The following is a 60,948-nucleotide window of genomic DNA, read 5'->3' on the forward strand; positions in this document are numbered from 1 at the left end:
TCAGATCCTCAAAAAGTTATACAGCTGCACCATCGAGAGCATCCTGAATGGTTGCATCACCGCCTGGTATGGCAACTGCTCGGCTTCCGACCGCAAGGTACTACAGAGGGTAATGCGTACGGCCCAGTACATCACTGGGGCCAAGCATCTTGCCATCCAGGACCTCTATACCAAGCGGTGTCAGAGGAAGGCCCTCAAAATTGTCAAAGACTCCAGCCACCTTAGTCATAGACTGTTCTCTCTGCTACCGCACGGCAAGCGGTACCGGAGCACCAAGTCTAGGTCCAAAAGGCTTCTCAAAAGCTTCTACCCCCAAGCCATAAGACTCCTGAACAGCTAATCATGGCTACCCGGACTATTTGCACTGCCCCCCCACCCCCACCCCATCTTTTTACGCTGCTGCTACTCTGTTAATTATTTATGCATAGTCACTTTAACTCTACCCATATTACCTCAACTACCGCAACTAGCCGGTGCCCCCCACATTGACTCTGAACCAGTACCCTCTTGTATATAGCCTCCCTACTGTTATTTTATTTTGCTTCTGCTCTTTTCTTCTCAACACTTTTTTGCTGTTGTTTCATTTTACTTTTTTATTAAAAAATAAATGCATTGTTTGTTAAGTGGCAGTGGCAAATTATTTGTAAAACTAGAGAAGAGTAATGGCCCAAGGCCACTACCCTGAGGGACACCGCACTGTACATATCTGATGTTAGAGAAGCTTCCATTGAAAAACACTCTCTGGGTTCTATTGGATAAATAACTCTCCAACCATGTGATGGCAGGTGATGTAAAGCCATAGCAAGTGAGTTTTTTCAATAACTATTTATGATCAGTAACATCAAAGGCTGCACTGAAATCTAACAATACAGTTATCATTTTATTATCCATTTATTTTAACCAATCATCTGTCATCTGAGTCAGTGCAGTACAAGTTGAGTGCCCTTCTCTATATGCATGCTGAAAGTCAGTAGCTAAATTGTTCTCTGAAAAATAGCATTGTATTTGGTCAAACACAATTCTGTCCATCAGTTTACTAAGAACAGGCAGCAACTGATTGGGCAGCTGTTAGAGTCAGCAAAGGGTGCTTTACTATTTTTAGGCAATGGAACTACTTTAGCTTCCTTCCACGCCTGTGGACACACACTCCTTCAGGCTTTGGTTAAAGATACACTCTACATGTAGGAAATAGGGGTGGCAATTCAGTCTGCTACCATTCTCAATAGTTTCCCTTCATGGTTGTCTATATCTGGTTGCTTATGATTATTGATGGATAACAATAGTTTTCCCACCTCTCCAATACTAACTTGACCAAATTCAAAACAGAAATCCTTCTCTTTCATTATTAGATATTTCATACAAAAATATGATGGTTCACTGTTCAGTGTGAAATAGTCATTGAAATGATTGGCAATATCGAAAGGTTTTGTTATAAATGACCCATCAACTTCAATGAACGATGGAGATGAATTGGGTTTTCTGCCCATGACCTGTAATCTATAAAAGGTTGATGTTTGCAAAGTGAAGTATCCTTAAGAATAATCAATTTGCTCATAGGGCCAGTTTAAATAAATGCATTACATAAACTCTTTCTGTATTTTGATTGTAAACACTGGGTGATGATGTGCTGAGAATATGCACTCTCTGAACACGTGGCCATAGAGGAGACTGCGGGAGTTTAGTAAGTGTGTCAGGTTTTGGGCCAGTGACTGTCATACATACTAGTGGTTCCGTCTTCATCTGTCTGTCTGTCTGTTTTACCTCGGGAGACATGGATTAATGGCCTATTTGTATGTATGGCTGTGTAGAATATGATGCATAGGGTGGCAGACGGGCCAGATCATGTCTCATCACCAGTAAAGCCTTTGGGTTGCCAGAAGGGACCTGAGCATCAGACAGACAGGAAGCTGCATAAAGGCCCAGTGCCGACGAAGGCCTAGTTCAAGCCTTAGCTATAGAACCCCTGACATCTGGCTTTCTTCTAGCCCGCCGCCAACCTGCTATCCCTATCTGGCAGCTAAATGTAGTGTGTTATTGTGTCTGAATTCTACCATGCTGAAAATTCATCACCACCTTATCAATAAGACTTCAGCTTCAGTCATTGATCAGTTTGTGGAGAGTTAATGTATCCAAAATCCTATAAGAGTAGTACATCTGCACACTGGGCTAGTTACAGCTTTACTCTACGTCAATTGTCTGTTTCAGACAATGAGGCTGTGGTGTGGTTGAAGGACTGGAAAGACAAAGAAGTGATGAGACAAAAAAGGGTGGCTCACTTTTTGGTGTGTGTATGTATACAGCAGGTGGTGAAGAAATCTCTGACAGAACCCCTGATCTGTGCAAAATTGGGTTGCTTATTAAAGGATATTACCACCAGATGCCCACTTGGAAGAGCATTTAACTTTCCAATCATCTCCTTTCTTTTAAATTCAAACACCATCAGCCAAAAAACATGACAACATCTTGGCTATCAGAAAGATAATGAAGACAACAAACTCCACCAGAATATGTACTAAGAATACTCCAAGCTGATGACGTTAAGATGCTAATAACTTAACCATACACGTTTCATCTTTGTTTGGGAAGAAGGGTCTGCATTCAGCATGGCTTGAAACACAGCCATAGATGGCAGCATTTTGCTTCTTTTTCAGGAGCTAACGCAGTCCAAGTGCTACTGTATAATTCAGTTAAGGACATAAAACAACCCGATATAGGCACAATTTCATCTAAATTGTTTAGTCAACTGATTATCATTTCAAAAGACAAATGCACTTTTAAAATGATTTACGTTATTCTATTGATAATGTATTGTATTCAGATTAATAAAAGGCATGTCTGGTTGTTTACTGGTCCTCGTCAGGTGCGTCATCATCATGCAGTGTGTGTTCTGATTCTCAAATGCTGCTGTAATGTGTTTCGTTCAGCGGGTCTAGGAGGATATAGAGAGCATGCTGTTTGTTCAGCCTCAAAACAAGACAAGGCACAAAGGAGAGATGGAGAAGGAGTGAGAGAAAAAGAGGGAGAAAGAAAGGAATGCCTTTGTTACAGCTGGGAGAGTGGTAGCTTTGTCATGACTTCCTGTAATTGTAGGGAGGGACATCCATAGACAGACATGTCTGCCTTGGTCAGTGTGGATATATACAGGGAGACCCATCTGTATGAATATGGCATTATAATTGGGCATTACTGTAGATGGTTTGAAAATTACTGGTGGAAAAATTATAGTAGTTGGTGAGTTATCTGTTTAGTCTTATAGAATACATCTTGATTATTTACCCTCAGGTGTGTAATGTATTAAAATTGTATGATCAGGACCTACAGTGGATATAATTGTAATTATTTAATATTAGCATTGACTTAGTGTCCACCAAAAAAGGTAATCCCCCCTCAAATATTGTCATGTAAGACATATAAGAGAAAAACATCAAAATCTTACAAATGTATTCAAACTTAGAATCAATTCTAAAGCATGAACTGTGGTGGTGATTTTATTTAATTTACACTTAATTAGTCCAGCTTTGAAATTCATAAAAGGAAAATTGACTTGGCAGCATTGGGGTTCAGTGGTGCATTTCCGGTAACCCTGATATCCTTATCCTATTTGCTGAGTTAAAGGGGATTTGTTGACAAGTTCTACTTGAACAAATTGTGTTTAGACAACAGTACATTTCCTTGGTCTTTTGCACTGACTGGGCCAAGGTCGGTTTTATATTCTACTGAAATCATAAAACGACACTCGAGATAAACAGAATGTTTACATTCCCCATGTGAGCTCGTGCTGATATGTAAATGCAGCCTTATTCTTTCATTAAATTTGCATTTACCCTCTTAACCAAACACTACAGGCTCCAATTCAAACAGCACTAATGATGGCTGGCCCTTTATGACCGATTGCCGTATCGGCAAAAAGGGGAAGACCAATTTAGCAGGGAATGAAAGGAGTAAAGCATAGTAGCTATCTGTGAGCGGCTGACAATAATTGGATCAACTTTGCTGAGAAATTGATGTATTTCGATGCTCTAGTGCCTGACTGGCAATCACCCGGCTTTTTGCCTATTTATCATTCCCCTTTTATCTGCCGCTGCCCAGACCTTTCCACGGCTGCCATTCCAGGCCCCGCTAATCAAACAACTTTTTAATAAGACTAAATAGCCTGTGAGCGGGACTGGGGAGCTCACAGAACAGTGAGGGGAATGATGGGATGAATATAAATTAACACCCTGACACACAGTTTTAACACACTTTACCTCCTGACACACCACAACCCTGGACAGGATTTAAGTGACATTGTCTGGTGGTTTCAGATCTGTCTATCCATCAGTGTCAGACCTGCTCTTGCTCTTGGGCAATATGACAGTGGGTTGTAACCACTGTTCATTTCTTCTCGTTTCATGGTTGTCGGGAAAGGTTCTCTTTTATGGACCGTGTACATTTTCATTGTTGACTTTTAGTGCAAGTTTTCCTCTCAGTGTCCCTTTATTCTCAAGGAGGCTATTTCAAACAACACAAACTCAGTCAAAATAAGATGATGCCTTTTCCATATCAACGTATTTTAGACATGCAGCAGCAACTGAATTATGTATCATTTCTACAATACCACCCACAACCACATCAGACACACAGGGACCTTTGGATGAAATCCACAAGTGGTCCCAGAAATAATAGAAGTTGTAGTGTTTGAGACCTCATTGAGGTCTGAACACCACACAGCCTTAAGGCCACTGTCTAGTCTGGGGACTGACTGGACTCATATTGTTGGCCTGCTGCTTGGCGACACTGAGTGACAGCGATACAGTGGGGAGGTTCAAGGTCCTGTCAACTGCAAGCGGCGGCTGTTTTCACGCCTTGTCCTCAGGGTAAAATTGATGCCTTGTGGCCCTTTGCGAGCTCGGCAGCTGCTGGTGTCTGCGCAGCTATTGAGAAGTTAACAAGCTCAAAACAAGTGACAAAACGTAACAAAGGGAAGGAGGGAGAGAACGGGCCTTAAGTTGCTGTGTTTAAGGAGGATCCCCCTGTTCGTCTGATACCACCAAAGGAGGGGAGAGAAAGGGGACCTTGGTTTGAGCCCTTGCTAGGTAACTGAGGGTTGGTTGTTTGGAATGCGTCTCCCACCATCTCTGATATCCCACCCTGCAAGTCCCCTGCCTGTAGGTCACAGCATCTTGGTTCTAAAAGACCAATCTATGTATTTCCTTTCCTCTACAAAAAAAAACGAATGCCCTTGCTAGAAAACAACATCCTGACATTTTGAGTGTGCCTGTCAAATTGCTATCTAATTGTAGCAGGTCTGCAGGGAGAGCTGATATCTGCTGTTCTCCCACTGCCTGCCGCAGGCCCTGCCATTCACAAAGCCAGGGGATGCCACACACATTCTGTTTGTTCTACATGAGCAAACAGATTGTAAACTGGCTGATAATTTTTGTACTGACAATGTCATTTACGGCTGTCAGCCTTTTGTCTGCTCTGTTTGCTTTATTCAAATATGAACCGAGTGGACCTCCCCTCCACCGCTCACTTCTGCATTAAAATCACATCAATTCACTTCCATTTCGTCTTATCTGAAATTCATTGGAGGCAATCACTTGGTTGAATACCCCAGCGTTGCCATGGAGACCAAAGGTCCCATGTGGACTTCAGAAGGATTAGGAACTTGTAAGATTTAAGTCTTGAAGTAAACAGTTTCTTTGTTATGCTTCCCTTTGATTTGGAGGGGAAGAATTTGCCTTTTTTAACTTTGGTTAGGCAAAATAAATCAGTATCTGCATTTACGTTCTTCAGCGAGATTGGTAAATATTCATTCGTCCCCATGCATTGATCTATCTATACATTTACTAATCTATTTAACAGACGCTCCTATAGTTATCCTTCTGACCCTGATCTGCATTCATATGGCATGGTGATCCCAGTTCACTGCTCTAAAATGTATGTTTTATTCCAGCACGGCTCTGCTTCATTTGTCAAGCAGCAATCTTTGTGCTGAAACTATGACAGTCCAAGTGGCATGCAGTGCCTGGTGCCCTGGTGGCACCTCTTCGCCTGGGCTGGGGACAATAAATCCAGCTTCCCGAAACAAGTAGGGCCCTCCTCGGTCTCTCGCCTCGCCTCCCGGGTTGTCCCGCTCCGCTCCTGAGGCATCTCTCCTTTGTTCGTTGAGGTCAGGGCACGCAGTGCTGAGTTATTCACATCAAACTGTCTGGCTGGAAGCGCCTGCAGATGTTACTGTTTTTGTGTTTGGTTTTGTCTCCTCACTCCCTCTTTTCTCTTCCCCTGCTTATTGTCGGCGCTGGCTGCCAGGGCGTTTGGCGTGTGAGTTTTTAAAAACGTGGCAAGTGAAAGGGAAGCTGAGGCCTTGGCTCCTGCTCGTGAATTGAAGGTTTTTCTTTCCTTTACAGCCAAAAGTACAAAGTAAACAATTTGAAGTAAATGGATTCATTTTTAGTGGTGCCAGGCAGTTTGTGCGCAACCGAGAGCTGTTTCTTTTTGTCCTCTTTACCATCAATGCTAACATCTATTACCCTTCATTGTCGGCCATGACAGACATTTTCCAGAACTTAATGCATTCCAAATATAAGAACAAAAGAAATCTCTTGAATAGTTTGGACATTTTAATGAACAAAAGGATTGTCTACATCAAACCACTGAATAAAGTTCCTCAAATATCTTGTAAATATATTGACTAATTTGCATGTAATCAACATGCTTTGTATTGTGTTCTGCTATATAGGAGAGACATCTAATTGAATTCCATCTGTAAAATGGGACAACCAACAAAATACAAATCAATGGATATATTTAAAACAAAGTCTACAAGTTATATCCAGCTGTAGGTAGAGATCAGTTAGAGAGGTGATATTGTTCACTTATCTATAGCATTTTACAGTAATAATTGTAAAGAATGTACAGTGTAAGATGTATTTTGAAAAACAATCACTATTAAGTTTCTGCTTTTTATTATGCTAATGTTAATTAAAAGCTAATCTTCAAAGAATGACATCCTTTTTTATAGCCAAAACAGTTTTGTAATGCATCAATAGTCTTTAATGCACCCACAACATTCTCTGAAATTTGAGGTGTAAACAGAAGTTCCTTCCACTGACAAGCTGTCACCTGGAGCATCTAAACAATCAATGGCCATTTGCAACTTGCTATTTACCCCTCTGTTGACACCCATGCCAGCTCGGCAAATTAAGGTCATATTGGCACATATTATGCATGACATTATACATGGCATTTTTGGAAGGACAACTAGAAACTTTCAATATACAGTAAAGGAAACTATTCACAGATTGGGCAGCTAGTAGCCAAGTGGTTAGAGCGTTGGGCCAGTAACGGAAAGGTCGCTGGTTTGAATACCCGAGACAAAAAGGTGAAAAATCAGTTAATGTGCTCTTGAGCAAGTTAATTTGCTCCAGAGGCGCCGTACTACTATGGCTGACCCTGTGAAACAACACATTCCCCTGCACCTATCCAGTGTATGTGATAATTAAACATCTTATCTAGATTCAATTTCAAAAATCAGAATATCAGAGCAGATCATTACATAGTGGATTAGTAAAAAATGTCAGGTTAAGTTTGTGTCGTTAAAGTTTAACAAAAATATTTTCGGTGATTGATTAATCATTGATGCTACCATAGTTTTATTATAGGGATAATTGAGTTAGACTTTGGAAGTAGGCTTCCAAATTGGATAAAAGACATGAAAGAGATCCTACAACAGAGGTCCCTTTCTCTGTCTTGTCTGTTTCCCAGAACTCTGAACGCATATAGTGGATTTGCATGTGCAAAAACAACTAGCTTGAGTCGGCAATTTTACCTCTCTCATATTGGCCACGAAGAAGAAATGATTCAACCTTGAACATGACATAGAGCACAAAGGATCGTCTCTGGGAAGGTTTTGACAGAGTCCTGTCGCTGCCTGTTGAGACAATATTCTATCTATGGAAGAGGATTATTCCCAAATACCAGTCCCAGGTCTGACAAAGGAACCTGATGATAGCAAATTAGGCCTGGGCTTTTCTGTTAAAGGAAGCAAGAGCAACTTCTGAAGACTAGCAAACTTGGTGGTCTCAGGTTTTTAATAATGATATATTTACCTGTGGTTACCATTCATTAGATAACAATGTAACATCCAAGTGATAGTGATGAAGAAGGAAATTAGCATTTTACTCAAAACTGTAAATGGATATACATAACAGAGTCATATAACCTTCCGGTTGCAACTACATACTACTAACTAGGACTTTTGTGTGAGCAGTGGTGTACAGTACTTAAGTAAAAATACTTTGAAGTACTACTTAAGTCGTTTTTGAGGGTATCTGTACTTTACTATTTCTATTTTTGACAACATTTACTTTTACTTCACTACATTCCTAAAGAAAATAATGTACTTTTTGCTCCATACATTTTCCCTGACACCCAATAGTACAAGTTACATTTTGAATGCTTAGCAGGACTAGAAAATGGACCAATGCACACACTTATCAAGAGAACATCCCTGGTCATCCCTACTGCCTCTAATCTGGCGGACTCAGTAAGCACAAATGCTTCATTTGTAAATTATGTCTGAGTGTTGGAGTGTGCTAATTGCTATCGGTAATTTCTTTTTTTTAATTACAAGAAAATGGTGCTGTCTGGTTTGCTTAATATAAGGACTTTTTAATTATTTACTTTTGATACTTAAGTAATATTTTACTGGGTGACTTTCACGTTTACTTGAGTCATTTTCTATTAAAGTACCTTTACTTTTACTCAAGTATGACAACTGGGTACTTTTCCCACCACTGTCTGTGAGTGACAGTATTATGTCGTATTGACCAAAATAGAATGGAGGGTGGTAAAAAATAGTGTAGGTTATTCTGTGGTCAAGGACTCAGTTTTGCATTGACAGTCTCCACCATACCAAGAATGAATAGGAAATCAATAGAGCTGACCTGTCCAGCAGAGTGTACCTATAAGACTGAGGTCACAGCCAGGATAGGTCTGGATCAGCAGAGTACACAGGAAACTGAGACATTCTTAAAAATCCTATAACATGATATAGTACATCAATATCCAATATTAAGAAAATGTATTATACTCAACTGATTATGGACAATTAACCAATTAATTTGCTGTACGTAAATATTAGCAGTTTTTTAGTGAAAATAGGGGTTGGAAAATACTATTACAAGGTATACCGAGTCACTAATGTACTGTTTATTCAGTGGGGACGTTTATGGAACAAGAGAAAAAGAAATAGCCTATGTTTTGTTTTTGCACCATTTTAATATATATACTGTATATTGTATATATATATATATATATTGTTATATATATATATATATATATATTGTTATATATATAACTTTTTATATATATATTTGTATATATATGATCTATTACTATAGATTCATTATAGAGATCTCACAACATGGTGAGTCTCACCAGCTCTATCTCAGTCCAGTCTGCGTTGCCCTGTGTGTCCCTGTGTGTCTGTGTCTTCCACACAATCAGCCCCGCTATTGATCTCATTGATGCTGAAGCCACTCCATGTACTCTGAAAGACTTGCTCACAAAGCGGTGACATTGATACGGCCACACTGATGTGGGTCTTTTTTTGGCTGCCTGTGTGTGGGACTGGGGGTGGGGGTCCTGCACTGAGCTGACCTTAGCAGGACAATCACAAACTACAAGGAAGTTAGGGAGGGGGGTGCACTAGCTAGTGCTTACGGGTCAAACTGCTATTCTGGAGGTAAAAAGTAGGTCTCCTATTGGACCCAAAATGTTTGTAGGCTGTCTGACATCTGTGATGGCTCCTTTGCCTGTTTATCCCCAGGTTTGTCTTGTAATGCTAGCTGCCAGATGTAAAGCTGGGCTGATAAAATGTATTGGATCTGCTCTTCTACATACTGAGATGACCTAATAACATTAAAAGAGAAAGAAGCATTAATGTTGCCACGTTTTCTTTTGGGGTGATGTGCTTTTACATTCTGTCAAAACTAAAGGGTTAACGCATCTTTGTGTGCCCTGTCTGAAAGGGAAAGTCTTTTATCAAAGCGGCGTCTGTCGAGTCTTTCGTCGTGTACATGTTGCCACAAGACGATCCGCCTGCGCATCTGGCCTTTATTTTGGTAGCTAAGGAGTATCTAAACATTGGTGAATCTAAAAGACGCGTTGTTGTTTTAGGCCCAGGTGGAAGGATGTCTGGTTCCACGCTCAGCATTTTCATCACACACTGATTCCTGCCTTCCCTGCATTCCATGCGTAACATATCACTGTCATTAGCCGGCACTTGCTTTTATTGTTTTTGTAAAGGAGTCAATTTTGATAGGATTAGCTGTAGCTGGAAGCCTTGTTATATTAGACTTAGTATACTAAATGCAGGGCTGTATTGTGCAGCCGCAAAGAGAGTTTGAAAGAGCCGTGGCCACCCAGGTTCTGGAGATCTAGAGGGATAACTCTACAGGCACGGCGTGACCCCCGCGTATCCGAAAGGCAAGTGGGTAATTGATTTGGTGCTTTCTTAACAGCCCATGGCTAATTGAGAGCCCCTGAGGTTTTTCATAGTAAAACAAAAAAGAACATGGATGATAAATGAGAGATAGCAATATCTCAATGAATTATCTCTGTTCTTATCTCATACACTGAATGTGTTGGAGATTGTTGTGTATTTCTAAGGTAGTGTTGGTGATGGAGAGCCAGTCAGAGATGGCAAATAACATGAGGTGGGATGCTGTTCTACCATGTTTGACCTGTGGCTTGTTCATCAGGCTTCCAGGTCAGAAAGTAACCATTTTCTGCCACAGACTAAAAATGAATAGAGCATACAGAAGCTCAACCTCAGAACAGTTCCATGAAGTTAAGCCAGGTTCTTCAACGCCACAAACTCTCCAGAAGTTGAAACACGCGGATCAGGAGGTTGAAACATGCAGACATCTTTCTTCTGGACTGCTGAAGCAGCTTTATTGCTAATTCATAGTCATCCCATTGTTTACTGTAGAATGAATGCTATTTTACTCCATTGACAATGCTTTGTTATTTCACTAGAATAGGACATAGGCTGTCTCTAATTAGACCATAATGCTTATCTGTTGTCCTGATTAGCATTGAATATACTTTGATCACCATGTATTATCAGATTACTGTGATATACCTTTGGATTAAGACAAGGTCCCTGCTTATTGTGTTTTCATGCTGTGAGGAAAGGGGTTAGTGGGCTGGGCCGGGAGTTAAGCCTGATGGCTCCTTTGTATGCTGAAAATACCACTTTATCAGGCCAGGCTGTGGGGAGCCACGAGGTCCAGCACTGAGCAGGGGGAGAAGGCTCCTCTTTCAGGGGAAGCAACCTGCCGTGCTTGGGTCTCTTCTCCAGGTCCCGGCCTCTTTGTGCAGCAAGCAGCGGGGCATGCCAGTGATGACACCTCAGTCCAGTGTGTTTGCGCAAGGAAATAATCGCTATTTTCTGAATAATAATGCCAGCCCCTGACCAAGACTAATTGAATGGCGGCATGCCACGGAGGCGATGGGGAAGCTTTGCGAAGCGTCGGCCCATCAATGGCGTGTTTGGCCAGGCAGCTCTGGGCGATTGATCCACAGGCAGGGCCTACACACATGATGACCCTCTGGACCAAGGGGAGCTGGGAGGAGCCGCCTGATATAAAAACATAATTAGTTGTGAATATGCCTCAATGCCCCTGCAGCAATGATTCAATAAGGCTTTTCAATTGAGGAATGTTGGATTATCCTGCCCATGCTATTTTGACAAGATGTCTGAATTGTTGCATACACTGGTATGGTCCAACAATATATGTGACCCCCTATCGTGGTTTATAGAAATCCACATATCAGATGGAGAGATGGGCTATTCATAACTCATCTGTGCATGTGCATTTCTAAGTTATGACGTGATGCTTCAATATTACTGGCAGCTTTGCAAAGAAATGACCATCCCATGCCAATAAAAGGGTCAGCAATCTTTAAAAAATTTCACAGCATGATATTATTGGTAACACACTCAAAAGACTTTGAATACGTGAAACTATCTAGACCCCCTATAAGAGGACTTAAGGACTGGAATCTCTGTCCTGGCAAAAGACAAGACATAATTCCATCTCCACATTATTCCATCTCTCTCCAAGTTATTTCACAACTAAGTTAATTTAGTCTGACTCTGAAAGGGGATCGGAGCTTTGAATGAAGTCATTGAAAAATTCAATCCATCTTTCCTCTCTAAATGACATCTTGAATTTAAGCACAGCTTAACCTGACAAAGGAAGTTGATGCATGTGTTTTGCCATTGTGTTATATTATGGAAAGAAAACAGCTAGCTGTAGAATGGGATTACAGAAGGAAGAGCAAAAGTTAAGTTAGAGAAATTATTAGTCTTAAAACTTTTAACATGTTCTTGTGTTCTTGCAAAATAATGATTTTGTAACCTGCATAAGTGCATCAACTTATGCCTTGTAAGCATTTTTAAAAGGTGCATTAATTTTGCAGAAGCTTAATTAATTTGTTCATTCCTACAAACATATAGTCCCTAATAGTAATAATCCAATATACAAATAAATTAAAATGTAATATTAAATTCAATACTGAAAGGAAACTCCACACCTCTCAGCAATCTAAAACAGCCCTGCACTGCTACAGTTGAGATAATTCAGATATCGTCATTTACCATTTCTATTTAGGTAGAAAAACATCTTGCTAAATGAGTTTCCAAACAAAAATGTCAATAAAATAAAGACGCAGTCCGGAATCTTAAGCACTTACAAATTCGTAACATATTGTACAAATTGGAATTCGTAACATATTGTACGAATTGGAATTCGTAGCATATTGTACGAATTTGGATTTCGTAACATATTGTACGAATTGGAATTTGTAACATATTGTACGAATTGCAAAAAAAGCAGTTTTAACTCTTGAGCACTACTTTCAAATCTACTGGCTGAAATTATACAAAACCTTTGGAGCATCACTAACAACACAACATAACACAATGTAATAACACAACAACACATGCAGACAACAAGACCACACAGACAGAAAAACTGAATGGCTGATATCAAGGCTCCCATCTGCTGTTGGATCAATATTTTGTGCAAGCCTCACAGGCCTGTCTGTTTACCCTAGGCATCTGTGCCTGGCATACCAACCCTGCACAATGTTTGAGCATGTGACTGTGTAATAATGGCAGATAGAGGAACTAATAGCCACTGCAATATCTGTAGCTTGACCCAATGTGCCTCTCCCTAATTGATCTTTAGATTAACATCAGACACATCAGTCAGGGGTTAACCTTTTCTGTTAGCACCACAGTCCTTGCTGTGGATTATCAGGCAATTTCAAGGGTGATGGGAGCGGGCGCCAGGAAGAGCTATCAGCTATCTTGGTTAAGATTTCAATGCAATTTGTGGTAGCCTGAGAGAAAAAAAATAACATTAAATTGGTGGCCACATAGAGGCAGGGCCTTTATAAATTAATGTTTGGAAAATATATTATTTTTATGTGTATACATGCTTAATCATTTTATTTGTCTGTATCATTCCTCTATGACACAAATATTATTATACGCTGCTCAAAAAAATAAAGGGAACACTAAAATAACACATCCTAGATCTGAATGAATGAAATAATCTTATTAAATACTTTTTTTCTTTACATAGTTGAATGTGCTGACAACAAAATCACACAAAAATTATCAATGGAAATCAAATGTATCAAGGTCTGGATTTGGAGTCACCCTCAAAATTTAAGTGGAAAACCACACTACAGGCTGATCCAACTTTGATGTAATGTCCTTAAAACAAGTCAAATGAGGCTCAGTAGTGTGTGTGGCCTCCACGTGCCTGTATGACCTCCCTACAACGCCTGGGCATGCTCCTGATGAGGTGGCGGATGGTCTCCTGAGGGATCTCCTCCCAGACCTGGTCTAAAGCATCCGCCAACTCCTGGACAGTCTGTGGTGCAACGTGGCGTTGGTGGATGGAGCGAGACATGATGTCCCAGATGTGCTCAATTGGATTCAGGTCTGGGGAACGGGCGGGCTAGTCCATAGCATCAATGCCTTCCCCTTGCAGGAACTGCTGACACACTCCAGCCACATGAGGTCTAGCATTGTCTTGCATTAGGAGGAACCCAGGGCCAACCGCACCAGCATATGGTCTCACAAGGGGTCTGAGGATCTCATTACATTTACATTTACATTTTAGTCATTTAGCAGACGCTCTTATCCAGAGCGACTTACAGTTAGTGAGTGCATACATTTTCATACTGGCCCCCCGTGGGAATCAAACCCACAACCCTGACGTTGCAAACGCCATGCTCTACCAACTGAGCTACAGAGGGTCTATTAATTCCTTTTACATTTTAGTAGACACTCTTATCCAGAGCAACTTACCGTAGTGAGTGCATACATTCCCATGGGAATCGAACCCACAACTGAGCCGCATCATCAAATCATCACAAACCACTTGATGTCTCAATGGACTCATTTACTGTATTGTGCATTGTTTTTCTTCATGGTGATGGAAAGTCTACAGGTACAAACCTAGATGACCAGCCTATGTACAATACAGTAATGTACATTTACATTAAGTGGTTTGTAAGGGTGGTAAATTCATACTGTACAAAAAAGTGGTTGTTTTCTATGTTATTTGATCAAGGAAAATATTTAATTTGATGTGGATGTTTTGGGTCTTTGCCCATAACTTTGCACCTTTTGATGTAAATGTTTGAGGACAGGGTTTTGTTCTTTCTGGATTCCATTAGAATGATGATTGCAGAGAAAGGGACAGGGCAACAACTCTTACAATTCCAACTATTGAACCCAGCAAGATACTGTTCTTAATTATATAACTACCGTTCTTGCCAAAGCTGAGATGCTGAAAAGTATTTTTTGCCCACACTATAGACGTTTATATCGGTCTGTTAATAGAGGCCTAGTAAAGGCCCAGTGCACTACTTCTGTGTGTGCACTACTTTTATTCAGATTTTTGATTTTATAATTTTTTTATACTGGAATCGAACCCACAACCCTGGCGTTGCAAATGCCATGCTCTACCAACTGAGCTACATCCCTGCCAGCCATTCCCTCCCCTACCCTGGACGACGCTGGGCCAATTGTGCGCCGCCCCATGGGACACCATGACTGACCCACCGCCAAACCAGTCATGCTGGAGGATATTGCAGGCAGCAGAACGTTCTCCACGGCATCTCCAGACTCTGTCACGTCTGTCACGTGCTCAGTGTGAACCTGCTTTCATCTGTGAAGAGCACAGGGTGCCAGTGGCGAATTTGCCAATCTTGGTGTTCTCTGGCAAATGCCAAACGTCCTGCACGGTGTTGGGCTGTAAGCACAACCCCCACTTGTGGATGTCGGGCCCTCATACCACCCTCATGGAGTCTGTTTCTGACCGTTTGAGTAGACACATGCACATTTGTGGCCTGCTGGAGGTCATTTTGCAGGGCTCTGGCAGTGCTCCTCCTGCTCCTCCTTGCACAAAGGCGGAGGTAGCAGTCCTGCTGCTGGGTTGTTGCCCTCCTACGACCTCCTCCACGTCTCCTGATGTACTGGCCTGTCTCCTGGTAGCGCCTGCATGCTCTGGACACTACGCTGACAGACACAGCAAACCTTCTTGCCACAGCTCGCATTGATGTGCCATCCTGGATGAGCTGCACTACCTGAGCCACCTGTGTGGGTTGTAGACTCTGTCTCATGCTACCACTAGAGTGAAAGCACCGCCAGCATTCAAAAGTGACCAAAACATCAGCCAGGAAGCATAGGAACTGAGAAGTGGTCTGTGGTCACCACCTGCAGAACCAGTCCTTTATTGGGGGTGTCTTGCTAATTGCCTATAATTTCCACCTGTTGTCTATTCCATTTGCACAACAGCATGTGAAATGTATTGTCAATCAGTGTTGCTTCCTAAGTGGACAGATTTCACAGAAGTGTGATTGACTTGGAGTTACATTGTGTTGTTTAAGTGTTCCCTTTATTTTTTTGAGCAGTGTATATTCTCTGTCAGTGGTAAAATGTGAAAACGTGGGAAAACGCATGTTGTTTCCAGTGCTTGCATTTCCCAACCAGCCCAGCTCCAGCCACTGCCCTCCTCTGATCTCTCCCCTCCATGGCTGCATGTCACATGGTCTGTCGGTCTCTCCCCTGCCTGGACCCACCCAGGTCCAGCCACTGCAGCCAGGCCCCCTGACTCCCTGTCCTGGCCTATATGTACACTTGGTCGGGCTATGTAAACTTTGACATGTGGATGTCAATTTCTCCCATATTTACCATGGGCTTTATCAGGCCATGATTCGTTTTCAGAGCAAATTTGGAGCAAAAAGACAACACTGCCTGCAGTATGTAAGCCAACAGAGTGTGCCACTGTTGCGCACTGGATATTTACATGGGACCTGGTTGTTTTATTAAGGCTATCTCTCTCTCTCTTTGTAGGTGATGTCAGAGGAGGGCTGCTGGGCTGGTGTCAGCTTGGGGTTTATCAACAACCAATCAGAGAGGAATGTGCCGTTCACACACAGTATCCGGACCCAGCCAATATTTGTTAGCTAGTCGTACCGCTGCTATAATTGTACTGTAGATACTTAAAGCGTGGTGGATGTCAACATTGTAACTTTAGTGTTTGTGAAACCCTGCCATGATATCATCAGTAAGTTTGTCCAGACCCGCTCATACAAATTCAAGGGGAGAGACTTGACTTACTTCATGCAAATGTCAGAAAGATACCTGATTATTTTCATTCACTACATAGAAGACACAGTGAATCATCTGAAATGCTCCCAGTGAACTTGATGGGATTATATCTGTGGATATTGGTCAATAACAAACCAAACCAGCACCCTAAGTGTTTGCCTTAAACACATGGCCCCACTAAACGTGTACTCAAGCCAGAGTAAATTTGATTGTGGTGAATGGGAGGGTACTCAGTCGCTCCTGTCAACACTGGGTAAGGACAGAAACATTTGCTATGACACGGAAAAACCAAAGACGGTGATGGCATGCAAATGCTGCTAGACGCCACTGAGCAGTTGTCCTTTACAGAGCCATTCTGGACACTAGGGACCTGCAGTGTCTCAGGTATCATGGCTACATTGACCTCCGATAAAGGTGAGAACATTTTACTATCATATTATTTATTTATTATATATAAATGCATTTAGTACTGTTTGGTGATACATGGATCATATATCTCATTTTTAAAGAGGTATGAGGCTCGGACTCACTGAAAATTCATTCTGAAGGATATCCGTTGGATTACAGTGATGGAAATGTTAGTGTTTTTGTAAAAGGTGTTCTGCATCATCTTAGTTACCTGAGGGAGGTTGATCTTCACTTCCTGTATTTCGTTTATATTACCGACCATCCCTATGGACAACAAGAATCGACAGCAAACTGCCGAATCCATACACAATCTGTCTACAATGGTCAGAGATTTTATGAAAAGTTATTCATGTTGAATTTTTACTCCCTCACTCCCCATGTTATGATCCGGCCTGGTCCAATCCTTCTCTGTGCTGCCTGATGTCATGGTAACTGGGTAACGGAGAGAACACTGCAGGGGTCTCGGTTTAATAAACGTGGTCGGATTGGGGATCGGGGAGAGATTCCTGTATTGACCACTCAGGGAAAGATTAAATGCTGCTGACATTTCAGAGGAGGAATTTGCAATTTCCACAAATATGAAGCTGTCGGCAGCCCAGTATGACAGCACATAAAATCAATCCAAATAACCTGAATCCCTAATACCTTGATCCCTGTTAGTGGAGGGATGCATTACAACTAAGACACTGGGAGTGGGAGACACAACCCCCAGGCTGATCCCTGATTCTTATCGACTGTCTCCAGGCCAAACACAGACGCAATAACAATTAGGTGGGCCAGTGTGCCAATTCTCTCCTTCACACACACACACGCACAAACACTCTCTCACACATACACCATATTAGTTTCTTCCAGTGGAGACTGATGTTGCTGGGTTTTAGCTGTTACAGAATGCTAATTTCTTTATTTCAGCATGTAAGAGAGCTTGATAGATTAATGTATTCATTATCTGATTAAATACATTGAAAGCCTGGCATATATTTGACACATCTCAGAAAACTCACAATAATCAACTGCAATGGAAAAATATGAACCAACCCACAGCAGTAGAGCAGGTGAAGCAGGACAGGTGGCTCCTTTTACTACTTTGAGAGCAATTGGCTCCTCTTCAAAGCAGTAGCCTGTAAATGTCACACTGCTTTGAGTCTATATAGAGCATGCTCTGAAACAAAGGGATGCTTATTCTGTAAGGCAGAGCATCTGGAAAGGTAGTTTCCAAAACATATTCAACAGAAACCCTGTCCTACTCATGACATCACGCTCAAACAAAGTACAGCATACTGTATTGTACTTTTCCCTTTATCAAAACATTTATTAAATTTTTATTTTATTTTAATTAATATATTGTTTTGGAGCTAAGCCCAATAGGTAATTTAACGAAGTAATTTATGCTTGAGGCTACAGTAGTAGTAGTAGTAGTATTTAAAATATATGTATATATTACATAATTCATGGATTATGTTTTAAAAGCTCATAAAAGTGCGGTAGGTGTGTACATTTTCCTGTTTGAAAAATATATTGTTCAAAACAAGCTGTTCAGTTACTTTGCTGGAACCCAGGAAGAGTAGCTTCTTAATGGGATCCATAATAAATACAAATACAAATACCACTCTGCCCCTCCGCAGCGCATAGGCCATGCGAACATTGCTTGCATTGTTTTGCCAGCTATTTGCAATGAGGGGGAACTGCCCCAATGAAATCTCATAGCACAAATTGTAACAGCACAAAGTAACTGCACTGTCCTTGGGCGTTCAAATCTGCGCTCAGTCAGAACTTCTGGGTCTGCTCCAGTCTCCCTCCCAATGAGTCTCTCGCGCCAAACGGCTTACTTCCGCACGTGAGACTAGATCAGGTACAGATGGCGCTAAAGCAAAACGCAAATTGTAATTAACTTGTAAACACATATTCATAACTGTCTTGGGAGCCTGAGACCTGATAAACCGGACATCTACATCAAACAAAAGTCTCATCGCGGATCTGGTAGGACAAAAAAGCATGATGGTGGCTGATCATACTTAGTGATTCCCCCGCGGTGTTCATCAGGTTCTACTGTAGGTGACAGGGCGACATGTTGTGTGGACTAAAACAGCATAAAACCGGGTGTATCACAAAGTATGATCAGATTAATAAGCCAGCTACAGTTATCTGGAGAAACATTGGGAAATAGTTTAGTAGATTTTTTTGGTCAAATTAACCAGTTATCTACCTTTGATAAGCAGCTAGCTAGCTATAGCTAGCTGGTAGATTGCTAGCTAGTTACCTAGCTCCCATGCCAATTTCAAGTCTTTCTAAACTAATATCTGACTCGAATATATGGTTATTTCAGAATGAAAGTTAACTGGCTAGCGCATCATGCTTTGTGATATTATATTAGCTTGACTAGCCCCAGTTACAGTGGTGATCTGTCATTCAGGGCAGGTGGGGCAGAGCCCCACCTGTTTTGAGCCCCACCTGTTTTGAGCCCCACCTGTTTAGCTAAAAAAAGGTTTACATGCTCAAATCACCACCGCCCAGTTAGATAATGTGTTTTCACTTATTGCATCTGCAGGCTTGTTGCGTTCTCCCTGGTGCACTCGTTCGTTCGTGAGCTGGCTGCTCGTTCAAAATAGTATAATCTAATCTGTTAAAGAAAACAGTGGCAGCATATGCAGCAGTGGTCATTAATTTGTTTACATGCAAAAGTAAAATAGGTGTATTTATGCTGTTGTTCAAATGCACAGATCGCTTTATATATCTTCTCAAAGAAACAACCGGTAGTTCGAAAACGTAGCATTATATTTCTGTCATTCTGCTTTGTTGACAACTCCAACCACCCTGCCCCCCAGGTATTCAGCCAATCAGCGGCCGGCACTGACTGAAGTGTACCTTGCCCTGGCTGGCCCATGGCTAATTTCTGTTAATTACACTGTTCCCTGGTTGTGTTTCCACTGAGATGATAAAACAGCACCTGCAGCCTCTGCTTCCTGTCTACATCCCTGGCTATGGCCCCTCCCTCCTTGTCAGCCCAGCAGCAGGTGGTGAGACACTGACCCTGTTCAGCATGACCGCTGGGTGAGTCACTGTGAGGTGTAACTCTGACGTACACGCACACGCATACACACATGCGGAAACACACCATGCTCACACATTTACGCAAATACACACACACACACATTTATGCACACACTCTCACACACACTGACGCACGTGCACTCACTCTACTCTCTGTCCTTTACTAGCCCAGGCAGAAGACATCTATATCATCCACTAATACAGGACTAGTAAAGGCCCAGTGCACTACTTTCGTGAAAACGTTTTAACTTAATGTATTTGTATTTCAGTGTTTACCAGCATTTATAACTTGAGTCTGATAATTATCTGTAAAAAACAGTTAATACTGATAGTATAAAAATACTTGCTTGATATATGTTTTCCTGTTTCTTGAAATACTTTGCAAATGCAACATTTCTATGTGAAAACTGAAATGGTCTACATTTACATTTAGCAGACGCTCTTATCCAGAGCGACTTACAGTTAGTGAGTGCATACATTTTCATACTGGCCCCCCGTGGGAATCAAACCCACAACCCTGACGTTGCAAACGCCATGCTCTACCAACTGAGCTACAGAGGGTCTATTAATTCCTTTTACATTTTAGTAGACACTCTTATCCAGAGCAACTTACCGTAGTGAGTGCATACATTCCCATGGGAATCGAACCCACAACTGAGCCGCATCATCAAATCATCACAAACCACTTGATGTCTCAATGGACTCATTTACTGTATTGTGCATTGTTTTTCTTCATGGGGATGGAAAGTCTACAGGTACAAACCTAGATGACCAGCCTATGTACAATACAGTAATGTACATTTACATTAAGTGGTTTGTAAGGGTGGTAAATTCATACTGTACAAAAAAGTGGTTGTTTTCTATGTTATTTGATCAAGGAAAATATTTAATTTGATGTGGATGTTTTGGGTCTTTGCCCATAACTTTGCACCTTTTGATGTAAATGTTTGAGGACAGGGTTTTGTTCTTTCTGGATTCCATTAGAATGATGATTGCAGAGAAAGGGACAGGGCAACAACTCTTACAATTCCAACTATTGAACCCAGCAAGATACTGTTCTTAATTATATAACTACCGTTCTTGCCAAAGCTGAGATGCTGAAAAGTATTTTTTGCCCACACTATAGACATTTATATCGGTCTGTTAATAGAGGCCTAGTAAAGGCCCAGTGCACTACTTCTGTGTGTGCACTACTTTTATTCAGATTTTTGAGGGGGTGCTTCAGTACCCTCAGCACCCTTCTTCCCATGGCTATGGTCCTTGGTCTTTGTCCCTTGGTCCTTGGTCTTTGTCCCTTGGTCCTTGGTCCTTGGTCCTTGGTCCTTGGTCCTTGGTCCTTGGTCCTTGGTCCTTGGTCCTTGGTCCTTGGTCCTTGGTCCTTGGTCCTTGGTCCTTGGTCCTTGGTCCTTGGTCCTTGGTCCTTGGTCCGAGTGTGGTGGGTCCGCATATTTCTGTGAGTTGTTTCTTTTGCCCCATTCCCTAAGAAGAGAGCTCACTGATGGATGTGAGAATCTGATGCCTGGTGGTAAAGCTCTCCTGTCAGGAGGTATTATAGGACCATGTTGTGATTGAGGACAGTTGGAATGCCACAGCGTTGATATCTTAATCTGCTTCATTCAGGAGGTGACTCCTGATGAAGTGGTCAGGCGGGGACACCGGTGACCCATGACGCTGGCTGGCAGGTACGTCTGGAGGAGAGGACATGCCCGGACACCTCTCGCCTGCCCCACCCTGACCTCTTACCCCTGCAGGAGCAGTGTGTTTGCGGTGTGTACAGGTTTTAAAAGCCAGGCCGAAGTTAAAGCAGCCATCATCATTACACTGAGAGGTTGAGCTGTGGAGGGGTAATGTGTGTGCTGAGTTACTCTGTCTGTTTGTAAGGCCCTCACCAGGAGTGTGTGTGCTGTTGACATTCTCCATTTAATATTTTTCATCAAGATCCCAAGCCCTGTTACAGGAGCCCTTCTGTTTCCAGAGATGTTTGTACATTATTTGTGTGTGTATGTTTGTATATGTGTGTGTGTGTTAGACAGAGAGAGAGGGTAAACAAGTGTGTAAGTTTACGTTCGTCTGTTTGTTTACATCTTTCTCTAATTTTTCAAGTAGAAGATTGTTTTTCTGCTCTCCCAACCATTGTCCATCCTGGGGTCTGGGGGGGTCTGGGGGGGTCTGGGGGGGTCTGGGGGTGCGAGGACTGGAGTGGTCATCATCCAGCTGCAACTCCCCCCTCACTGGCACCTTTTGTGCAGGGGACCCTGACGCAGCCTTCAATGCAGGTCACCGCAGGTTACTGACAAAGCTATGTGAAAAGGGAGTTTTGTGTGCGTGTCTGAAAGGAGCGATGCGCACCGTTAAAAATAGCCTGCCAGCCTGTCAATGCAGCGCCATTAAAAACAGCTGGGCCGGGCTCCTGCCTCCATTCAGCCACGTGAAAGTTGATTCTCTCATTGTGTTGCTATCTTGTCACAACTCCTCCTTTACTGCCTGCTTTGTTACCCGCTTTGTGGTAGCGCCGTCGCACCGGCAAAGTCAGCCTCATAAAAGGAGTTCATTTTGGATTCACTGCCCTCCGATTAACACTGGGAACTTTATGTTTTGTGTCTTGATCCATAAATCTATGATCACTCATTGGCTTGCCAGTCTGTCTTTAAATATTCTTTATGTAGAATTTGCTCCTACGTCTATCTTTGTATACGTTTTACTAATTCACCCATGTAGGTAATCAGCCTAATCGCTCACTACTACGTTTGAGTCTTTGCTTGCCTATTACAGCTTTACAAATGGCAGGTAAACCTTCTATTGAATAATAATAAAACACAATGTGCTCTCAATTCACTTAAGAGTAGTATTAAAATGCAATGAATTAATCAAATCTTCCTAGGTGGTCAGATGATTTTGAAAAGCCGAGTGTTTGTTTTGATGGTGCTGTCAGCAATGACACATCAGATCCTTCAAGGGATTGACTCAGAGCCTCTGAGCGTACAGGTACAGGTAAACACATGGATCCCACCCATGGAGCAGCTATCCATCAGTGTGTTCAATGAATCAGCGCTAAGCAGCTAGGCAGCCAGTCAGTCATAGGGCTAATGGGTGGGGAGGGCAGCCTCGTCTCCATGGCATAGCCCGCTCTGTCAGATGTGGTGCTTTCAGGAAGCAATCGTTTACCCTGCTTGTTATTTTCCACTGCCTTCCATTGTTCTCTCTCTCTCTCTCTCCACCTCTTTCGCTCTCTCTCTCTTTTTCTCTCTCTCTCTTTCTCTCTCGCTCTCTCCAAGGCCCTCTTACTTTATCTGGTTGCCTTGGTCAATAAGAGAGAGAGAGAGAGAGAGAGAGAGAGAGAGAGAGAGAGAGAGAGAGAGAGAGAGAGAGAGAGAGAGAGAGAGAGAGAGAGAGAGAGAGAGAGAGAGAGAGAGAGAGAGAGAGAGAGAGAGAGAGAGAGAGAGAGAGACCATCTGAAAGTCTCCAAAGTGCTTTACTCATCTTATCTCTATTGTAATCTCTTTATCGTTTAAATCCTGACCCTCCAATCTAGATCGGGTCTCTTGTTCAATCGCTCAGTGCTGCTGAGACTCCTGGGTCCTCCATCTCATAAAAACTGCTACTGCATTTTCCTCTACACTTTTTGACATTTTGACCAGATTCAATAGGAGACTTCGCTCCCACTATTTATAAGGTGAAAAACACAAAATAATTGGGTATGCTTTTGGTTTCTTTCTAATCATTTTTCCTTTTTAACCAGTTTTCACATTTTTCATTGTTGTCGGGATGAGATGATGTACTGTGACTGTTCTGACTTATTATTCAACCATTAGCCAGGTAAGTAATTGGGAACACTTTTCCCAAAAAAAGGTGATGATATGCCAGATTATAAGACATGACAGAAAGATACCTGTTCTAATGTTGTTCCTAAAACATATTTTCTGTGAACCTTTCTCCTCTCTGAACCTGTTTCTTCCCCTGCTCCTGAATCATTCTCTCCCCTCCCCTGCAGTCCTTTTGTTTATGTCTCTGGGTGCTTTAGTCCAGGCTTCTCCTGCCTCTCTGCTGCTGATGGAAGGGATTGGCCATGTTCATTTATACGACAGGTGAGCCAGCCCAGCTGCTACCTGTATGAGCCTACCTCACAACAGCTGTCATACACACAAATATATAAATATAAACATTCTCTACTCCGCACCAAACCATAAAGATGCACATTGCATCTAGCTATTATAAAACACAAAACAGAATGCCTTGTAAGTCAGTAAATTTCTGCTGATGAAACTGCCTGTTCATTATTATGACTCATATCTCTTTTTAATGACTTGGCTGGACTGGTTGATGAATCTCTGTAATTTTCCATGAACCTTTGTGATGGTCATAACATTCAGCCCTGAGATTTACCTTATGATGTGACTCAATTGCAGGAGACCAATAGATCAGTATTTACTGAAGTAATTGAACGACAGGGAGGCATCTAGCTGTACACCCGTCATTTGCTTGACTTCAGGCGTGACGATCGCTACAGAGAGGTCTCCTGCCTGCCCTCTCTCGCCCCGACCTCTCTCCATTACCCTAGCAGACGGCCTTTGTCTAAGCGCCATGTGGAAAATGAATACTCACTAATGGGTTGAGCGGCCTGGCACTGTAAAAGGAGAAAGGAAGCAGCTGACAGACAAGGTGACTGGGGGGGTGGTGGAGGTGGAGGGGGTCAGTAGACTGCTTCTATTGCTCTTACCTGTCCACACCTACCTGGCTGGAGGTACACCTGTCACTGAGAATAAATCAGATATCAGATGAAATTCAAAAAATCCCACTGTTCCAGGAGGGGAAAGGTTCTACACAGTACACCGGCTGTTACGTTTTGTTCCATGTTCGTTATGATATTATACAGCAGTGGCATCTGCCCTAACCAAGAAGATTATAACTCTGAGTAGCACAATCAATGAAGGGAAGTTGATGTCCAAAGCTGATCTATTTTTACACTGGGCATGTATCCTTTTAGACAGATTTTCTGAAGTGTGTGTGGTTCAAAGGGTATTTGTCCTTCTTACCTTACAACCTAATCTCTTAAACAAAAATAGGTATATTTTATTGCTCTTCTTGTCTGGGAGAAGTCTGCAGATAACTGGTTTGGAGAGATAGTGCCGGGCCACTTACTTGACGGTGGCTGTGCTCGGAGTCAGCCCTGCAGTGACCCATGACAAGTGTGGCTGTTGTGTGCGTTGCCACCTCCAATGTGCCGCTATTAAGATTTTACCACCACTCATAAATTAGCTCACTTTGATGTAGATCATGTCTTTTCAGTCAACCGATCTTAAGGGACTAAATGGAACACCTGATAACAGGTTTTATATCTAAACATTTTACTCAGTTCTTTGATATCTTCAGCAAGATTAATTAAATCCCTTAAATTCCGAACTTCTGAAGATAACTGTCCAGAGTTTCCAGAGTTCTATGAAATATGACCTATAATAATTACAATATTAGTGAAATAGTTTTCTTTCCAAAAAATGGTAATCAAGTATGTTAATAAGCAGCTTTTCCGTATTGGAATGGTGTAGGCGTACCCCAACAACAGAATGGTGTGGGTGTATACCGGTCATAAAAAAATATGAATGTGAGTAGATTGCTGATTGGCCAGCTCATCCTCCTCTAGACCACTGATTGGCCAGCTCATCCTCCTCTCGACCACTGATGGCCAGCTCATCCTAGAAGTATGGCATCATACTCTATGAGGAAATAGCAAGCATTTTCGAAATGGTCTGTTAGAGATACAAGTTTGATGTGGGGTTTTTGAAGTGCTTTTTCTCCAATTGATAATTTGGCCACAAATACACGAGTATAGGACGAGTCAACAACATTATTTGTATATGAATTAACAGAATATGAGCTTTTTATAAATTAGATTTTCACTGGACAGTTTTTAAAGTGGAACTGACAATGTTTTAGCAATATGAAATCTTATTCAAATCTCTCCATACACTCTTAGAAACAGAGAGTTCTACATGGAAACCAAAAGGGTTCTACCTGGAGCCAAAAAGGGTTCCAACTGGAAACAAAAAGGGTTCTCCTATGGGGACAGCCAAATAACCTAGGAGTGTATATACCCCCAGGAAGAATATGACACCTTTTTTATTTATTTTTGACAAGCGTGCACTTAGATATGGTCATTTTTCATAAATTCATAGAATGTTTGGGAATGACGTATACTTAGGCATTTGTGAAAGTTCTACAGCAATATAGAGTGGGAAAACGGCTGTGTGTTTGGACAATTAATAGACACTGCAGTAAATAAAACCTAATAAAAACATCTGTCTTGTCCAGGACCGGTGTCTACGCAGACCGGTGCACCATAGCCAGTCAGAGCTACAGTAGGCCTATATGGAAATTAGCCATTTGCCACATGGACCTGCCCTCATTCACTTTGAACTGGACTGTGTGTTTATAGGCAGTAGCAACAGCGCAACTTTAAATCATTACATCGCATTCACCAAAAGCCACAAAATACACCTGAATGGATTTCTGCAAATATGTAAATACCACGGGAGTCCTCTTACATTTGGGAACTTCACAGTCCTATTGATCAAACAACCATGAAAAGGTAGGCTCTCTCTCCCTCAGTTGCCTATGCATATCAACAACAACAAGATCAACAACTAATGCTAGCTGGAGCAAGATGAGCTAAAATCTAACGAAGGAACACTAGATAAACCCTCTCAAACTTTTTCAGCTTGTAGTTGGCTGTCAAAATTGCACTGATAAACGATGGGGAAGAGTACCCTGCTCGTCGTTCTGCAGCTTTCCTGCCAATGCATCCTTGTCCAACCCACGTTTTGAGAACTGAATGGGAACTTGCCTGCCTGCCAAACACATTTGATTGACAACTAAGAGATATGCTAACTGTGGATAACAGTCGTTCAAGTTCAGAATAGCTAGCTAGCTAGCAAAGCGATTCACATTTCTTGCTAGCTAACCAAATGACACCTGCATCTCTAGCTGTAGCCACTGAAAAACGATATGAGGGGAAAAAGTTGGTCACTCACCCACTCTTCCAATGACATCCTCCCAGCAGCTAGCTAGCTAGCTAGCTAACATTAGGCTCTGTGTTTTTATCTTGCTAAATAAATAGGTAGCTACATAAATAGATACGCTAGCCCAGGGTTGTCAAACTCAATCAGCGCATGGGCCGTATTGAAAATATGGTGCACTCAAAATGTCTTGTAGTTGAGTAGCCAGCCTAGGCTACTGCTCAAATATTGCTGTAATGGGCCTACATGTTTCTCCTTTGCATGGTGTTTTGTTGCAGGTTTAGTTTTTTGGTTATTCATTGTCAAGCTTTAAAAACCGAAGCCATACTGCAACATCTTAGTAGTCTAACTAGGACTGTGACATGTGTCTGTACACTTTCCCTCTGCTGTGTGCTATAAACAGGAAAAGTAAAGCAGCACAATTGAAGTTGAATTCACCAATGCAAGCACATCAGGCTGTAATTTCATAAAGTAGACAGTAGATAACTTTGCTTGTTTGTCTTATTCGGTCCAAGGGCCTGTTTGATAGGTGCACTAGCCTATTAGCCACGTTATGACTGACTTGTGATCATTGCCCTTGCTAGTTTGATTCAGTGGAGGCTGCTGAGGGGAGGACGGCTCATAATAATGTCTGGAACGGAGTAAATGGATTGGCATCAAACACATAATATTTGATACCATTTGATACCATTCCACTAATTCCGCTCCAGCCATTACCACGAGCCCATCCTCCCCAATTAAGGTGCCACCAACCTCCTGTGGTTTGATTGTATTGACATTCCCAGCCTTAATTACAGTCGTCCGTTTTTGTTCAAAATATTGAGTCATTGAAACTGAAACAGTGCATTCCGAATGGGTGGAGGCAGTGAAAAATGTTCCAGGCCAGCTGTGATTTATAACCTGATAGCAATATTTGTTGGACTACCAAGACATTTATTGGTGAATTATATTAATCATGCATTGAACTGCATCCATCTATTCTGCCAACAATGCCATGGAATTTTGAGTCAAATAAAACCTACTTTTAAAACCTTTTATAAAGTTGGTTTTGTAGCATTAACTCGGAATTTGATATTTTTGACTTATATTATCATTGTCTGTTTGTTTAATATCGGCAAAGTAGTTCAAATGCTGTCAATTCCACTTTACATATTGCATTATTGTGTATGTCCATGAATTTGTTGGAAAGTGATTTATTTCATTGTATAGTAAACTAAAAGTATTTTTCCTTGTAACTGCAACAACATTTTAAATACAAGTGAACACTATCCATCCCTTGATCACCTTTTCTAGAGAAGAATCAAGTACATTGGCGGTAAGCTTTCCTTTCAAAGAGCATATCACCATTAATGAATGACATTTTCCACAGAATGGAATATTCCTTCGTTGTATGTGTAGGCCTGACAAAAGACTATGGGTTAATGCAGTGCATTGCAGCTTAGGACACACTATGCTCTTTCAAATTTTAGCATTGTGCCTGTGACATCAAAAGGGCCTTTGAGCATGTCGCTATGTTCAATGAGCTTTCATCTTCTTACCTCATTACTCATTACAACTTTCACAGTGGCACAATGACTTGGCAACAAAGCTGTTGTCTGAAATCCTCTCGAGATGTTAGGCCCCCACGCTTTAACTCAGCCCCCAACGCTTTGACTCAGCTCCTGCATTTAAATTACAGTAAGATCCCTGAAAGTGAGGATTTGTAACTCCTCAGATCAGACTCTGTTCACGATCACATCACAGTAAATCCCCACAGGGATATTCTGCATAACATGACTTGAGCTGATCAGATGGGTCTACTTAGTTAGTTTCTATTGAGGCTTGGACACCATGTCCAGAAAGAAAGCTTACAAGAAGTGAAACGTACTGTTATTCTTTAAACAGTCTTCTTGACAAGCCAAATCTAAAATGTTGCTAATTGAATGTACCAGGTAGCTACAATAAACAATTGCAAAGAATTTCAGACAATTAAAGGTAGACAATATTATATTTCTTCAAAATAGTACTTTAAATTATATAGTTGAAGTTGGAGGTTTACATACACTTAGGTTGGAGTCATTAAAACTCATTTTTCAACCACTCCACAAATTTCTTGTTAACAAACTATAGTTTTGGCAAGTCGGTTAGGACATCTACTTTGTGCATGACACAAGTAATTTTTCCAACAATTGTTTACAGACAGATTATTTCACTTATAATTCATTGTATCACAATTCCAGTGGGTCAGAAGTTTACATACACTAAGTTGACTGTGTCTTTAAACAGCTTGGAAGATTCCAGAAAATGATGTCATGGCTTTAGAAGCTTCTGATAGGCTAATTGACATAATTTGAGCCAATTAGAGGTGTACCTGTGGATGTATTTCAAGGCCTACCTTCAAACTCAGTGCCTCTTTGCTTGACATCATGGGAAAATCAAAAGAAATCAGCCAAGACTTCAGAAACAAAATTGTAGACCTCCACAAGTCTGGTTCATCCTTGGGAGCAATTTCCAAACACCTGAAGGTACCACGTTCATCTGTACAAACAATAGTACGCAAGTATAAACACCATGGGACCACGCAGCGTCATACCGCTCAGGAAGGAGACGCGTTCTGTCTCCTAGAGATGAACGTACTTTGGTGCGAAAAGTGCAAATCAATCCCAGAATAACAGCAAAGGACCTTGTGAAGATGCTTGAGGAAACAGGTACAAAAGTATCTATATCCACAGTAAAACGAGTCCTATATCGTTATAACCTCAAAGGCCGCTCAGCAAGGAAGAAGCCACTGCTCCAAAACCGCCATAAAAAAGCCAGACTACGGTTTGCAACTGCACATGGGGACAAAGATCGTACTTTTTGGAGAAATGTCCTCTGGTCTGATTAAACAAAAATAGAACTGTTTGGCCATAATGACCATTGTTATGTTTGGAGGAAAAAGGGGGCTTGCAAGCCGAAGAACACCATCCCAACCATGAAGCACGGGGGTGGCAGCATCATGCTGTGGGGGTGCTTTGCTGCAGGAGGGTCTGGTGCACTTCACAAAATAAATGGCATCATGAGGAAGGAAAATTATGTGGATATGTTGAAGCAACATCTCAAGACATCAGTCAGGAAGTTAAAGCTTGGTCGCAAATGGGTCTTCCAAATGGACAATGACCCCAAGCATACTTCCAAAGTTGTGGCAAAATGGCTTAAGGACAACAAAATCAAGGTATTGGAGTGGCCATCACAAAGCCCTGACCTCAATCCTATAGAACATTTGTGGGCAGAACTGAAAAAGCGTGTGCGAGCAAGGAGGCCTACAAACCTGTCAGGAGGAATGGGCCAAAATTCACCCAACTTATTGTGGGAAGCTTGTGGAAGGCTACCCGAAACGTTTGACCCAAGTTAAACAATTTAAAGGCAATGCTACCAAATAATAATTGAGTGTATGTAAACTTCTGACCCACTGTGAATGTGATGAAAGAAATAAAAGCTGAAAGAAATAATTCTCTCTACTATTATTCTGACATTTCACATTCTTAAAATAAAGTGGTGATCCTAACTGACCTAAAACAGGGAATTTTTACTAGGATTAAATGTCAGGAATTGTGAAAAACTGAGTTTAAATGTATTTGGCTAAGGTGTATGTAAACTTCGGACTTCAACTGTATATTGTTTTTTATTCTTAGAATATAAAATGACATTTGGGCTTTTTTTTTTCTTCCAATATTCTATATCAGGACCCCAATATTTCTTCAATCAGTTTCAGGAGGAAAACAAACACAGCTTTGAGTGAGCCCCTGGAGTGTGTGTACACATACACATACACACACACAAACTCTGAGAATTGGGCTCAAAAAGTCAGCTGGACAGTAGAGTTCCAGAGGTACTGTTGACCTCAGAGGAAACTAGTTTTGATCTCTCTCTCTCTCTCTCTCTCTCTCTCCCCCCCTCCCTCTCTCCCTCTCATTCTCTCTCTGCTTCTCTCTCTGTGTCTCTCTTCCCCCCCCTCTCTCTCTCCCTCTTGTTCTCTCTCGCTCTGTCTATCTTCCCCCCTCTCTGTCTCCCTCTCGTTCTCGCTCTGCTTCTCTCTCTCTATCTTCCCCCCCACCTCTCTCCCTCTCGTTCTCTCTCTCTCTGTCTTTCCCCCTCCCCCCTCTCTCTCCCTCTCGTTCTCTCTCTGCTTCTCTCTCTGTCTCTCTCTGCCTTTACAACTTCATTTCCTCTCCTGTTGATTTGGAGTGTTTGTTTTAAAACAGTTTTATCATCTCTGCTTTACAGGCTCACTGTAATTGCTGGGTATGAACCAAAAGACCTGTAAAACACACAAATAAATATTTGACTGATACAAAAGGTTTCTGTCTGACCCAGGTCATGTAGAAAATAACACATCTAATGAATTGCCCTTATTGTGTAGACTTTCCGTGCTGCCCGTTTCATAGACCAACCAATCAGAGCTAGGCTTTTGTTCACGTTATCATGCTGTTCATTTATCTTGCTGCCGGAAAGCCGTGTTCAGTTAACGCCATCATATCATCTGATTGTGTTATCAAAGTTGTGCTACAGAACGCTCTCAGTCGTTTTACAAAGGGACAGACATTATTGAGGAGAAAAAGGTTAAGTGCCCAGACTGTGTTTATAGAACCTTGAAATAAAATCAGGACAACAAAACAGTCTACTTTGTTGACAGAAAACATGCTTCATGATTTATTTGTCATCCACCTGTCATGAAACATTAGTGAAACAATAAAATCAACCACTCCATAAAAAAGAAAAAAATGTTTAACTCTGTTTATTCATAAGACAACACAAAACAATATAAATAATATACTCAACTATAAAATTTAAATAAATAAAAGAAAAGAATAGCTATAAAGATACCGTACTTTAGACAAGTTAAACACACTGGGCAGAAGGGTACAAAGGATAAAGGGCAATCTGTAGTTAATACAGGGACAGAGCGGTCACCTCGCCATTGTTCCTGTGAACAGACAAGGGATAGGGGTGGAGAAATGCAACCACTCACATTCACAGACAGTCATGTCCACAGACCAACCATCCACTGGACCAAAATGAAAGTATACAAAGCTTTTTTTTGTGTAAACATAAACATAATACAAAAGTGTAAACATAATACAAAACAGGGTTAAACAAGCTCACATCTTCGTCTCTGACAGGGCAAGAGGAATAAGGCATCCGCAAGTCACATTCAATAAGAATCAATAGGCACATCATCAATCTCAATGTCCCCCCCCAAAAAAACACAAAGAAATGCTCCTCCACATGGGGTGTCAAATATATACTTATTTTTGTTTTAATAAGAATGCCACCAGAAAGTGGACTGTTCAAAGTAAGACTGGAATGGAGCCCAAGCATCATAAAACAGTTTGGAGTTCCCATGTGTATTGAATTAAATGTTTTCTAATTTCAATGAGCACAACACATCTCCCACCCAATATTTATAAGATGGAGGAACTGCCAATTTCCAGTTCTGGAGTATTAACTGTCTAGCTAAGAGAGTTGTATAAGCAACAGTGGCCGACTGGATTCTTGACAGGGGGGTACCTATGGGCAGTACTCCAAAAAAGGTTGTAAGGAGAGATGGATCTATAACAGTGTCATATATATCAGAGAAACATTTAAATATCAATTCCCAGAAACCAGAAAATTTGTGACAGCCCCAAAACATATGAAACAGTGTGGCTGGTTCCGTTTTACATCGGACACAAGTAGGATCAAAATCAAATAATATTCTTCAGAGTTTGGCCCCGGACCAGTGGATACGGTGAACCACCTTGAATTGAATGAGGCTGTGTCTAGTGCTAAAAGAGGACAAATGCACCCTGTGCAGCACAGATTCCCAGGTGTCTTCCCCAAGTTCCTCCCCCAAATCCTTTTCCCATCGAGTCTTTAAAGGCACCCAGTTCTCCTCTGAATCATTCAGATGTTCACTGGAAAACTTCAGACGGCCCTTTATATGTGCTTTCTTGAGCAGGGGGACCTGCAGTATTTCAGTCCTTCACTGCATAGTGTGTTACCAATAGTTTTCTTGGTGACTATGGTCCCAGCTGCCTTGAGATCATTGGCAAGATCCTCCCGTGTAGTTCTGGGCTGATTCCTCACCGTTCTCATGATCATTGCAACTCCATGAGGTGAGATCTTGCATGGAGCCCCAGGCTGAGGGAGATTGACAGTTCTTTTGTGTTTCTTCCATTTGCGAATAATCGCACCAACTGTTGTCACCTTCTCACCAAGCTGCTTGGCGATGGTCTTGTAGCCCATTCCAGCCTTGTGTAGGTCTACAATCTTGACCCTGACATCCTTGGAGAGCTCTTTGGTCTTGGCCATGGTGGAGAGTTTGGAATCTGATTGATTGATTGCTTCTGTGGACAGGTGTCTTTTATACAGGTAACAAGCTGAGATTAGGAGCACTCCCTTTAAGAGTGTGCTCCTAATCTCAGCTCGTTACCTGTATAAAAGACACCTGGGAGCCAGAAATCTTTCTGATTGAGAGGGGGTCAAAAACGTATTTCCCTCATTAAAATGCAAATCAATTTATAACATTTTTTACATGCGTTTTTCTGGATTTTGTTGTTGTTATTCTGTCTCTCACTGTTCAAATAAACCTACCATTAAAATTATAGACTGATCATTTCTTTGTCAGTGGGCAAACCTACAAAATCAGCAGGGGATCAAATACTTTTTTCCCTCACTGTATTAGCTCTGACAAAGTTCCTAGCCTGGAGATAGTGGAAGAAGTGGGATTGGGGGAGGTTGAATTTTTCCTGTAGCTGAGCAAAAGAGGCAAATGTATCATCAAAGAATAATTGGGCTAGTGAAGAGAGGCCCAGTGAGTGCCAGATGCCGAAATCCCCATCATTTAAAGATGGAGGAAATAAAACGTTCTGATTGATTGGGCCTGATAAAGAAAAGCCTCGGAGGCTAAAGGCTAAATGGAACTGATTCCAAATTTTAAGAGACTGCTTTACAATTGGGTTGACACACCTTTTGCCTAGGGACACTAGGAGAGACGAGCACAACACAGAGGAAAGTGTAGCAGGTTTACATGATTCAGACTCCATCTGGACCCAGAGTGGTCTTGGGCCAGTAGGATCAGTCTGCAGCCAGTACAAAAGGGCTCTGAAATTTGCAGCCCAATAGTATGTCTGAAGATTTGGTAGGGCTAGACCACCCAATGCCTTAGGCTTCTGTAAATGTTTTCTACCAATCCGTGGTACCTTGCCATCCCAAAGAAAATACATTAATGTTTGATCCAGTGAATTAAAAAAAGATCTGGGAATAAAAATGGGTAAACATTGAAATAAATATAACAATTTGGGCAACACATTCATTTTAATGACATTAACCCTTCCAATAAGAGACAGAGGTAGAGACTTCCAAAAAGTAAATGATTGTTTCAAACTGTCTGCTAGAGCAGCAATGTTTTCCTTAAACAAATTTGAATATTTCCTTGTCACTTTAACTCCCAAGTAGGTGAATTGATCCCGGACAATCCTAAACTGAAAGCTTGTAAAAGAGCACTTTAAAACAGCCTTATTTACAGGAAAAAGCTCACTCTTGCCTAGATTCAGTTTGTACTCTGAGATTGATCCAAACTTTTAAAGAATAGATAAGGCATGTCGTAATGAGGTATCAGGGTTGGAGATAAACAAAATGAGATCGTCAGCATTTAGCGAGACTTTCTGCTCTAAGCCTGTCCTGATTATACCTTGAACAGCATCATTAGAGCGCAGTGCGACGGCGAGGGGCTCGATTGCCAAAGCAAACAACAATGGGGAGAGTGGACAACCCTGTCTGGATCCGCGGTGCAATGGAAAATAGTCAGAGGACAAGTTGTTAGTCCGTACTGAAGCCATGGGAGAAAAATAAAGAATCTTTATTAATTTGCGACCAAAGCCAAATCTATAAAGGGCGGCTGTTAAGTAGTCCCATTCAACATGGTCAAAAGCTTTTTCCGCATCGAGCGAGACCACTACCTCCGGGTCCTCCAACGCTGAGGAGTACAGTATATTCAGAAGGCGTCTAATATTGAAAAACGAATGCCTATTTCTCATAAAGCCAGTCTGGTCAGGGTGTATTACTTGGTGCAGCGAGCCTTCCATACGGATGGCTAAGAGCTTGGCTAGGATTTTGTAATCACAGTTTAAAAGCGAGATTGGGCGATAGGATCCACATTCCAGGGGGTCTTTGTTTTTCTTCAATAGTAATGAAATTGAAGCCTGATAAAGACTAGGCGGTCGCTTTGATGTATTAAGGCACTCTGCAAACAATCAAGACAGGAATGGGCAAAGCAGACAGGAAAACGTCCTGTAAAATTCGATTGGAAAACCGTGCGGACCCGGTGATCTACCACTTTTCATTGCAGACACTGCTTTTGCAATCTCCTCAGGTGTCAATTCTTCTTCTAAACAGTCACGGGAGTCTGTATCAATTGAAGGCATATTCAGACCATCGAAGAATGAACCACTCCATTTTCTGAGAATCAGTTTGTCATCCTGCATATTTCTGAGCACCTTTAGCACTTTTCTGAATATCTCTCATTGCCTCCAGTAGGCTTCTCAAGAACCAGAGTGTTCAACCCTTGTACTGTTTGACACCGGGGTCACTGGAATTGCCCCACTTGAGGAAAACCACATTTGGTTTGTTTTAGAAAGTGAGAACTGGAACACAATTAATTTGTTTGCTCTCCCCCTATACTTGAGACCACAGCAAATGCCATCACTTCAAAGAAGTGGACTCCAATCCTCCCATTTTATTTGTTTGTGTGAAAAGTTGTGGAGCACTGGGGGGACATTGGACTTGGTCTGTGGTGAGGATCTCCAGCCACTGCAGTCAGTGACTAAGCTAAGCTAGCCAGGGAGTAAGTAAAGAGGGCGGGCTCTCATTTAGCCAGGCATTGCTGCTCTTGTTTGTGGTTGTCCCTGACAGCGTCGGCGACTCCAGTCCAAAGCACCTGTGTTTGCTCACTAGCTTTCCCCCAATCTGCTCAAAAAATGCTGCGTGCATTTCACATGGCCGCCTGATAGGCTTTTAGAACAGTTAATCATTAATGGTCCCTCTCTTTTGTCCCTATTCACGCTGCCTGACTCAAGCTTTGACATTTCATAGATTCAGACAGGTCAGACGCAGACGTAGCCAGGTAGACAAGCACTCAGAGAGGGAAGTGCCTTTGTGGTTCTGTGTCTGTGGATCTGAGGTGATGCAGGGAGAAGGTCGTAGGTAGCACTGCATTGATCCCATTGGTCCCATTCCACACATAAGTCGAGGAAGGTCATCTCCATCTGTGGAGGATAAAGACAAAATAACACGAGTTAATCCCCAACAAAACACCTTTGCCATAGGATACATCTCTCAGAAAAACTGCTGCAACACTCTTTTCCTCAAATATACAACAGCACAAAACTTCAACTATCAAAAGCATTATCATTGTGCTTTCAAAATGTCATATAGTGTCAGAAACATACAGAAATGGTGTGGTGATAAGAATGAGAGCTTGACATTTCCACACCTCAATTTTTTGTCCAACCTTGTGCCTGATTTAAAAAATGATGACCATGAACAAAACAAGTCATTCAAGGTTTGGTCCTGTTTCACCATCCCATAGTTAATTAAAGGACCCTATTATTGGTTTGTTCTCTAATTCATGATGTGAATGAGAAGTCCAGGGCTCAATTCATGCCTGTCAAAGTGGGCTTTATGGCATAAATGGGAAGCATGAACTAGCTTTCAGAAAAGCCGGGCCACATTTATCTTAGAAGAGAATTAAGTCTACACAGCCTCATTCTTATAACCCACTAAAAGGGCCAGCGACAGCTCTTATCTCCTATTTGCCTGAACTTGCCGATGGTTTTCTAAAGAGAGTTTGTCTCGTTACACCCACCCCAACCCCCAAAGCCAATAATACTGTATGAGAGTTGGAGAGGGTTGTGGAAGCTCGAGTGTAAGGCTAAAAATATAGCAAACGTAAGTGAACAAAGTGGACGCCATATGTAGGGTACTTTGCAAGCTATGAGTCAATCATTAATGTGGCGTATTCAGATATCTGCTCTCTCCAAGGAAATAGAAGTGAGAGTTAAATGGAGGTTTGTGTTTTAGGGAACAGGGTGAAGCTGGAACTAAAATAGTTTTTCACACAGCAGTTGAAGAGTTTTGTGATAGGTTTTCATGCCAGAATCTCACTTAAGAAATGTGTCACGTTCTTTGTTCCATCAACAATTAGATCAAAGTGATTCATTCTGGAATGAGTCAGTGCTTGTATTGATAATGGTTTTATAAAACACTGCTATGAACCACTGATGTTGTTGACTTAAAAACTTTTACAACATCCCCTCACATCTCAGATGGAGTTTCCCTGTTTCTCCTTGCCTCAACTCCCTTAATCTCCATCTATAATTTGTTTAAATAAAAAGTAGAATATAAGTGGATTGAAATTCCTCCTACACGAATACAACAACATTTAAAGGCGTTTGGCAAACATAAATAAAAATAAATTTATTAACTCCAGTGACTTGGAAATAATTGGTTCCTTTCAGATCCTCTTATCCATATTTATTGTCTTATATTGGTAGCCATTTTATTTTCCTTTTTATATACTTGTACCATGTTCTTTGTTTATAACAAGCATGTGTGAACGTCACAGAGCCCTAATCCTCCCAGTATATGTGTGTTGTCGTCCACGGACAGTTTATTTGCTAACCCTGGCCACCCATGATAAGGACCATTAGTGTCCCCCCTCTATAACTCACCACCTCTCCTGACCACAATCAGACAATCTTTTCTTAATCATCTAAATACATTAACATTGTATTTTTCAGGGGAAAAACTAAGATGACCATAAATCCCATGCTGCTTCACCCACCGGGAAATAAATTGGGTTGAGCCGAGTCAACAAGTGGCTGAACGACTGTATGGTTCAAACAAAGGTTCCCGTTTCAGAAGGGCAGGTAGGAGATGGATGGGTGGTAAACATAGCTGACATACCTGGCCGCTGCCATGGGGCGGTCACAGCACAGCCCACGACTGAAGGGACATTGTGTGTGGCAGTCAGATCCATCTGCTTCTCCTGTCTGAACCTCTTCTCGTAATGGCCTCCTCTCCTCCCTTTCCCTCTTCTCTTTGAAGGCACAGCCCTCCCCAGCACAGCCCTGTTAGACAGAGAAAGAGAGGCTCCATAAACCTATTTCCCTTCTTTATTTGATGTGTGGTTATAGTTCTTCTGCAATTCGTCCTCTGAGACCCAGAACCTAAAATCCACTCAAACAAGCTGAATGTGCCGATAAGCATGGGACAGCAGCATTCATTCCCAAAGCCTCAGAGCAAAACATTTTATTCAGTCACATTTAAGAACATGTATGGAGAGAAACCTCACAATCTATATACATTTGAGACTTAATTGAATAAAGTTGTATACCATGTTGTAATGTTTTAGTACATAATAGGACATCACACATATACCTGTACATATAAAACATGTATTGTCAAAAGCCTGGTTATGGGAGTTGCTTGTTTTCTTGTGAGAGAGTGGACTTTGCAGCGTCGGACACAGAGACGAAGCTAAAGCAGCTCAGTGTGAGTAGTGGTAAGCAGGTATAGATAGGAGAATGGGGAACACCCAGGAATGTTTAGCTAACTCGCCTGCCACATTCAAGCATGTATGTCAAAGGTGTTTGCAGGGTGTTGACACCTCCACATAGAGAGGTAGTAAGGTGAATGACATGGCCAGTTGGCTGCTTGTGATGAGTACTCAGTGTGTTTAACGGACCCAATGCAAAGAGGCACAACACTCAGAAATATCCAAAAACGAATAAGTGCCATACATTAAGCACACTGGCAAAGAACAAATGAGAATATTGAGCATGATCTAAAATACAATTGCAGTCATAAAATAGACACATTTCCCATGTATATGATATATGGTAATTTGTCTGTATAAATTAATTAAAAATAAGATATTTGCAACCTTGTGCAAGCTGAAATAACTTCAATCAAACACAAACATCTTAAGCTAAAAACTGTCATCCTTTTGATAAATTGAGGGATGAATGTATATTGTAGCCACATGTTATTTAAGAGAACACTGTCAACAAAGTAAACGTTTTCATTTGCATAGCTTCTTTGAATTATGCCCTTCTGTCAATTAATTAACCAACACAACCTCCACAATCCTGTACCATTTTTAGATATCTTGAAATGATATTGAAATGATATTATGACCCTCCATGCTGAGTAAGACAATGTGCTTAAATACTTTTCTCTCTTTTTGCACACCTCAAAGACATGTTCAATATTTTTTCAACTTAGCAATTATGTTCTACTAGCTTTGTGTTCATTTATATTTATATAATTAAAGAAAAACAATACAATTATAATCACATTTCCTGTCATTCAAATAGTTATTTTAATTTAAACCTAGCTACAGACAAATTGACAAATTGATCATTATATTGAATGTACTTATTCTCAATCTCCTATGAAAACAATGTAACTATCGCACAACAATGATAGAAATAAATTATTGCATTTGTAGAATGCTACAAAATGCTTTCCTTTTTGTTTCTTCTTGTTAAATTTCTAGAGCTCTGGCAAAATAAATAGTATGTAGTCCAACAGATGTGTAATATTATCCACATAGTACGGGCATTTAATTATGAAGGTATTTAATTATGTATCTATCTGCCTCTACATTTTATAATACACAAGGACAACTTGTACTTAATTGTAGTACATAATTGTACATTTTCATTATAGGTTTGTACAATGCTTCATAAAAAGCATTGTATAAGCAAATAAAAAGCAAACCTTGCCTTATATTTTACACAGTCTTTCAGTTGATCAAAGTAAACATACTCTGAGGATAGCTCAAATTAATTTATTGCTGTGTGATATATAAAACAAATGTGTGATATATTAAAACATTGAAAAAGGTTATTTATCAATATCTTATCCTGCTATTTCATTCAACATAATGTTCTAGTGGTTATCAAATTGTGAGTGACATTGACATACATTGCCATTTTATGCCGTTTCAAATCATGCAATTGTTGATTAAATCAGCTGTTAAATCAATCCACCACAAGCCACAATTTAAGATAAAAAAGGCAAATAATGCCTTTGAAAGTATGTACTTATTTAAAGAAAAAAACGATCTTACATTTCATATGATTACATTGAAAAATCTACCTGCTAAGATCCCTGTATACATTTCCAATACAATGGCAAACTAATATTGACCAATAAAACATGCATTTTAAAATACAGTTAATGCAAAGTGCATCGAGTCATTCAACTTCAGGAGAAGCTAGCATGTTCTCTGTTCTGGGTTGTCAAGGGAGCAGCCAATGACAGTTCAGACTGTGTCTGACCACCCACTAGGAGCTGCAGGGCCTGATATTTGATGGCTGTGACTGTAGTCTCTTGGCTTCAGACAACCATACAGGTGACTAAAGACCGCCATGAACACAGTACATTTCAAATGACCTTCAGCATCATAACATCAACACTGAGTGAGTCATCCGAGTGCTCTCTGACACAAGACAATAGCCCGGTGAGCCCGAGGTCGTCAGCGCTTGAGGTAATTGAAGGAGTGTTGTAAGTTTCTTGTATGACTCATTGTGCGTTGTACGGAGCCCATAACTCATGTTCTCAGAACTCATAAATTACTCGGCCACGGACAACTTTAAGCAGTGTTGAAATTCCTTGAACAGAGCTTTATTTCAGGGTCAGTGGAGCGTGAAGCTGAGAGGGCTGCCAAGCCCGGCACCACCCACCCCACAGGCGGCTGCCGCTCCACTCACACAGCCCAGTAGCACACCTACCTCTCCTCCCATACCTGAGCTCTGACATGCTCACTAAACATTCAGAGGCACACCAAACTGCGAAGCTGCTCACTCTCAACCAAAACAAGCACTTATTGTTTCTTAATGATTATCCTCTCTGCTAACACCCAAGCGACATTTAATCTGTATTTTATATTTGATGTCTTTTGTACAATAACAACTTATTTAAAAATGAAAAATGTGATTGACATAAAATTGCTCCCTGTTTGGACATTCAACTCCACTTCCATGCTGTCCCTCTGAATTAATCCATGAGCAAAGTGCTTAACAGAAAATGACAAGCCAATGACAAAAATGACCTACAAAATGGCAACAACCTGAGAAAGTTAATTGTGACATTGATTCAACTGCAACATTTTCAATTAGATGCACTGTTCTACAGGGCATCAGAGTCACCACCATCCACTCAGCCTCTGGACCTGACCACCCAGAGGGCCGCTGACATTACAGACTTTAAGGTGGGGGATGGGTGTGTATTTGAGTGTATGCGTGTTGTGTGTATGACATCAGACGTTTTTTCAAGAAACTGTTATCATTGTTGGCTAAATTTCTTCAGCAGACTACAAGAGGGAACTGTAGTAATTCCTGTTCCTGTCAAATAGACATTACAAACGTTGAGTCTGAATACACATTCCACTAAAAACTAAACAATGTAAATACAAAAACAAACTAACAAACTGAAACAAAAGACCACAACATGGATCCTGCTTTCAGTCAGAGAAACTATTGGCTTTATTTACTCTCTCGAGTTGGCATTAGGTCATTTAATGACCGCATCTCATCTCTTTCTCAGGGGCCGTCTTGCAGTATTCAGCAGTGGGCTCCAAAAGGCTGAAAAACAATGTTGAAATGTCTATTTCACTTTGGCGGCTCCTCCCTGTGTCTTAGTTGTGTATTTGAGCTGCCTTTCCTGCGTGGTGAGCTCTGTTCCATATGAACTATCCACATGCAGTATAATGTAGACCTATGTAAGTGGGTATCTTTATCGTATCCTGTGCTTGACTTGTGCTGCCTCCTTTCTGTAGAGAAGAGGGATCAGGCGTTATCCCCCCACCCTAACCACCGCCCGCTGTTTATCGAAGAGCGAGGGATTCAAGCCTTAAACGACAGCACATGCTAAGTTGAACCTTAGCCACCGAGATACACAGGCGATAACCCATTCAATCAGACAACAACATCATGGCAGGCAGTATATAGGCAGATAAATGACGATACAGTACGGTGTACAATGGGAATTAAAAGTATAGGGCAGCTGGGCTCTTATCTGGCCAGGGCGATGAAACCCGGCAACAAAGGGAGGCCTAAGACTAAGAGGCTTGATGCATGGGAAAGCCATCGGCCGGCCATTGTGGCTGCCCTTCTGCTGAGCAAATAGTCCAAACTGTTCATTCCCCATCTCCCATTCTCTCCGCGGTACATTGTTTGTGTCCTTGCATTTCATTCTGACTGGGGAAGATTGCTCTCAGGGCCAGTGAGCAAACAGTCCAGAAAAGAGCCGGCTATCTCCTGCCGTTCCCAGGAGAACTAGCATTTTTATTTCAGCTCCAAGCTGTCAAAGGATTGGAGGGTTTGTGTCAGGATCCTGAATTAATTGCTTTAAGCTGGGGGGACGACGACTGCGTTTTATCACCAAATGTTCAGTAAAATGTTTCCTAGCAATTATGCACCCCCGCCATGCAACGTAGGCTTTCAGTCGCCAAACATTTGGTATTGGATACATACAGGATGGATTTCTGAAACGCAAATGATGCATTTAGTTGTTGTAATGGTAGCTCAATGGTATGAATAGTGATGGGCCAGCGTCTGTCAAGGATTTGGTGGTATGAGGGTGAATTGAAAAGTGTATTCTTTTTTTCTATGATAATAATAGGTACACGAGCCAGGCTTGGCAGAGAATTGACCAAGCTTGCAGATGCCTCCATAAAGCATTTCTGGTCAGACATTTGGTGGAATGGGATATAGAAAAGTCTGGAACCTCTGTCAGAACAGCTAAAGTGACCTTAGAACCATCTGTCACTCACAAAATCATCCCAAATCACTGCTTACTTAGACATTTTAGATCTGTGACACTGCCATATCTGTTGGATAACTACACTCAGCTTCTATTGCCAGAGACAACAAACCAGACAACTGTTCCTATTTTGCCCTACCATCTCCTTTATTTTTTATTTATTTATTTTTAGTCATTTAACAGACGCTCTTATCCAGAGCGACTTACAGGAGCAATTAGGGTTCAGTGCCTTGCTCAAGACAGATTTTTCACCTAGTCGGCTCAGGGATTAGAACCAGCGACCTTTCGGGTTCTTAACCACTAAGCTACCTGCCACCCCACTAAGCTACCTGCCATATCATCAGATATGTCTTGAATTATGGTACAAACGTCATACAACGCCACACTGATTATGGCAACAAAATTGTATGCATTGATCTTATAGTTCAAGTCTAATCATGAAAGCTAAAACACGCTCTTATTCAAACCTCTGTGAGAGGCTGGTATGCATTTGCATCTTAAACGCATTAGCAATATTTGACTGTACCACATGATGCTATAGCATTTGTATGGATTAGTATTTTAGAAACTATCATCAATCAGCTCACTGCCTCAAAGAGTTAATCATTTAACTAATGCTTTGCTTTGCATGTTAACCCCACCTGAAATTTGCATCAATATAGTAACGCAACAGTTTCTGAAATAATGACCTCAAACAAGCCCAAACACACAGCTGCTGTAACTGTAACCAATATTTTCCAGAACAATATCAAAGGTGTGTTGCACCAATACACTGAAGAAACCAGAAATAACATTGCATCCATTAATTTTTTCTCTCTTTGGTATAATATGTTCAATGCCGCTATTGCACATAAAGGTATCCGATCATGACACATACATCTGGATGGATTGCTTCTTCATCTGACAGGATATGAAATACCACTCCAGACTATGTCACTGTCAGCGGTGAATAGGCGATTGGTTAAATAGTATGTATCAGGGGAATACTCTGTAAGAGGAAAAGTACAGCTCTTGTCTTTTAATGGTAATCTGCTCAACTGCTCTACAGACACCAACCAGCTTTCCAGGACCCTTCAGCTGAGCATCAGCCTGTACGTGATAAAACGACACAGCCATTTACATGGGATTAAATTGGGGATTAATTTAATTCAAGTCAGGGTATGTGAATTCATTGAAAAGCTGACAGTGGCGTATACATGGAGGGAATTTAATTTGAATCCTCAGAGGACACCTCTATGGGGCGTGGGGGGTCATGTTAAAGTGGAGGTTTTAAAGACACAAATACGCTTAGGTTTCCGAATGACACTCATCTTTACACACATTGACATGTTATTGCTGTTGATTGGATGTTATTAAATTGAGTAGAAATGTTATTAGATGAGGGCTTCCCTGGGAAAAAGAGAGAGAGGTGGGTTGTTTTAAAGCGACGAAATAGCCTATGCATGTTAAACAATGCACAGATCAGGAACAGTCCTCTGTACTGGTGTACCCATGAAGAAAAACAAATACAGGATTTAACACAGATTTAGCATCCACTCCTATGGTATTCAAATGAGCACATTATTTGAATGTCAGTGATTCTCATGAATGTTGAAATCGCATATCTTTTAGCCCCCCTGACAAGCTATGGCGATGTAAAGTAAAGGTATTACATTCAACTTGGAAGCAGATTAGAGAATTCACCTCTGCAGAACACTCTTTCCTCGCATTCAATAAATTGGACAAGTCCTTTTGTAAAATAGCCTATCACACCAAACATGTCTGCATAGCGAACATATACAGAAGACAATATTACGTAGTTTGTTATTCAGAGTAGAGTGTTGGGGCCACACGCATGGCGTAACTACATATGAGGACACCAAGGTCTGGACCTCGGTAATTTTTAATAATTTGAAAAAATATATAATAATACAAATATATGTATATATATATAGTACACAATAAAGTCAATTACGGGTCCTCCATCTAAATACTGCTCCCAGCATTGATCAAAGCTCAGAACGTGTATATTCTTGATCTGACTGAGTTCTAATCGCACCAGCCTCTGCGAACGAGCGGATTCATGAACAGTGGTTTGTTCGTTATGTTCGCCTGTGTCCCCCAGATTTGCCTCCCGGATTTGCCTTTTTTTGCAGCACATTCACCACTCTCTCAAACGGCTAACTACGCCCTCTCGCGGCACAGGCCAAAGGCCTGAGACGTAAAACGAACTACCCCAGCTCAGAGTCCACTTAAGTAGGCAACTAGAGATGCTGCAGACAGTGTGTTTGCGAGATACCGGGGAAAACTTTACAACTGTCCCGCGACTCTTGCCGTGTCTACAGACATCCCCAAAACAAACAAAAAACGATTCTCGGAGAATGAGTGCACAACTGGAAATAGTCGCTTATAAATCAAATCAAATCAAATTTTATTTGTCACATACACATGTTTAGCAGATGTTATAGCGGGTGTAGCGAAATGCTTGTGCTTTTAGCTCCGACAGTGCAGTAATATCTAACAATTTCACAACATATACCCAATACACACAAAACTAGTAAGGAATGGGATTTAAGAATATATACATATATGGACAAGCAATGACAGAGCGGCATGGACTAAGATACAGTAGAATATTATAGAATACAGTATATACATATGAGATGAGTGGTGCAAGATATGTAAACATTATTAAAGTGACTAGTGTTCCATTTCTTAAAGTGGCCAGTGATTTCAATAGGCAGCAGCAGCCTCTAATGTGCTAGTGATGGCTATTTAACAGTCTGATGGCCTTGAGATAGAAGCTGTTTTTCATTCTCTCGGTCCCAGCTTTGATGCACCTGTACTGACCTCGCCTTCTGGATGATAGCGGGGTGAACAGGCAGTGGCTCGGGTGGTTGATGTCCTTGATGATCTTTTTGGCCTTCCTGTGACATCGGGTGCTGTATGTGTCTTGGAGGGCGGGTAGTTTGCCCCCGGTAATGCGTTCGGCAGACCGCACCACCCTCTGGAGAGCACTGCGGTTGTGGGCGGTGCAGTTGCCGTACCAGGCGGTGATACAGCCCGACAGGATGCTCTCAATTGTGCATCTGTAAAAGTTTGTGAGGGTTTTAGGTGATAAGCCAAATTTCTTCAGCCTCCTGAGGTTGAAGAGGCTCTGTTGCGCCTTCTTCACCACACTGTCTGCGTGGGTGGACCATTTCAGTTTGTCAGTGATGTGTACGCCAAGGAACTTGAAGCTTTCCACCTTCTCCAATGCGGTCCCGTCGATGTGGATAGGGGGGTGCACCCTCTGCTGTTTAGATACAGTTTGTCAGTCAGTAAGGTGGCTAGCTGCCGGCAGAGACTTCTACTGCAGTAAAGTTGAAGGGCTCTGGCTAGAATTACTTAGCCAGGTAGAAGGAAGTAAGAAGCTAACGTTAAACGGAGCCTACCTCAGCAGGAGCAGAAAATACACTACCAGGTTCTCATAATACCTTTGCTTTATAAATTGGCTGCTGAGACAGACAGTGATGTGGCGCTCAGTGGTGAGGCTGATGGAGGTTGCAATGCATGCAGGAGGAAGCAGAGGAGACAGAGAGAGAGGAAGCAAGCAGAGAGAGGTTAGTACAGTGGTTCCCAAACTTGGGGTCGGGGCCCCATGTGGGGTCCCCTGAGAAGATCTGTACTAATCTTATCAAATAAGTTAGGAACAAAAAAATAAAAGATATGTTTCAATATGAACACCTCCACATGGCCTATATTCCCTATAGGCCTACATTAAAATGCAATCAAAACACAAACAATACAGTTCTAAAAATGCCATACATTTTCGTTTCGGCACTGATGTTAAGTGTCAGTGCGAATAATTTCCCCCTTTTCAGGGGTATAACACTACAATTGTATAGCTAATAGGCTATGTGTTTGTAGATCGACTGAAGTGAGTGAACCTACAGCAGCCAAGGTGATAATGGCTGGGGTCATTTTTGCTCGTTTTTTCTGTTCTCCAAATAGCATTTTGAAGTTGTTTTACTTTATCGAAATGCAGTAAATGAGCTTTACTAAAACTCAAACCCTGGTTACGGCCCTGGCCACACTGGCTTGTTTGCCTTTGCTGGAAGCAGAGATTGGTTTGGGGTTTAAATGAATCGCTGGCGCACTGCGTTTTTAGGTTTCATTAACTTTTAATGAGTTGTGTGTCCTTGGTTGTGAGTGACCTGTAGGGCTCAGGCCTCAGTTCCCTGAGATTGGAGAGAAGTGGGGTGAGGAGAGAGGTTGGCAGACATGCCAGGGACATGTGTATGTGAATATCTGCACTGGGTGGAAACAGAGGAAAAAGGCAATAAAAGATGGTCTGAGTCCATGGCAGAGAAACATTCAGAGATATCCATCAGTACTGCCAGAGTCTGAATCTAAAACCCCATGGTTTTGAGGCCTCAGGGGGAATAAAGAAACCATGTCGGATCAATCACAGCTGAGCAGGAATCCCTTTACCACAGCTGAACGACATATTGTTCTATGCTGGCTTTGCCAACACGGTTCACTCTCAAACTCTCGCATCAAACCCATTGGGAAATGTGACTGCAGAATACTCTATGGTACTGAAAAAGGCTATAGAAGCACTTAAATAACACAACACACATTAATTTCTCAATTTTGATCTCGGTAATACCTAGATTCATATTTTGGACTTCTCTAATCTTGATTTAATACAGTGTCTTGCTGTATGGTTGAACACACATGTATTATCTTGCCATGAGCTTCCTGAGCTTCATATATCTCCTTGAGAAGCTTATTTTCCTTCTTAGCATGCCTGAACCTCTCTTCACTGTTCTCTTCTCCAGAGACAAAAGCCTTGCTTGTCATTCCCATTAAATGTTCTTCCGCTTTTAGTACTGAGCATAAACCAAAATGTCGGTTATTTTTCTGTTTTTAAACAACTAATTGACAGACATTGGTTCAATTATTTTGAAATCCTTTTTTTTTTCTTTTTTTTTCTGTGAGCTCAATGCGCACATTGGGCAGTTTCTCTAGAGATAAAACAGATCCAGCCTGAACTGTGCTATGTAGTAGGCAGTTGTAGTTTCCAACAGTCCAATATTCTACATAGTTTAGCACATAAAACGTGGTAATTAACTACAATGACCATAATCCATTGCGCATATACTTGTCCGGTCTGTCTTTCTTTTAAGCCTTCTACGGATGAGAAAGAAGAATGCGTGATCGTGAGGGGACATAGAGAGCGGCTGTTGCTTCGCCAGGTATCTCTACCTGAAAATAGATGATCTAAGTGATTGATAGTTGGTATTCAGCAGTCATAACAATATGCCTTATTTACTTTGAAGAACTACAAAATAGTGATTTTGTCAGACAGCATAGGAAGCAGCTCTATAGAGATGAGATGAGGACTTGAAATAATAAATTCATCAAATAAAACAAAAAAGTAATATACACAACAACTGAAATGTTTTATTAAAGTAAAGTAATGTGAATAAATGATGGTTAATAAGTGATAAGCAGTAATGGGCAGTCACTACCATCATGGGACTTTTATTAATAGTTTTATTCTGTGTTGTTACAGCATTAAACCCAAATAATCGAAACCCAAATCGTAAATTTGAAATTGATTATTTTTTTATAATGAACCGAAACCGAACCGACCTCAAAAACCACTAATGGCTCAGCAATATCTGCTTTATTCAAGCAGAATCAACACCACTTGTACATTTATGTTCTCATTTACCCTTTCATCCTTTTCATCCCAAAAGGATGTCCATTGTTTTGGCTGATTACTTTATATCCATATCACTGCATATATTTTCAGATGACTCTTCGGTGCAGATGTAGGATCTTAATTTGAGCCAGTTTGCTACAGCAGGAAAATAATGCTGCAGCAACAGGAAATGTGAATTATTGTGTGGATTATAATTAATTGACATTTTTGTAGTGGTTGATTCATTTTAAGTTAGGGCAAATCAAGTCTGAAATGTTTACGTGGAAATTACAAACTTTAGAAGCTTTTTTATACCTTGAATACACTACAAGTTTGCATTTCCTGCTATACGTATTGGCTATACAGGATATTTCCTGCAACAACAGGTTGGTCAAATTAAGATACTACATCTAAAAATCTAGGATTATTTCTCTCCTCGCCATGACGACCTACAGTGCATACTGTAGATGGACAAGCACCAACAATCCTCTGAGTGATACAAAAGCAATGGGGGACTGAGAGGCACCCTGTCCTGACCAGAATAGGTTGTCTTTAGGTCAGTGCTTGTCCCACCAGCTGCTGCCTCGATGCTGTCAATGGGCATTGTTGACTGGCTTCTCTGTAACGCCAGCGCGGCCCTGTGTGTGTGGACGTGTGGACCACACGGCCATGCGGCCTGGCTCAGGGTGAGAGGAATCACTGGTCTGTAATGTCACACTGCCGTGTTAGAGAGGTACGGACACATCACAGTCACTGGCTGCATTCTCACCCTGTCCCCCTCTCCCATCTCACACTCCTCCTTTTTCCATACTGACTCTCTGACCTTTGACTTCTACCTGCTCTGCTGGGTCAAACCCGAAATGACGGTAAGCGAGGTATAGGAGGTATGGTCAGGGTCATTTTTGTGTGATACAATGTGATACAAAACGAGGCAACGGTGTGCTTTAGGACCATGCAAACGCCTCTGTGTGGTCGGGTAGGCTGTTTGGAGTGTTTATCCGACTGGATAAAAAATGTTTTTTATAATAATAATATTATGTCCCCCCCACTTCTAAAACCAAAGTTGCGCCTCTGGGTATGGTAGAGAGGTGTGTGGCACATGAAATGACTCTGCTAATTCCTGATGGTTATCAGTGAGGATGGGATACTTCCTAGTGCTAGTGTACTCTCCATTGGAACAGTATCAGCAGCTAAATACAGACTCCTCTCCGGAGCAACACACAGGGAGTGGAGTGGGCATCTCTTTTCATTCTGTTACATTACGCCCTTCTGTGCTACATTGGGATGTGTACGATTGCCTACTCTCAATGCTTCTGAGAGCCCTCTCCATATCCCTCTCCACAGCGTTTTGTTTCCATTAGAACAGCCAATGATTCGTTCAAGGTGGAGCTTTGGAGGAACTAACATTTAGGACCCACTCAATTAGGGTACAAACAGACAATGAGGAGGTTTACTGTAAAGTGAACAGAAAAGGCTTCTGCCACAGAGAGAGTCAGGCAGAGACAGTTTCCCATATTGGGTTGACCACAGGGTGTTTCACACACCACTCAGACAACCATATTTATTATCACCATTTGACTCAAATCAATCTAATTTATCATACTACATCCGATATGAATTGCTAAATTCAGTGAAAATATTGGTCAAAATCATGTCCAAATACTAACTGCAATTCATCAAACATCAAAGTGTATAGAAGCCCATGAACCTGTAAGGGAAACCTGGCAATAAATTCATGTTTTTAAAAGGTGTATAAGGTATCCTTTCCCGTTTTCTACTTTGGATAATTATCATACCAAATTAGAAATATTGTAAGAAAAAGTACAAATTGTATTTGCTATAGAATGAATGATTGGGGTTACCTATGAACGGATAATTCTTTGCTTTTTCACTTCTTCTTCATCTTTGGGCTTTTATAGCAGGGTGCATACCAATATTAGGTGCATTACCGCTTTTTAACTTTGGATTTTTCCTCATATAATCTAGTTATTCCCCATGTATTGAAAGTGCCAAATTAGGCTACTCAAAATGCTTATCATTGAACATCAGTAAATCAATTGGTGTTATTATCTGTAGTTCTCAAATAATGCAGTGTCAACCTTTATCAATATTGCATTTTTATTTTTCGTTTGCGCCTCTTGGTCTCAACGTCTGTTAGTTAGTCTATGGTCATTCGATCATCAAATTCAAAGCAGTAGCCTAATCATTAATAGTCTACATGAATAATAATCATCATCATCATCATCATCAATAATAATAATAATAATCGTGATAAAAACATTCTGATAATAATAATAATAATGATAATAATAATGTATTCCCAGAGGGAGAATAGGTTTGGCACCAGCAACAGACAAAATCTAAATTGCTGTTTTTTTTTCTAGAAATCTATTTAGCTAAAGGAATTATATCCCTTGCCTAAATAAATGTATATATGTATTAGATCCAAAATGTATGCACTTATTTGAATAGCATAAACTCACGCTCTTGCATTGAGAATTATTCATGAAAAGTGTCAGCTAATTAAATGGCTACTAATGTTAGTGTTAATTGAAGCAAGATGGGTGGACGCGATGGACGTAAATCATGACGAGGAACTGACTGCTGAGAAACCATGGGTGGCTTTGAGTTTTGACTTTGTTGTCCTTTAATATACTGTGGGGTAGCAGTTTCCCTTACTAAAATATGGGATTAGGAGTATTTTGCGTGAAAGAGGAGTTAAATCGGGGCAGTGTGGACGGTCCCACCCCTGCAATAGGCTAAATCCGAATTACAGCTTGTTAGACCGGTGTCCCGCTATCACCCGGGAGACCGTTCTACTTGGGTGTTCCAGGCCCTGGTGGTGGCTGCATGTGAGCTTAGGCTACTAGTGCTTTCAATGGGAATATAGGGCCAGAGTTGGAAACCCATCACACATGGTGTTATTATAGGCCTATATGGCTATGGGACTATGTGCATTTACTGCTATAAATAAACTTGGTTAATTCAAATGATGCAATCCATGGTTCCATCATGAAGAGCAGTACCACGGGCCAACGATATCTGTTTACAAAATAAAAACCTATTTCAGACCTGTTTCAAAACCTATTGACTTACGGAGTATACATTTTACTTCGATGCTTATAGACCTTATATCGATGTATCCCAGTGTTGTGAGAATTTATCCCAATTTTGTTCCAAAGCTCGTGCAATAGAAAAGCAAACAGAAGGACAGATAAGGCATCCGCGAGTTCAGCCTCAGAGTCTATGGACAAAATCTGGCGTCATCACAGCAAGAGGAATTTCATCCAAGTTTGACCACGACTTGTTCCAAGAATTCCAGACTAGGTTTCGGTCTTGAGAAATGCCATTGGTTCCTTGTGTGACTCAAACTAATCTAGAAATATGCAAATAGGACGACCGGTAAGAAATGTAATTAAAATGGTTTAGCAAAGTAAAGGGATCAACAAGTTGGACCATCGCTCATCTTGTTGCTATAACAACAGTGAAGGGGTTGCCTGTGATGGTGTGCCCAGGCCCTTTGCAGAGGCATCTCTCTGTGCTGAAATGTGAAACTGCTTTGTGTGTGCGTGTGTGTGTGTGTGTGTGTGTGTGTGTGTGTGTGTGTGTGTGTTGACACGCGCGTGCATCTGCCTGGCCAGCCTGCAAGGACTCATGCACATATTTCTATTGCCCATTTGTTTTACTTGAGCAAAAACAAAAAAACTATTCGGAGGCAAGCCTTTATAAATGGTTCTCCACAATAATGAAGGTCCTGGTCCACCATGTCATGTAGCCTAGCTGTCTCAGGTAACTAATACATTGGATGATGTAGACCTAGGAGGCTGATGTCAGTGGCGTAAACTCTCGTGCACTTTTGGTAAGAAGGTTCTCCAGTGCAGATTAATGCCGGTTACCTTTGAACTAGGGTTCCTAAAGGCCATTCCCATTTCACTCCATCCTGGAGGAGGCTTGACTGGGGTTATCACCTCCATCAAAGGATCGGAGTAGAGGAGCGTCGGCATATGCTCTTTTAATAATGGGTAATGGGTATTTTCGAGGGCTCTTGCTCCTTGTGAGAGCAAGATTGGAGGGGAATTAATTATTGAAAACGGTCCCCAGTGTTTTGGGTGCATTATACGATTTCATCTCAACATTAAAACTTTTACTAGGCTACTAATATTTTCTGAGCACAATGGTGTATATTTTATACAGTAGCCTAAGCCTATTATACAGGCTTCTTCTTCTTCTTCTTCTTATTATTATTATTATTATTGTTGTTGTTGTTATTATTATTATTATTTTATTAGCCATAGGTTATCATTAATTGTCCGCAACCAATTGTAAATAGGTATCATGGATGAGATGGGGAAGATAATGAGGATAATTTATGATAGCTAATTCATTAAAACATATGTTCTTGACATTTGGAATTCCAATATTGATTAAAGTTTTTTAATTATTTTCAAGCAGTGTGCGTAAAATTATCTTAAAATTATCCCCAAAAGGAAGCCAATAGAAAATGCTTTGTTGTAAACTCAATGGATTTCTGAAAACCGGACGCACACAGCAAAACTCAAAAACGGATAGAAATGAAACATAAAATATGATAGGCTATAAACCACCCAGACGCTAACATTTGAATGTTGGAGCCGCAGGGTTTCATAGTAGGCTATAAAACAGAGTTCCATGCGCAATGGAGCAATTGCTCCTCTCTGACATCAATGATATCTATCAGCTGCAATAGCTCTCTGACACGCAATTGAAAGACACTGAACGAAGAGGCAACAACCTCTATCACAGAACTTGCAAATCACATCAGCCTTTTAGAAGCTTTGAACTCTCCATTGTCATGAAACCCAATTGGGCCTGCTCGAGGACCTTTCTAGTGAACCAGGATTTGAGCCTGTGCTCAATTCTCATCTAGCATACCCCCAAGCGAATAATTACTATCATACAACGATTGAATTGAAATAAAGTTAGGAAATATACAATCAAATGTCCATACCTGTGCAATACAGTCGATGCTTACTAGCAAGCTAGGAGCCCAATGTGGAACCTCGCCTTCAGCCTTCTGCAAAGGGCTGGAGACATCACGGCATTTATTTGAGCTCAAACTCTGTCACTGTTGACTTTAGCACAAAGCAAAGATTTCACTGCCCCGCTAGTTAAAAAAAAGAAGATTATTTTACCGAGATATCGATCAGTGTGCTAAAAAAAAAATCAGCTTAGCATTATGTCTAAAATGAAGAGAACGAAATTGAATGTCTGTGTACATTTACTGAGCGGTGACGTCTTCTTCAAAGTTTACACTCCTGCAATTTGGTTGTGCATGTACTTCCTATATTGTGGGCATAGCCTCCACTCCATTGTTTACTGCCTTTGTTTATTCGCAGATCACGGGTGTTTAATGTACGATTTGTGAGAGGGACTGGAGAATAAACGCATGCACCCTTTACGTGTTCAGAAGGTGAAGCAGTATCCTATCTGGCAAAGGGACAAACTAGTCCTCCCTGCCCTTGGATTTTCAAGCACACCGGCAGGGGCTTGGTATCCCCCGGTCTGTGGAGGAAAATAATGGGTGTCTTGCCGTGTTGGGAATGTAAGGATTTTGATTCATTTCGACTATTACTATATCTTATCTTTAGGCTCATTGAGAAGGGATCTCTCAGTAGTTTAAAAGTACCCCTAGACAATGGCTTAGTGATACAGCACAAAGCAGGCGGCGCATCACATTCAGTAGACACTGTTCTCAATCCGCCCCCTTCCCCACAACTATTCTCTGACCCCACGGGACACTTTTATGTGATAATGAAACAAATTTCATCCAAAGATCTCAACTTGAGTGTGTCTTCCATCAGGGGGGACTCACTGTGTGTGCGTGTGTGTGTGTGTGTGTGTGTGTGTGTGTGTGTGTGTGTGTGTGTGTGTGTGTGTGTGTGTGTGTGTGTGTGTGTGTGTGTTTGATAAAGAGGGAGAGAGCGATTTACTGATGATAAGTTTCATAATGCATTATAAGGTTGTAACATGACTAAAGACATGACTAAAGCAGAAGCCGTGTGCCGAGATAATTACTTGTATAGGCCTAGTAATAATTAATATAATAACTGTATTGATCCCTTATCACATGAATAACATTTTTACATTGGTATCCATAAAGCACTGAGATGTGAGTAGGCATGCCGTTGTTGTTTCTGCTATCTGACATTGAGCCGCCCCTGACTATTGTTGATATCATGTTTGAAATTATCGTCAGCATTATATTATGATAGAAAACAGCTGCCTGTGTTGAGCTGAGCTGGAGATTGTTGTTTGTTGTCCTCACTTCTATATCATAGCTTGACTGCTTGTGACCGTATCCAACGCCTATCCTTGTCTCTGCCTATTTCACCACTGTCACTTGGAATCAAAGTTTGTAACATATCCTACAGCTAGTTAGTATACGTTTCCTCTTCATATATATATTTATTTATTTTGTTGTTGCTAAATATCTAGGAGTCATGTGGATAAATACGTCAATTTTGCTGGTTGCTTTCGCGTAGGAATTGTGTGAATATGAATTATATTATCATTTACGTAATGATCATGTGGAGGGAAATGTGGATGGGATCACTCATTCTGTTTGACCTGACGAAGATGGTTGTCAGTAATTCGGAGCATATTCAGTGTGCAGGCCTTTCTGTTATTTTTCAAGTAGGCTATAGCACCATCGTTTATCAAGGATATGACCACAAACTTTTATATGAATTATATTATATAATTATTATTTATATGAATATCATTAACATTTTAAATATGAAAATATGATAGATGGAATTAAATTAAACATCTTTGGCCAAAGTGTGACAAAGAAACACCTATAAGATAGTTGTAAGACTTTATTTCTCAGGGAAAATGAAGGTGCAGATTAATAACTGCAATCCAAAATTTTAAAGAAACCGGAAATGCTCAATATTGTGAATAAACCTAGTGCTTGCCTCTCTTTTTTTACTCTTATGTTGGCCTATTTGTTTTAGTTTTTGTCATTGTCAACATTTTGCCACTTATCAATAGGCATATAGTTTGTTCTTTATGTTTTCGAAAATGGTTTAGTCATTGAGAGGATCAAAACCTTTTTTTCCTCCATCTTCACTACACAACTAGATTATCGGCATCGTTAGGAGCACACAGGTCACAAAATAAAATGCTCCTTCTTCGTGGTGTTTAGAAATGTAACTCCTCCTAAAACGTATTTTCTTGGACATAACGGAACAGTTTTATAAGAGTAAAGACCTGATGTTGATATTTTCAATATGAAAGAATATTGTCATTCTAAAATATCAGGCATATCTGAAGCTGTCACTGCTGCATATTACTAGGCCTACTACAACTACTACTACTACTAATAATAATAATAATAATAATAATAATAATAATAATAATAATAGGCCTGTTATTTTATTGATGCGTAATAGGCCTAGGCCAACTGTGTAAATAATAAATCAATCAATTGTGTTCAGAAAAAAATCCAAATAACACTTTAATATAGATTCTGTTCTTGTAGTCAACTACAAGAACACACATTTACAAGCCATAAATAAGAATTACACAAATGATTGAAGAACTTCAGTCTCCCACGATGCATTTAAATTCATTTAAGAATCCCGGTAGGTAGGGCCTATACAGATGCATTTTACACTAGGCTTATTGTCTTTTGGTCCATTCTCAACGCCGCCTTTTGAACAGATTTTGTCACATTATTATTAACATCCCTTTACAAAATAATTACTAAACCAACTTGACAACTAAATCAGTGGGAAACGTCAAAAATATCTGGAATAGTCCTACATGCACAAACTATAATTTTACAAATGTACAAATTGCTGGAAAGGGTCCATTTTATGTTTGGCGCCAGTTTATGAGGAGTTCATAATAGGCCTGGAGTAGACGCCTTGATAGTAAGATGCGTCAGTGGGTATTGACGAGGAATCCAAGCCTACTTTTCCCATTGAACCCATGGACAGCGCCCCGGCCATGGGGGAACCGTAGCCGGAATAGTGCATCACCTGCTCGTAAGTCTTTAGGTCCATTTTGTGATGCTGTTGCTCAGAGGACATGAGGTTATTGATGGAGAAGGGGTGGTTGAACGAGTAGTGATGCTCGGGTTTCAGGTGCGCTTCGTGTGCGAGGACCGAGTGATGCTGGGACATGAGGTGCCCATGCACCTGGGAGTGGGACACCGGTGAGGCGGCGTGCTCCGGACTCATAGCCTGGATCGACTTCATGTCTGACAGAGACCTTTTGTGGTCGTTCGGGGACGAGTTGGAATGGGGGGACTCGTTGCCGTTGCAACTCTCCGAGCTGCTGTTAGAGCCACCCTCCGATGTCTTCCTGCCTGAATCCTTGCACATCTTCTTTTGGCCGTCACACTTAAACCGCTTCTGCCTCCTCAGATAGCAGCCGTTCTCGAACATGTTCCCCGAATCCGGGTGGAGTGTCCAAAACGAGCCCTTGCCGGGCTTATCCGGAGATCTAGGCACCTTGAGGAAACAATCATTGAAGGATAGAGAGTGGCGAATTGAGTTCTGCCAGCGTTGCTGGTTCTGTCGGTAAAACGGGAAAAGATCCATGATCCACTGATAGACCTCGGCCAGCGTCAGCATCTTGCTGGGGGACTGTTGGATAGCCATGGTGATGAGGGAAATGTAAGAGTATGGGGGCTTGGCGTGAGTGTAGCTTCTCCGGTATGTCTTGGGGTCCCTAGATCTGTTGATGCTGGACTGTCCATACATGGGGCTCATGGCGTTCATGTTGGCGTAGGACGTAAGGGAGTTCATGGACGGAGGCTGCGCGGTCATGGGGCTCATGCTGGGACTGAGCGCGGCGCTCATGGCTGTCATGCCCGCGCCCATGCTGTTCATGGCTCCGGTGCCCGGTGACATGCCGGTCATGGAGGGGCTCATGGCCGTGTTGACATAGGACATGTTCATGGAGTTGGCTGTCATGTTGGCCGTGGTGCTCATGCCCGACATGCTCATGTAGGTGTTCATTGAGTTCATGCCCAGGCCTGTGTTCATGTTGCCAACCGAGGTGTAACACTGGAAAACAAGACAGAAAACAAGGATTGTTAACCTGTTTGAGATTTTCGGAAGGGTTGATAGTATTCATGTGTAGTAGACCAAATAAAAGCCATGATAATAACATAATAACAATAATATCAGCAATAATAATAATAACCAACAATACTATGATAATCAGTATATTACAAATTGTAAATATAAATGATCGAAATTGATGTTAAAGCAAGCAATCCCAGTGCAGTTCCCATCTTCTGAAATGCAAGGCTAAATTTGGTAAGGCAAATTGCTTGACAGAAATATAATTTCACTCGATGATGTGATCAATAGTCTACATTTCTAGCCTACATCAAGCAAGTAAAAACGAAGAATTGTCACCATGTCTTACGTCAGCTAATCACCTTAAATACTAATAGAAAATTGATTAAATTGTTCTAGTGTGTAATATGTGTGGACAATATTATAGAACTTGCAACACAAATATTTGAATTAATCGTTCACCAATGAAATAGGTTAAAACAAATGTTTGCTCAATGGGTAAAATTACACAACTATATATGATTTTGTAACGATAAATGTAGACATATGGAATTACAATCTGAGTAAAAAGTTTCCCCTACATGTCAAGCACAACTTCGTTAGGATAGTGTCGTGCGTAGAGATGGGGCTGGATTTGGAGGCGCCTCAAGTCAATATTTGATCACAAAGTTAATATTATCTCTGGGCTAATATTGAGTTGTGTAAAATGGGATCGGTTGTAGACGAAAAAAATATTTAAGGTACCCACCTCGGGCTCTCCGTAGTAGGTGCTCCAGTCTGTGTGTTCGTGTCCTTCCATTTTAACTGCTCCAAGCATCATGGAAGTTTCGAATAGTTGTCAAACCGTTTCTCCGCAGAAGAAATGGAAAAACGCGCTCTAACAGACGGTGATTTGGGACCACGGGGTATTTGGGTCGTTGGTATGATCCTTAGTCAAGGACTGGCGCATGTGTGTCTTTCAGCCAGCCGTGCCCACGGGCGCTGAAAAGCGTCTGATGATGACCGGAGTTCAAATGACGTTCCGAGCTGGCTGTAAACTCTATGATATAGCTCTGTGCGCCAGGCGAGCCTCCAATCCCTACTTCTTCACTTGCCCTATTTGAATAAGCGCCTCACACCTAGGCGTGAGACTCCTCGACTTGCATCCCCCTTTGTACACCTGCGCTGACTGAAAAGAACAGTCTCATATAAAAAGATTCATTATAAACTAATCTTATTGAATTTCCGAAGGGGGGGCAGAGCATTTTAAGTGCTGATTTGGCGCTGCTTTTTCATCATGCACGTTCGTTCTCTTGTGATGTTCTTTTCAGACGTTGCTTGAAAAAGGAATTTAAATGCATCTTTATTGTTTTTCTTTCCCACCCACCAAGGACCTAGGTTTAGTTGAGTATTTGATGAGGGAATGTACTATTTCACTAGTCTACTCGATCTTATCAAAGTCTGCTCCGTTTTACGCCACCCAATTACATATATCTTTGGTAAGGTAACAATAATAATAATATGCCATTTAGCAGACGCTTTTATCCAAAGTGACTTACAGTCATGCGTGCATACATTTTCACGTATGGGTGGTCCCGGGGATCGAACCCACTACCCTGGCGTTACAAGCGCTATGCTCTACCAATTGAGCTACAGAGAAATGATTTAGTTTAAGTTTGATCCATTAGTCTGAATCATTCGTAGCCTAAGCAATTCAGGTTTTACAAACAGTTTTACAGTAAAAACGTATATTATTTGCCCCTTAAGAATAATATTGATATTTTCAACTTCAATTGGAAGCAATAACAACATTTGGCCCTAATATGTAGCCTATATCAAAACATATTGCCAAGTTTTTGCATTTTACAATTTAAAGGTAATATTCACTTGGTAGCTTCTACTGCTATTGAATGTGTGGACTAAAATAGGCCAGATAAAGTATCGTCCGTGAGCGCGCTTGAGGGTCAAGGTGTGGACTATTGATTGCTCAGGACACAAGCGCTGCTGTTAGCTAGATACAATAAACAAAGTAAAGTTTATTCAATGTTTTGAGCACTGACGATTTAACGGATCACCTCGATGTCGTCTGATAGGGTTAAGGAAAAAAGTAAGAATGATTTAGGCTAGAATAATATCAATCCAGCCACTAACGAATTTACATTTCTGTGTCGGGAGTAGCCCATTTGCAATGATAAAATAAAAATAAAGCACAACAAATATGGAAAATAAACATTTGGAATCATGGCAGATAAATGATAAATAGGCCTAATCAGTAATAAAATGTTCCATGTTTTTTTCCTGCAGATTTCATAAAACATGATAAAAACGACCAAGTCTTAAGGTTTCTTTACCATTTTGAATTATTTATATGGTTTTGTCATGATTTATTAGTGTTGTGCGGGAGAACAATTAGAGGAAGATTTACGTTTCAGCGCCCTCTCTTGGTTATATTTGTCCAACAATAATTGTTTGCTGTGCATTAGGCTACTTACAGAAAACAACACCCTCTAAAATCTCTATAGCCTATCGTTACTTTAATTAATCATCTTGCCTATAGAATAACTTCCTATCTTATTTACCGGATCAAGGTGAGGACACAGAATGGTGCCAGCCACGTGCCGTTGGTTGCACATCTATTTGACTGCATATAGATGTAAGAGCATAACTATCGGTAAAACCCATTAGTAAAGGAGAGTAAACCATGCCGTGTTGACGAGGGGACAACAGACCGTCTGCTTAACTTGGAAATGAGATCATGACCACCTCTTGGTGTGTTTAAGGACCACATAGCCTACACGTTCACCACAGTTACTTTCATTTATTGAGCGGCATAACATAAGCCTAAATCTTCATGGTATAGACATTAAAATGTATTGTTATTACGAAAAATGAAATTATATTTTTTTGCATTACAATGTTTTAAAAACCTGAGCATTGCAATATTGATACTGACGTTTTTGGATCATGGTAGGCTATGTCCCTTCACTTTTAGAAAAAAAGGTGCTATCTAGAACCTAGAAGGGTTCTTTGGCAGTCCTCATAACATAACCCTTTGAAGAACCCTATTTGGTTCCAGGTAGAACCCTTTCCACAGAGGGTTCCACTTGGAACCCAAAAGGGTTCTACCTGGAACCCAAAAAGGTTCTACCTGGAACCAAAACGGGTTCTCCTATGGGGACAGCCGAATAACCCTTTTGGAAACCTTTTTTATAAGAGTGTTGTGTTCTGAATACATTG

The 60,948-nt window shown here is 41.2% G+C and overlaps 1 protein-coding gene and 1 long non-coding RNA gene across 2 annotated transcripts; both read right to left on the reverse strand.

Annotated features, from left to right (window-relative positions):
• Positions 1-33,777: 33,777 nt before the first annotated feature.
• On the reverse strand, positions 33,778-53,805 carry LOC121545017. The gene is made up of 3 exons (XR_005996185.1): positions 53,646-53,805; positions 38,122-38,285; positions 33,778-36,422 (listed from the first exon to the last, which is right to left on the reverse strand). It is a non-coding gene; the product is annotated as an uncharacterized LOC121545017 (long non-coding RNA).
• A 2,334-nt stretch (positions 53,806-56,139) lies between these two features.
• Positions 56,140-58,880, reverse strand: LOC121545018 (hepatocyte nuclear factor 3-beta). Its single transcript, XM_041855341.2, has 2 exons — positions 58,481-58,880; positions 56,140-57,714 (listed from the first exon to the last, which is right to left on the reverse strand). Exons 1-2 carry the CDS (start codon positions 58,550-58,552, stop codon positions 56,533-56,535), a joined length of 1,254 nt encoding a protein of 417 aa, XP_041711275.1. The 5' UTR covers positions 58,553-58,880; the 3' UTR covers positions 56,140-56,532.
• Positions 58,881-60,948: the final 2,068 nt, after the last annotated feature.

This window comes from Coregonus clupeaformis, chromosome 29 (genome assembly GCF_020615455.1).
Source record: "Coregonus clupeaformis isolate EN_2021a chromosome 29, ASM2061545v1, whole genome shotgun sequence".
NCBI classification, from domain to species: domain Eukaryota; kingdom Metazoa; phylum Chordata; class Actinopteri; order Salmoniformes; family Salmonidae; genus Coregonus; species Coregonus clupeaformis.

Bases quoted from the DNA above. Each gene is read 5' to 3' on its own strand.
- LOC121545018 (XM_041855341.2), bottom strand. From the start codon at position 58,552: ATGATGCTTGGAGCAGTTAAAATGGAAGGACACGAACACACAGACTGG. The intron at 57,715-58,480 runs GTGGGTACCTTA...CTTGTTTTCCAG, and splicing joins CCTACTACGGAGAGCCCGAG to TGTTACACCTCGGTTGGCAA.